General features: G+C 35.1%; 8 protein-coding genes across 13 annotated transcripts in view; 2 read left to right on the top strand and 6 right to left on the bottom strand.

Moving 5' to 3' along the window:
• LOC113732818 (microtubule-binding protein TANGLED) overlaps nucleotides 1-1,086 on the bottom strand; it is a 1,834-nt gene extending 748 nt beyond the window's left edge. The window contains exons 1-4 of the mRNA XM_027258802.2: nucleotides 782-1,086; nucleotides 462-604; nucleotides 292-347; nucleotides 1-191 (exon numbers count right to left, since the gene is read on the bottom strand). The exon at nucleotides 1-191 is cut by the window's left edge and continues 748 nt beyond it. Of these exons, the coding sequence (XP_027114603.2) occupies nucleotides 1-191; nucleotides 292-347; nucleotides 462-604; nucleotides 782-889 (498 nt within the window). The 5' untranslated portion in view covers nucleotides 890-1,086. The remainder of the gene's footprint in view (nucleotides 192-291; nucleotides 348-461; nucleotides 605-781) is intronic.
• A 6,750-nt stretch (nucleotides 1,087-7,836) lies between these two features.
• Nucleotides 7,837-11,933, bottom strand: LOC140036444 (glutamate receptor 1.3-like). Its single transcript, XM_072077861.1, has 5 exons — nucleotides 11,546-11,933; nucleotides 9,708-10,999; nucleotides 9,254-9,557; nucleotides 8,317-8,699; nucleotides 7,837-8,178 (listed from the first exon to the last, which is right to left on the bottom strand). Exons 1-5 carry the CDS (start codon nucleotides 11,931-11,933, stop codon nucleotides 7,837-7,839), a joined length of 2,709 nt encoding a protein of 902 aa, XP_071933962.1.
• A 4,142-nt stretch (nucleotides 11,934-16,075) lies between these two features.
• Nucleotides 16,076-21,124, bottom strand: LOC113729638 (glutamate receptor 1.2-like). The gene is made up of 5 exons (XM_027253900.2): nucleotides 20,851-21,124; nucleotides 19,265-20,526; nucleotides 18,768-19,071; nucleotides 18,059-18,435; nucleotides 16,076-16,497 (listed from the first exon to the last, which is right to left on the bottom strand). The coding sequence occupies exons 1-5, from the start codon at nucleotides 21,122-21,124 to the stop codon at nucleotides 16,159-16,161; spliced, it is 2,556 nt and encodes an 851-aa protein (XP_027109701.2). The 3' UTR covers nucleotides 16,076-16,158.
• A 2,722-nt stretch (nucleotides 21,125-23,846) lies between these two features.
• LOC113729412 (putative UDP-glucuronate:xylan alpha-glucuronosyltransferase 4) lies at nucleotides 23,847-27,363 on the bottom strand. The gene is made up of 2 exons (XM_027253711.1): nucleotides 26,712-27,363; nucleotides 23,847-24,766 (listed from the first exon to the last, which is right to left on the bottom strand). The coding sequence occupies exons 1-2, from the start codon at nucleotides 27,361-27,363 to the stop codon at nucleotides 23,847-23,849; spliced, it is 1,572 nt and encodes a 523-aa protein (XP_027109512.1).
• Nucleotides 27,364-30,696: 3,333 nt separating this feature from the next.
• Nucleotides 30,697-32,936, bottom strand: LOC113729411 (putative UDP-glucuronate:xylan alpha-glucuronosyltransferase 4). The gene is made up of 2 exons (XM_027253710.2): nucleotides 32,210-32,936; nucleotides 30,697-31,640 (listed from the first exon to the last, which is right to left on the bottom strand). Exons 1-2 carry the CDS (start codon nucleotides 32,934-32,936, stop codon nucleotides 30,733-30,735), a joined length of 1,635 nt encoding a protein of 544 aa, XP_027109511.1. The 3' UTR covers nucleotides 30,697-30,732.
• A 5,017-nt stretch (nucleotides 32,937-37,953) lies between these two features.
• Nucleotides 37,954-40,680, top strand: LOC113732817 (cyclin-P3-1-like). 5 transcript variants are annotated; one of them, XM_072080847.1, is made up of 4 exons: nucleotides 37,954-38,010; nucleotides 38,249-38,352; nucleotides 39,671-40,084; nucleotides 40,194-40,680. In XM_072080847.1, exons 3-4 carry the CDS (start codon nucleotides 39,681-39,683, stop codon nucleotides 40,468-40,470), a joined length of 681 nt encoding a protein of 226 aa, XP_071936948.1. In that variant the 5' UTR covers nucleotides 37,954-38,010; nucleotides 38,249-38,352; nucleotides 39,671-39,680; the 3' UTR covers nucleotides 40,471-40,680. The 5 variants fall into 5 exon arrangements, with proteins under 5 accessions (XP_071936948.1, XP_071936949.1, XP_027114601.1 ...); XM_072080848.1 differs by lacking the exon at nucleotides 37,954-38,010 and adding an exon at nucleotides 38,034-38,134; XM_027258800.2 differs by lacking the exon at nucleotides 37,954-38,010 and having other exon boundaries at nucleotides 38,142-38,352.
• Nucleotides 40,681-41,642: 962 nt separating this feature from the next.
• LOC113732816 (mitochondrial Rho GTPase 1-like) lies at nucleotides 41,643-52,152 on the bottom strand. The gene is made up of 15 exons (XM_027258799.2): nucleotides 51,994-52,152; nucleotides 51,577-51,817; nucleotides 50,821-50,953; nucleotides 50,474-50,623; nucleotides 49,793-49,969; nucleotides 49,407-49,658; nucleotides 48,980-49,048; nucleotides 47,961-48,016; nucleotides 47,240-47,321; nucleotides 46,020-46,231; nucleotides 45,837-45,909; nucleotides 44,857-44,969; nucleotides 44,216-44,366; nucleotides 43,124-43,310; nucleotides 41,643-42,094 (listed from the first exon to the last, which is right to left on the bottom strand). Exons 2-15 carry the CDS (start codon nucleotides 51,798-51,800, stop codon nucleotides 42,021-42,023), a joined length of 1,953 nt encoding a protein of 650 aa, XP_027114600.1. The 5' UTR covers nucleotides 51,801-51,817; nucleotides 51,994-52,152; the 3' UTR covers nucleotides 41,643-42,020.
• A 10,573-nt stretch (nucleotides 52,153-62,725) lies between these two features.
• On the top strand, nucleotides 62,726-67,584 carry LOC113732814 (peroxisomal adenine nucleotide carrier 1-like). Of its 2 annotated transcripts, none has more exons than XM_072080846.1 (5): nucleotides 62,726-63,427; nucleotides 65,423-65,531; nucleotides 66,467-66,613; nucleotides 66,801-66,958; nucleotides 67,033-67,584. In XM_072080846.1, the coding sequence occupies exons 1-5, from the start codon at nucleotides 63,285-63,287 to the stop codon at nucleotides 67,328-67,330; spliced, it is 855 nt and encodes a 284-aa protein (XP_071936947.1). In that variant the 5' UTR covers nucleotides 62,726-63,284; the 3' UTR covers nucleotides 67,331-67,584. The 2 variants fall into 2 exon arrangements, with proteins under 2 accessions (XP_071936947.1, XP_027114599.1); XM_027258798.2 differs by having other exon boundaries at nucleotides 62,732-63,427; nucleotides 65,300-65,531.
• The last annotated feature ends 2,232 nt before the right edge of the window (nucleotides 67,585-69,816 follow it).

Genomic DNA, 69,816 nt, shown 5'->3' with positions numbered 1-69,816 from the left:
GTTTTCTGGGTTGGGAGTCATCTGGTTCCTCCTCCTGTGTGTCAGTGGTGTTTTTGGATCATCAGCTGGTCTATTAGGCTTGTTAGAAGCAACTGTTTCAACTATCCGTCTTGCGAATTGACTTGCTTGTAGAATTTCTCCAACTGTCTCCCCTAGCAGCATTGCTGGCAATGACATTCTCTTCCAATCCCCTGTTTGGCATAGATAAACCTCAAGTTTCAGATTTAATTGAAATCTTCAGGCAATTGGGAATTGAAAGAAAGATGGTTAAAATGGGGGTCCTCCATTTACCTGTATTTGTAGGCAACTTTCCAGGAGGAGATCTCCTAGCAGTAACATTCTTGATCCTTCAGATTGTACAGAGGAAACCATTGAAATCCCAGGTGAATTAGAGGGCAAAATGCAATGTATAAACGGAGTATGATATTAAAAAAAAAAAAAATTCATGCTTATGACCATACCTTAAAGATTCCTGCTTGCATCTGAGACTAGTCCTCAGGTAACTCCTTGTGCTGCGAGGACTAAGAGTCACACCAGAAATCACCTTTGTCCCACCTGTTACTGTAAATTGAAGCTCTTGCAATCTTGCAATAGACTTATCCACCTAACAATTGCCCCAAAAAGAAGGAAAAAGAAAAAAAAAAAAAGAGAACCCCACTTAAAAATCCTAGACAATCCCAATAGTACAATATCAAAAAAAGCAAAGAGAGGATTTTTGTTTTTTGGATTTTGGGGGGGTGGGTAGGTGGGGGGGAAGAGGGGTTTGTAATGATGGAGGTACCTTATTAACAGTTTCTCTGATGAGAGTGGGATCAAGAAGTGGTGGAGGAGGAGGAGGAGGAGCCACCATTTTTTTTTGCTGATGGTTTGGTGGGGTTCTTGCAACCATTTCTGCAGGAAATCAGAAAGAAACAAAAAGTAGGTTTTAAAGAGATTTTGATTTGCCACTCTCTCGATCTCCTTAAACTCATGAAAGTCAAAGATTGGGGAGGATTGGGGCCTTCTTCTTCTCAACTGATTTCAACATGGAATGGAAGAGCCCAAACTGCTCAAAGTGAAGTCTCAAGTAAGTGACTTCAGTTTGGGAGTGAGTAACGGATATCTTTTCTTTTCCAACGGTCGAATTTATCGCCGAATAACGCATGTATGAAAAAGAAACGGCCACTTGACTTCTCATTAATTAATAAGTTTTTCTAAGATGGAAATATTTGCTGCCGTTTTTCGAAGTGCTGCCGGTGCCGGGTCTCGTGGCCTGTGTTGGTGCGGTGGGTCCTAAATCTATGGGGCCAGTAGAGTATGGATAGGAAAAGAAAAACACATCTTACCAATCCAGCCGTTGGATGTCGTCTGATGCATGAAATTTATTTATTTCAAAGTATTCTTTTTTCAAGCTGATTAGTACACTTAATTTTCACTCAAATTATTTTTAAATGCACATATTAATTATCCTTTTAAATTTAAATAATTTCCTTATTTTACTCACTTTTTCAAAAACTAACATTTAATACTGTAATTGATGTCAAACTATTTCTCTCATCCGTCCAATTAGGATTAATTACACTTTACCCCTTCGAACTTGGGGGTAAGTAACACTTTACCACCCTAAACTCAGAATATATACAGTTTACCCCCTAATGACATCAGATTTTAGAACTCCATAAAAAAAATTCGGTGAACTGACGTTAATGCCCATACATATTATCTATGTAGACTACCATGTCCATTGGGTGGAAATTTTAGCGCCTTAATAATAGAAACTCATGTGATGTTAAAAAAAAAAAGAAGAAAAAAAAGAACAGGGAGATTAACAGATGAAACATCCTATTTGTCAAGGAAAGAATAGAGAAACAAGCCGAAAAATGATGCTGCTTACTTTTGAGTTGCTGAAATTTGTTCTTAAACATATCTTTTGGACAGTTTAGTATGAAACTTGTTTTGTTAATTCAGTTGCCAATCAAATGGAATAATATTCCCTCTTTTGGAATGCTTTAAAAGCAGTAGTCACAATGATATTATTTTGGTTATATTGATGAATATCTATGGTATATGTAATATGTTGCACATGGACGCTAATATTTCATTATCCCTTCCTGGACAAGTTTGAAGTACATAACTATTTGCAATCATGGTAGCCAATTGAGTATGTTTGGATTACATAGTTTTGAAATAAAATAATTTACTTCGCAAATTCGAATCATCTTTTATTTTCTCCATCAACTTTTTATCTCACATACATCACATCACAAAAAATGCTACAGTAATTATATCAAATAAATCATCCAAATAAACTCCTATCCAAATAAATCCCCCAAGTAATGCCTTTCTCATTACTTAGAATGTTTATTTATGCCTATTTCAGTTGGGGTTAGTTTTGGAATAAAAATTGGTGATGTCACTTAGAATCTTGAAATTGTTAACATGGGGGGTGAAGTGTATATTTCCTTACTATAGGAGGGCAAAGTGTTACTCATCCCCAAGTTTAGGAGGGTAAAGTGTAATTAACCCGTCCAACTAACGAGTGTTTAATGGATACCCTTTAATGTTGATAATGTTATTATAATTGATGAATTTGAGCATTTAAGAAATGATGTCTGTTTTTTCGAAAAGCTTCTAGTAGGGAAAGAATTTCATAAATGACAAAAAATGACCATTTTAGGTAAACCAACAAAGGTGGGTTGAGCGTTTGAATATTTGTGCTTCAATTTCATCTCTTTTTATTCTTTTCCTTTTTCGTTTAGTTGTCTTTTTTTTTGCAACACAAATTTAGAAATTTAACAACTCATTTTATAAAACTAAGAACAAAAGTGAGGCCAACTTTGTGCTTTTATTTCAATTTTTTTTTTGTCTAAAAGATGCGTAATACTATCAAGATTGTTACAGTAACATATTTTTATACTTTTATTTCTTTTTAACTACAAAGAGATAGTACATTACCAAATTCTAAATCAAAACAAATCAAGACTGCTATGGCTAAAAACAAAAAGAAAACACAATTATGAACATGGAACTTTTTATCCTCCACAAAATGACAAATTGAAGGAAAAGCACAATTTATTTTGGAAGAAGATATAGAATAGTAAATTTTTTAAGACTTGTAAAAAAATATACAAAAAAAAAATAAATCAAAAAAATTGACAAAACAAGAAATCATATATGCTATTCTAATTCTCTTAATTAAACAAATTGTATGCATTTGGTTTACTAGTTTTTTTCTTTTATTTGGTAAATGAATTTAACACACTTCTGGTGACTTTTGACAACACTAGTCAAAACTAAATTAATAATTTTAATGTGAAATCATGTTGAAAACTAAAACGGTTTGAACTTTCAATACAAGAACATTTTCAATTGAAATGATAATTTCTTTTTTGGATTTTGAATTTGTTTTGTCTTTAATATATGTTCTCAAGTTATTAAAGATTTTAACTATGAGTTAAAATTTTCATAGTTCCAAATTGCTTTCCTAAGTTCCAACGAAAGATTTGTAATGTTTATATTAAGGGAAAATGTTAGATATATCATTTAACATGTGAATTCTTTAAAAATAGCTTTTTAAAGTATAAAAAAAATTAATGTATTAATTAAGTAGATTATTTCTTATCCATATTAATGAGTACCTCATGGACACCCGTTAAGAAATCCAGTCAAAAGAAGCTCTAGTCTCTGTAATGCCAACTATATTAGCTAACATGTTTTCTTGCTAATATGTTTTAGTAGTTATTCATAGGAATACTAAGTTTTTCCATTCCACGGTGAAACAACGGAGAATGTAATCAGTTATTCATAGGATTAAGAATGAACGGGGGGAATGGATTGAATCGGAGGAGGTTATAGGAGCAGAGGCGGTACGTTTTTTCGAGAATTTGTTTACGGCCTCGCGGTTGACATCGTCTTACGACTTGCTTCACCATCTTCCGATGGTCTTGACATCTGGGGACAATGAGGCATTAGAGCAGGTCCCGTCTCCTGACGAAATTCGGCGGGTTGTGTTTGAGATGGATGGGGATAGCGCGGCGGGCCCGGATGGTTACACGGGGAGGTTCTTTATGGTGGCCTGGCCGTTTGTGGGCGAGGACGTGGGTAGGGCTGTATGCAGTTTCTTCTGTGGTGCAGAGTTGCCAAGGGCAATCACTGCAACTTCCATTGTCCTCATCCCGAAAATAGCTCATCCCCAGAATTTTTCACAATTCAGACCGATTAGTCTGTGCAATTTCATGAATAAAGTGATTTCAAGAATCCTGGCCGACTGACTAGCAACTGTTCTCCCGCAGCTCATTTCTCCACAGCAAAGTGGGTTTGTGCGGGGGCGGCTTATAGCGGACAATTTTTTACTTGCCCAGGAGCTTATGTCTAGTATGGGCAAAGTGACCGGGAGGGCTAATGTGGCTCTCAAGTTTGATATGAGTAAGGCATACGACCGAGTCTCGTGGGTGTTTCTAACTCAGGTGCTGCAAAAATTTGGCTTTGGTGAGCGGTGGATCGACATGGTATGGAGATTGGTCTCAAATGTCTGGTTTTCTGTCTTGGTGAATGGGGCTAGTGTGGGCTTCTTCAAGTCTTCACGAGGACTTCGACAAGGGGACCCTTTGTCCCCAAGATTATTCATTCTGGGTGCAGAAGTGTTGTCTCAGTCTTTGAACAAATTGTTGGATAATTGGAATTTCAAGTGTTTCTCGGTACCGCGGGGTTGCCCAAAGATCACCCATCTCTGTTATGCCGATGATGTCATTATCTTCTCAAGTGCCTCCCATTCCTCGTTAAGGTGCGTCATGCAGACGATTGGGTGGTATAAAGAAGTCTCGGGCCAGTAGATCATTGTTCAAAAGAGTGGCTTCTTGGTGCATGATAAACTACCCGCTCGGGGGATGGCTAAGGTGCGACGGGCTACAGGGTTTACAGCCAAGGATCTCCCTGTTCGATACTTGGGATGCTCGCTATTTGTCGGGCGGCGGAAGATCGGATATTTTATGGATTTGGTGCAATCAGTGGTAAACAAGATGGCAACATGGAGCGCTAGGTATCTTTCTTTTGGAGGTCGCATTATCTTCATTAAGCATGTTCTATCCGCATTATCGGTTCATTTGTTGACGGCTGCGTGCCCCCCAAAAGGGGTTCTGGCTCTGGCCGAACGAGCCATGGCCAATTTCCTATGGGGGAAGAGGGAGAATGGATTCTGGTATCATTGGGTCAAATGGAAAGATCTATGCACAAACAAGTCGCAGGGGGGATTAGGTGTGCACTCTTTATCAGAGATGTACACTGCGTTCTCCTTCAAATTATGGTGGAGATTCCGTACGAGTGACTGTTTGTGGGCCAAGTTTATGAATGCAAAGTACAGTCGTCAAAATCATCCCTGCATGGTAGGGGCTCCGTAGGGCTGCTCATATGTGTGGCGTCACATGCTCCAAGTCCGTGAGGTTGCAGAACAAAAACTTTGTTGGCAGGTATAGGCAGGACAACGTAATTTTTGGTTCGATAATTGGTTGGGTTCTGGCCCATTGTGTCAGCGAGTGGAGAGTGTTTCGGATCATTCGGTAGTGGATTTCGTCTTGAATGGACGGTGGAATCAATCTATGTTGCAACAATGGGTACCAGAGACTATTGTTGCGGAAATTGTCAGGAACCCCGTACCGGCGGGAAGCGGGCAGGATAGGGCAATATGGTGTTTGACGGAGTCTGGGGACTTTTCGATTGCTTCGACCTATCTTTTGTCAAGTGGACATCTCGTTCACGTTTGACAGGGTTTGGCATCCTTGGTTGCCTGTCAAAATTTCTTTTTTCATGATGCGTGTGTTGCGAAACCGCTTGCCTTTAGCGTCTACATTAAGGAGATTAAACGTGCACGGTCCATCAAGGTGCTTTTGTTGTAAAGACTTCCAATCCAAATCTTTGGACCATATTTTCTCAGAGGGTGGTCTAGCACGATTCCTTTGGACATTCTTTGGCACTGTTGTCGGGGTGGCATACCGAGGAACAGGGATACGTGCCAGGTTGGCGGGTTGGTGGAGTATGTCTACACATCACTCGCGGGTGGAGTCACTCCATACGGTGCTGCCTAGTATCATCTGCTGGAATATTTGACTGGTACGGAATTTAGCACATTTTGAGGGGCTTTTCCTACGCAGGCAGACTGTTTGTGATTGTATCTTAGCGGATTTAGTTGGGTTAGTTGGGGAGGGAGTTGTAGGAGAGATGGGGGGAAATGTCTCCTGACATGCTTTTTACTCTTCTATTTCTGGATGGAGGCCTCGATTCTCACATCGGGTGCTCCGTTGGGAATTACCGGTGACGGGGACATGCAAGTTAAATACAGATGGATGTTCATTAGGTAACCCGGGACCTAGTGGAGGGGGCGGTGTCCTTAGGGACTCCTCTGGTGATCTGGTTTTTGGCTTTTCCATTTCCCTTGGGGAGATGACAAGTTTGCAAGCTGAAACCAAGGCATTGTTATATGGGGTCTAGTAGTGCTTGGTGCGGGGGGCCATCAGGGTACAGGTGGAGGTGGACTCGCTATTGTTAGTCAACGTTCTTCGTGGCAAGTCCAGGTGTCCATGGCGAATTCGTTCTGATATAGACACAATCCAATCAATTTTGGGGTCGGATTGGATAGTGGGTCATTGTTTTCGAGAGACAAACCAGGTGGCGGATGTTTTATCTAAATGGGGGGCACGGGGATCGTCAAGTGTCGTGTACTATTCCCTCTCGGAGTTGCCACAACCTGCCATGGGGGCCATGGGGTTGGATAAACAAGGTTGTCCTGTAATACGCATTAGGGCTGTGCGCAATTGATTGCATTTGGGAGAAGATTGACCGATGATCTTCATGGATCATCATTCAGATTGACTGGAAGAGCTGAAGTTGAAAACTGAGTTTAATCTTAGTTTCAGATCCTAAATGCTTAAAATTTTCTCTTTGATGTAAATTGGTTGTTAAATTGTGGGTTGTTGGCAGGGAGTTTCGTCCCTTTATAAGGGGAAACTCTGCCAAAATTTTTATAAAATAATAAAATTTATATTAAAAAAAAAACCCCATTAGTAAGACTAATAAAAAATTCTTAGTAAATTGTAGAAAAAAAAATGTTTTAGTAGTTTTTGAGAGAGAAAAAAATGCAGACTAATGAATGTTTGTTGGGCACCTATTAGATTTTTTATAACTTAAAGTACTTATGTACTACTACAATGTGAATTGAAAGCATGATGTTACTAAAATCTAATTAACTTATAAAATGATATTACTAATATCATATTAAATATAATCATATTAGGGTAATACTAATATCATTTCCTGTGCTTTTTCCTTGGATTATATATTCTTATTAGAATTTTTATTAACTAAGGACATAAAATTTCAATAAAGCGAAAGAACAAATAATTGGTTGAGATTATTTATGGAAAATGGACCTATAACTTATGAAAAGGAAGGTTTTTTTTTTTTTTTCAATTAGTAAATTGACTTAGATAAAAAAGCAGCTCCCAAATTGTAAGAATTGATGAAAAATTATTTACCAGAAAGAGGGAAGAATTAAATTCTTAACATAGAACTAATTATATGAGGAACCGCTGACTTGGCACGTAAACCAATTCTCAAAGAGATAATCGACAACGCTTTATCCCAATTATACATTTGATCAGTATAGCAAGCTTGACCCTAATCATCAATTTTTCCAAGACTTTATGGCTTTAGATTTGAGTCAGAAGTTCTTGTTCATCTGCAAACCCAAAAATATGCTTGTACAATCTGTCGTGCATATTGGCATTATCAAAGTTTTGAATTTTTACAGCATAATTAAAATTCAATCCTAAATGGTAACTTGATGGCCATCTAATATTTTTGTTCCTAGCAAATTGCATTGCCTCTTTTTGAGGCTAGGAATCTAAACATCAGTGCTAATTTTCCTCCATCCAGAAGTTTGATGAAATTCTTAAGCCCAAACTTCTTGAATAACATGAATGTGAATCGTATAAAAAGAACTGCAACACATGAAAGAAAACTAACAACAAATAGACCGCCAAAACTATCAAGGTTCAAAATGTTAGGAGTACTAATTGCATTTTCCGGCATGAATGATGATTGGCTCTTAAACCATTTCTTCTCCATCATCTCAAGTTTCCCTTCTTCCCTGAGCTTCACAATTGCTTGTGACATATCAGACACTAAGGGCAGACCTTTCTGAAACACCTGTACGTGCAAAACATCATTGGTTCATTGTGTGGATTGGCAGATTTGTACTGCAAATTAGTGATATTGCTTGCTCATTGTGTGGATTGGCAGATCTATTAAGAAACCAAAAGAAGACGGGGAAGAGCAGATACTTACAAAACCCCAACCAGCAGTGTTAGATTGAGATGCAACCATGGCATAATCTTTACCATACTTGGCAAGAAAGATCTTGATGTATGGTAGTTCATCAACTACAACACTAACCCCACGGTTCTTGCTTCCTCCAGATAAAGCAGAAGCATAGTCTTCAGGTGAGGTGTAAGGGTGAAGCCCTGTAAAATTTAGATTGCTGGCAACAAGTAGCCCCCCTAAAAAAGAACCATATTGGATTCCTACATAATTCCTTGCTGTTACTAATTGAATCTGTCGCACTGTCAACATAGAACTCAGAGTGGCAGTGTAGCTTGAAGTGAGAATAAGAACAACGAACAACCAAATAATCACCACGAACCTTGACAAATTACTTGTCAACTTTTCTCCTGCAATGCCAATCAATATTGCAACACGACATGGTTACTCCAATTAACTCCAATGTTTTTAAACTCGGACCGGAGAGTGAACCAGAAAAGCTTCCGATTCACGGTTCGATCGGTTCAAAGGTTTAATAATTTTTTATTCATTTTAGTATTAAAAATTTTGAATAAAACTAAAATATTTATTTTAAAAAAATAAATACTTAATAAAAATCGGTTGAACCTTCCGATTTTTACCGATTTTGACCGGTTCAACCGTTGACCGATTTTGATCGATTCAATTAATTCTTTGGATTTTTAGTTGAACCAAACTAGAAGCATAGCCGGTTCGCAGTTTAACGGGGTCGAACTGGCCGGTCCGATCCGGTTTTCAAAACATTGATTAACCCCAGAACGGCTTTGGATCCTCTGTTATACTATCTATGTATTATACGGTGATACGTTTTCATTATTTAATATCCACTAATACAAACTATTAGTCATTTACGCGTGCAGTCATGGTGTAACAATATCAAGTAGTTCAATAAATAGCGCTTAGGTAATGGAAGTAGAGGGCTTACTATGAGCATAAACAAGGGTCGAAAAGCCAAACCACAAGATTGTTCCGATTTGGTATGCAACTGAACCTTGGAATTCTGCATTGGTAGGATGTTCGAGGGTCCAAACCACCAATCCCATTAGTACAAAGAAGGCAGCACTTGTAAGCCATAGATTAGCATGAAGGGGCTTTAAGAAAACCCATATATCACTGTTTCCACGCCTTGCTACGGTTCCAGTCCCTAATTCTGTGAAAGGCAATGTGAAGTCCACATACATAGATCTGTTTGTTCTTATTGTGATATCCCCCACAGCGCCATCATATTTCTAAACAATTTGTTTTGCAAGCAACAGAGAATCAATTTGCTTGCCTAAGATTTATGAGCAGCTACAAAAAGGGTTTGCAACTATAAAAGTGAAACAAAACAAAAGATGTAGTGTAGCAATGCATATGTTATCTGAGGAGGTAAAAAGCACCTGATGATATATCTGGTCAATGAGATCATTGTAAGTCCCCAAATTCTCCCAGTTTTCGAACACATATGGTACTTGATAATCCAAGGAATTTATTGCAGCAATAAAGACATCTACGCAATAGCCCGTGAAACTACTTGTATTGGTTTCAGGATCGTAGTGCACTTTTGTTAATTCCGGAAATCCACTAGCGTTGACCACTGCAATCCTTAGCTTTCTACCTCCTGTTGGAGCAGTCGCTGAAACCCCCGGCCATAAGACGGCTTCCAGACCTGTTTTTGTAGTAGTAGAAGAAGATAGACTTCTCCCCCTGAATGAGGGCGGTAGTTCTTTATTAATGCCATGCTTTGGAGTCCAAAATCCAACTCTCCTCTCTCCTTTTCCGATGATGTTCACTATAAGGAAGGTTTCAGAATGTAATTTCCCGTCAAAAAATTGAAATTCACCACTTAAACCTGTAAATTTTGACCCTAAAATCTCATATAAAAGCCTTGTTCCACTATCACAATTTGCAACACGTGCAACGTCCAAGGAGCCTTGGTTCCCCGCATTCAGAGTCTCAGTCCACACCCTTTCAGTAGACTTGGCAAGTGCCCAAACTGTGTCATAGGCCCAAATGCATAAAACATCCATCTCCCTGGCTTCCATCAAAGGATCCTCGGCATATACTACCATCCTCCATCGTGATTTGAACCCACGTAACTTGCTTGATGATGGTATATATGCCTTCATACCTAGCAATCCTTGCGATGACTCGATCACTTCATCATCTATGGAAGAAAATTGGTTCGCTGTCTTATCAGTTACAATCCAAGCATACCCTTCTTTCATCAATCCTATCCTCTTTGCACTAAGAAACAGGCGAGATGAAAGTGATGGTGACATGTGGACAATATAGATGGTTGCTTGCAGGGTTTTCAGCTTGTGAAGATCATTGTTTATTTGATCGTCAGAGGAGAGAGGTGAAATTGATCTCTTACTAGCAATATGAACGTCTGCCACTTGGAGAGACTCAATCAAGCATGGTAATGCTTCTCTTCCATCATCATTGTCCTCATAAATGATGATAACACTCCTCCATTTATATGACTGTAGGATGGAAGCAATCCCCTTAAATTGAGAAGTTTCATCCTGCTTTATTTGGACAAGGAAAGGATATATGCCAGAGAGGACTGAAGAAAATGAAAGCATTGGAACTTTGGCTTTGCCGCATAGTAAGGCTAGGAATTTTGTTTCCAAGGATGTTTCAGGTCCTATGATTGCTTGCACCTTGACGTTTTCCAGAAGATCAAGAGCTGCAAGTTCATATTCAACCATAAAAGCAAATCAAAGTGGTTCTTAAATTGTTAGTTGCAAGATAGAATTTGGGAAGAGAACACCTGTCTACTTTCTCTAGCTGCTTATTATGATGCAAGTATGCAACTTACCTAAAATATTTTTGCTTAGTAAAAAGTCTAAAGGAAATTAACAGTCGGTAACTTGGATTTCAAGCTACAAGCACCTATCGACCATCTGATCATTTGTTCACTATATATACCTGATTATCTTCTTAAAAGATTAATGGAAACTTGTCAGTAACATCCTATTTATTAAATTTACCATTGATTCTAAATGTTGGAACGTACTCTATTAGTGGTGCTGTGGCCTGATACAACTACATAGTTAAACACTCAAATACACAATTCCCCGGGCTTGATCATCCCGGCTAAACACCTTTTTTTTTCTGGCTCTGTATCAATTTATTCATTTTTGTTTGCCGAGTCCAAACTTTCTAAAGTTGACTATGCATCGTTTGAATCATAGCCTGCAAAAACTGGTAAGGAAACAAAGACTGAACTTACCCGCTGATATTGCATGAGTGGGATCCCCCTTGGAGTCTCTGGTGTGCAAAACTATCCGCGTTTTGAAGTGAATATGAGAAGCATAAAACTCGGAGCTTGCCATTGTAATGCATCGGTGGATAGTCTTCCCGGTAACCGATCCCATATCCAGGACAACGCCAATGCTAATCTCGCGGGACAAAGTTGAGCTACTACTACTGCAGGCTGCACATAACTTGGAAGTAGTAAAGCTGAGGATTACTACTACTACAGATATCAGAACATTTGTGTTTTTCCTTTTGATTTCCATTGCAAGAAGGAGTTTTTGCCTTGGGAGATTTTCAGCTAAACTACAATACCATGCACCCGTTTTTAAAAATATTCTCTGCAAGACCTTCGACCAATCCATCACGACCTGGGCATTTGCATGGAAACTTAGAAAGACTTGGAGAGCGTACGAATTTGACTTTGACTGGGGTAGGTATGGTTGTTTTTCTTTTTTTTTTTTTTCCCTCTGAATTTTGTAATTCAATTCCTTTGTCAATTGGTCAAATAACTAATTTGTTATTCTCTTTATGAATACTTCAAAGGCTTTTATCTTGCGAGTGTATCTATACCTATCTATATACTACTCCTTCCCCCGTCATATGTTGGTCGTGTTTCGGGATTTCAACTTTTTAAAAGTAATAGATTAATAGTGTTGTTAGTTGATTTGTTTTCAAAATTATCCTCAAAAATTTAAATTTTAATAAATTTGAATTTAGTATGAAATATAGATAAAAGTGACGATAACGTTGGAAAAAAAGATCAAAAGCAACTTTGATTTCAAAAGGATGATAAAAATTTTGGAACATTCCAAAATAGAAAGTATGATATTTTCAAAAGGACGGAGGAGAATATTACAACTGGGGATTAAGTTGATTTGATTGTATATTAATTTAATTTTTGTTCCCGACAATATCCTTGTTATAAATCTCCAAATTCAATTGCCTTCCGTTATGTTATTGGAGGTAGTTTTGTAAAATCGATAGCGAGGTCTCATATAGGAGAGAAAATTCTGTTTCATTAGAAACAGAATTAGATTTTGAATAAAATGTACTATCCAACATTGTTTACTGTAGAAGAAGATTCTAATAAAACTACATTTTTTCTTATGAAATAGATCGAGTTGTATTTGAAATGAAACTTCTTCAATGTTTAGTATAACCTTCTTAAGACCTAAAGCTACCCAAAAATTCTCATTTCTCACCGACCAAAACATATGGACGAGCCAATTAGCAGTGGTCTCGAGTAGTTCTTGACAAACAATTATTCTTAGTATGGACAAAAATTTCATTCACCCAACGGTCTGCTTCAACTATTCTTGGAAGCACAAAATGACAAAAATTCCATTGATCCTTCTACTAGGTACAATTATGTAAGCAGGAGGACGTTTGGGTCGACATATTTGTTTTTTGCACAATTTTTTTTTTTAAGCCTCCTATAGAAGGAAATCATCAAATCTTAGTTTTGGTTGTAACACTTTTCCAATGAACAAAATGAGACACCAAGTTAGAGAAAGGAGAAGATGATAGTAGGCAATAAATCTAAACAAGCATAAACTGGCAAAACCGAAATGCTTTTTCAGAGTGATCAAACACCAAAATCCTGGATAAGAACTTGTATATTGTAACCTTCTTCAATTTGTCATAGTGTTCTCCTTCAGAAAAACGACCCCATCGTTCTTCGCATTTTGCATTTGCCACCTTTTAATCACTTACATTTAAAATGAAGGCATTTTAATTCCTCACAATAGGCTGCAATTCACCAAACTTTTAGCCAATTTTGCACGGGATTTTCATGTTAAAAATCATCAACTGGGTTAGAAATGCATGATGAATCCAATTGAAACCTATTAAGGAAAATTAGGGTTCATCAATTTAACAAGAGTTTGGAAGAGATTAATTAAAGTTTTTTTAATCACCATGGCCGACTATCTTACGTGTCACTGCAGCAAACCTGTGGTGGAGAAGACTTCATGAAGGGACAAAAACTCAAAGAAAAAAAATCCATGGCTATTCATATTATGAAATAACTCCCAGTTGATTTTATTGGAGATGGAGTGCATTCATGAGCAATGTGTGAGGCATCTAATTATAATATTGTATACATTATCAGTGTATATAAAATTTATTCATAAATATAATAAGTTAAATTAATAACATTGGTTTTCATAGTACATCTCGATATAATAAAAATAAAGAAAAAGAAAGAAAAGAAAAGAGAATCAAGTTTGGAATTTGTAGTGCATGCAACACGGTCCAATTCATAAAAGAATGTACTTTTAGATGGTTAAGAATGCACAAAAAAATCTTCTGGACATGCCTTTTTTGATATTTGACCATGGGCGCCGAATACAAATTAGATCCAGTATCATATTTTTGACAAATGAATAATTTTTTTTGTGCAAAAGTATTACAATTCAAGAAGTAGGTAATAATTTTAATAGTTAATCTTATATATATTGATAATGTATACAATATCAGAATCAGATATTTAACACATGTATAAAATTTGGATTTCAAATTCAAATTTAGATTAATTATTATGTTTTCAACGTTGATAGTATATATATTGCCAATATATAAAATATTAATTCTAATTTTAAAGCATTGACAGTTGATCTTTTTTTTTTATATGAAAGGTAATAATATATTAAAAACTGCTAATAAGAGTTTATAAATCGAGGCAGCCAAAACTACTAATAATGGATCTAATTTTCCTTTTTAATGTGTTGATTTGGTGCCCTCATTATGTTAAATTTAAAGCATTAATAGTTGATCTAATTTTGGGCCCAAATCCCTTTGTCATCTCCTCACTTTTTAAGTCCCAGCCTTCCCCTGTTAGAAGAAAAAAAAGATGATCTAATTTCCTTTTCAAGGTGCTTACCAAATCAAAAAAAATCTTTAAACATGATAACAAGAAATTTCATGGGATCAAATCCTCTATTCCCCTTCTGCACTTCTTAAATTCCATTCCTACACTACTTAAAAAAAAATTTTAAAAATTTAAAGAATGAAGTTCCATAGGAATATGGATTGATCTTATATACACAGTCAGTATATACACTATCACCATTAGATATATGCCACATGTATAAAATTTGAATTTAAAATCCAAAATTTTCTCATGTGTTACCCATCCAATTGTGATAATATATACACTCATAGTATCTATAAAATTTACTCTAGGAATATAGCATTACCAATTGATTAAAGTTTGAAACAAAAATAAAACAAAAAATAAACCAGATAGAAGTATAGAATCATATTTATCTAAAGATAACTTGTATAGTGTATGGAATATGTTTAGAAGGTAAAATAATAGACTTACCACGACTCAATAAGTTTTGTAGAAATCTGTTGGAATTTAAGATCTATACCAATTTTGAAATATAGTAATAATATATAATTCTTTATGATAAAACACATCAAGATTTCATTAAACAATTAATGAAATATGCACTAATCAGACATTATATTAGAAATACATAGACACTCCATTTTTGAGTATTGGATACTACATATTTGAAAAATTAATAAATCACAATAACACTATGAAATTTCTAACATAGTTAAAAATCAAATAAAAAATTGTAACTTTCAAAACATCTATGCATATATCCAATTGCTAGATTTGTTAATTAATTAGTTCAAACACAGATAATATGGTAAAATCTAATGAAATAACCTAAAAAATCATATATTTGACAAACCAAATTTGAAAAATTCTCATATTTAACAAAAGAAATAGAAAAATTAAAGAAAACCGAATCGCTACAGAAGAAGAAAACTCTTACTAAGAAATCCTAAGTGATAAGAAATTGTTACTAGAAAACCCTAAGAGATACTTACTACACCAAAAAACAAAAACAAAGAAAGAAAACTATAGGAGGAAAGGAGACCAAGAGACCAATTGGTCTTCTTTTCGAGGAGGAAGATATTCTGTCTTGCAATGAAGTTTGAGAGAAGGAGGAGAATTTAGTTACACTATATAATACAATATAACAAAAATTTGCAATGCACCTACACCTAACTACTATGATATTAGGAGTCTAAATAAAATTAAGGATGTAGAAAAAGATCCACTCAAATTGCATTGCCATTCCTTGCAGCTAGGAACTCCTATTATTATTGTCAATTTTCCTTCATCTACAAGTTTGACGATATTCTCTAGCTGCAACTTTTGGTACAAAATGGAAGTGTAATGTTTGAGAAGAGCGGAAACACACGAAAGAATACTGACAAGAGATAGGCTGCCAAAAGCTCGACACCATTATTTCTCTAAGTCTAAAATAATAAATAAATAAAAATTATACAGAAGCATAGAATCAAAATTTTTCTAAAGACTTAATATGGTACATGAAGTATGCTTAGAAGGTGAAATAATTGACTTACCACAACTCAATAAATTTGATGCATAATTATGCGATCCATTGGAAATTAATGTCTGTACTAAATTCGAAATATAGTGACAGTAAATAATTTATACAAAAAAAATGTGCAACGCACATACTCCTAAAGTATAATATGATATTAGGGAGAGTCTGAGTACAATGAAGGATGTGGAAATAATTGTTATGTAGCAACAACTACTCAAATTCCATTGCCATTCCTTGCAGCTAGGAAGCTTATCAACATTGCCAATTTTCCTCCATCAAGAAATTTGATGATATTCTTGAGCTGCAACTTCTTGAGTAAAATGGAAGTAAAATGTATGAGAAGAACTGAAACACATGAAATAAAACTAACAAAAAATAGGCCGCCAAAACTTTGGAGGTTCAAAATGTTAGGCGTGGGACTTGCATCATCCAGCATCAATGGTGATTGGCTCTTGAACCATTTCTTCTCCATCATCTCGAGTTTCCCTTCCTCCCTGAGTTTAACAATTGCTTGAGATATATCAGATACCAACGGCAGACCTTTTCGAAACGGCTGTTCATCAATCAAAAATTAAGGAACAAATATTTGCATCACTATGGTATCAGATTTTACAAGAATATGCAACTAACCAAAACAATTTCGAAAACATACATACAAAATTTCAAAATCCACACTTGATTTCAAAGAAGAAAAAAATTCACGCGACATTTCTGTACGTATCTCGACAATATTAGTATCTACCATACGTACCTCAATAATATCTTATTCTCATTCTTTTGTTATCTATTATATATTTGTACACATACAGACACAGACACATACATATATACATACATATATATATATATATATGTATGTATATATGTGTACATGTGAATTGATGTATTATATATACAAACATGCATAGAAGAATGTACATATATAGATTTTTCAAATAAGCGACTTCTCTCCTAAGTGGTATAGCTAATTGAAATGAATTCATGGATCAATTGCTTAACTGGATGTAACTATTTTGATATTTAGTTCTTCCCTTTAAATAACCAATCAAATGTAATATAAATATTGCTGCTCCAGAAATCAATGTAATTTTTTTTTATAATTTCTCTTTGTTCTAATTACTTTTATCGCTTCACTAAATTATTTCTCTTTAATTATGTAAATAACTTAGTTTAGTAGATGTGGAGCTATTGATAATAATACATATAGTAATTTCTCTTCGAAGCTCAACAATGAATATTCATTCCGTTTAACTTATTTTTGTAAGAAATATTTTTTTTTTTACTTTTTCGAGATACTAATGCTTCTTCTAAATGATTATAGACCTTTAGAGGTACAAACATTTGTGTGACCGTTTAAACTCGGCATAGTAATTTACAAAATCAAATTACATAATTTGGTTAAATGAAGCAAACACATAGTATCGGCAAACATTTAAATGACTATTCACAGGAAAAATATGCTATTCCGTGCAATATATACACCAATTAAAACTCAGTTAATCGGTGTAATTAATAGATTCCATCATAGTTATATTATTAGTAGTATTTGTACAGGGGACGAGAAATATTCCAAACCTAATTTATTATAATTCCATAAGAAAGTCAATGGATTTAAACCTTTATTTAGTTATCCTTTGGACTGGTACAAACCTTTACTTAATTATCCTTTGGACTTGTACAAATTACTGAGTTCCCTTTTTTAACTGTTTGGATTAACAGAGTTAGTGAGAAACTAGAAGAAGAAAAGTGCAAATACTCACAAAACCAAAACCAGCAGAGTTAGACCCTATTTGATAACCCAATTCAGAACTTAAATTTAATGGATTTAGATCTTAACATATTTAGATCGTTTGATAACAAAAAATTGAACATGTGAATTAATGAAGTGGTACTGAATTTTCTAGGTAAAACTTACTTTCAAAATTAAATGATAGCTATTCATTTATCACTGAATGTGATTTGCACTCAAATATATTGGATTTAATACTTAACAATTCAATAATTTAATAGATTCAGACTTTAGATTTCAAATTTCAGACTTCAGTTTGCAGATTTCAATTTTATCAAACGCACGCTTAATGAGAAACTCAAAGGAGGAAAGTGCTAAAACTCACAAAACCAAAACCAGCAGTCTCAGATTGAGATGCAACCATGGCATAATCAGCACCATACTTGGCTAGAAAAATCTTAATGTACGGTATTTCATCAACTATGGCATCAACCCCGCCTTTCTTGCTTCCGCGTGATAGAGCATAATCATATTGCTCAGGCGTGGCGTAATTAGGGCTAATCCCTCTTAAATTTAGATTGCCGGCGATTAATCCCCCTATAGAAGAACCATGATGGAATCCCACAGACCGCCCTGCTAATTGAATCTGTCGCACAGTCAACATAGAACTCAGAGTGGCAGTGTAGCTTGAAGTCAGTATAAGCACCACAAACAGCCAAACAACCACTGCAAACCTTGACATATTACTTGTCAACTTTTCTCCTGCAATGCCAATTGATATTGCAACATTATTCAGCCTAAACTTCAAAACACAACACTCACTGAGTTACTCGTACACTCGTGTTGTATCAGTATCAATTTCAATTGCTTGATTAACCAAAATGCTTATGCATTCTACAGGCAAAAAAATGCCAGATTGCTAGCCATGAATGTAAATGAGTCACTTTTTCAAATGGCAAAATAAGAATATAACTATTATTTTTTGTTGACTTTAGAATTGGAGTCTATCTTTTAGTCTGTTTTTGCCACTTAAAAATTTGGAACATCAAAAAAAGTGAAAACACGATTAATAATAGAACACAAAGAGTACTTACTATGAGCATATACAAGGGTTGAAAAGCCGAACCACAAGATTGTTCCCAATTGATGCGCAACTGAACCCTGAAATTCCGCATTGGTAGGATGTTCAATGGTCCAAACCACCAGTCCCGTAAGGACAAAGAAGGCAGCACTCGTAAACCATAGGTTACTTCGAAGGGGCTTCAGGAAAACCCACATGTCGTGGTTTTCACGTCTTGCTACCGTTCCAGTCCCCAAATCGGTGAAAGGCACGGTGAAATCCACGAATGCATGTCTATGTGCTAGGATCGTGATATCCCCCACAGCGCCATCGTATTCCTGAACGATTTGCAACAAACAGATACAGCAACTAATTTGCTCGCCTCACATAAAAAGAGTAGCTTGACAAAGGTTTGCAAAACTATATGTGAATTACTACTTGTTTCTTTCATATGAGATATGACACGCCCATGAAACAAATGATGCTGGGTGCACACAGTGCATATATGTTATCTATGGAGGAAAAAGTTACCTGATGATATATCTGGTCCATGAGATCACTGAAAGTTTGCCCCGGATTCTCCCAGTCTTCAAACACATATGGTACGTGATAATCCAGGGAATTTATTGCAGCAACAAAAACGTCCACGCAGTAGCCCGTGAAACTCTTGGTATTGGTTTCAGGATCGTAGTGCACTTTTGTTAATTCCGGAAATCCACTAGTGTTGACCACTGCAATCCTTAACTTTCTAGCCCCTGTTGGAGCAGTCGCAGAAACCCCTGGCCATAAAACGGCTTCCAGACCTTTTTGTGTAGTAGAAGAAGATAGGCTTCTCCCTTTGATCGAGGACGGTAGTTCTTTAATGATGCCATACTTTGGGGTCCAAAATCCAACTCTCCTCTCTCCTCTTCCTATAACATTCACTAAAAGAAAGGCTTCAGAATGTAATTTCCCATCAAGAAATTGGAATTGGCCACTTAAACCAGTGAATCTTGATCCTAGAATCTCATGTAAAAGTCTTGTTCTGCTCTCAGCATTTGCAACATGCACAACAGATTCAGTCCATACCCTTTCAGCAGAATCGGCTAGTGCCCAGACTGTGTCATATGCCCAAATGCCTAAAACATCTAACTCCCTATCTTCCATCAAATGATTTTCTGCGTACAACATCTTTCTCCATCTCAATGTGAAGCCGTGCAACTTGCTTGATAAAGGTATATAGGCCTTCATACCTAGCACTCCTTGTGATGACTCAATCACTTCATAATCCATGCAAGATAATTGGTTCATTGTATTGTCCGTTACAATCCAAGCATACCCTTCATTCATCAGCCCGAGCCTTTTTGCACTAAAGAATAGGCGAGAAGAAAGTGATGGTGGCATGTGAACAACATATATGGTTGCTTGCAGGGCTTTTAGCTTGTGAACTTCATTGTTTATTTGATCTTCAGTAGAGAGAGGAGAAATTGAAATCCTACTCGCAATATGAATATTTGCCACTTCGAGAGACTCAACCAAGTAAGGTAACACTTCTCTTCCATCATCACTGTTCTCATATATGATGATCACACTCCTCCACTTATATGATTGAATGATGGATGCGATCCCTCTGAATTGAGAAGTTTCATCTGGCTTAATTTGAACATGGTAAGGGTGTGTGCCAGAGAGGATTGAAGAAAAAGAAAGGATTGGGACTTTGGCTTTGCCAGCAAGCACGGCCAAAAATTTTGTTTCCGAGGATGTTTCAGGTCCTATGATTGCTTGCACCTTGATGTTTTCTAGAAGATCAAGAGCTGCAAGTTCATATAAACAGTAGAAGCACATCAATAGGGTCTAAATTTTTAAAGTTCTCAAATATAAGCAAAACAATGGGAAAAGAACACTTCATCTATAAGTATTTCAGCCGCCTGTTAAAAAAAAAACACTTCATACTAACTAACCATGTCCGAATACAACTAAGTATATGATTAAAACAGTTATTATTGACAATTCCGGCGCTTGATCTTACTGGCTAGCCTCCTTTTCTTTCTTTCTGTTTTATGCTTGTTATTTATTCGCAATCATTTGCATTATAGTTGGCAAATGGGTAAATCAAGAAAACTAGACACAGAACTGACCTGCTGATACAGCATGAGCGGAATCCGCCCTGGAGTCCCTAGTGTGCAGAACTATCCGCGTTTTATAGCCAAGATGGGAAGCATAAAAGTCTGAGGTTGCCATTGTAATGCATCTGTGGATAGTCTTCCCAGTTAGGGATCCCATATCCAGGATAACACCAACGTTAATCTCACTAATGTGGTCTGACTCTGAATGTATCTTTGGAGTTGGAAGGCAAAGGAATAGTGCTATAACAGATATCAGAATATTTGTGTTTTCTCTTCTGATTTCCATCCCGAGAACAGATGGCTGATATTTTGCTCTTGAAGAATTTCAGCTTTACAGGAAAATGATCATATTTTGCTCGTTTCTCGTCTTAATACTGAGTTGCTAACTCTGAGAGAAAGACATCTAACCATCACGACCGTGTGGACATTGGGCATGGAAACTCAGCAAGAAAGAACGGCGTCGACTTTGATTAAGTCTTTTTCTCGTCTTAATACTGATTAAGTCGTTTCTCGTCTTAATACTGAGTTGCTAACTCTGAGAGAAAGACATCTAACCATCACGACCGTGTAGACAATGGGCATGGAAACTCAGCAAGAAAGAACGGCGTTGACTTTGATTGACTTTGATTGAGTCTTTTTCTTTTTTCTTTTGGTTATTTCTGCTTCTATTTTGTGATTCAAGAGATATGACTAACTTGGTCACGTAACTAATCTGTGATGGTTATTTTTCCTTTTTTGTTTTTTTTTTCTGCTCCAAATCTTGTGATTCAAGAGATATGGTGAATGTTACATCTAGGGTGAAAATTCTCATAGTTTGCTGACATTGTTTGTGTTAGTTCTAAGAAATGGTTTTAAGTCAAATTTTTGCAATACTTATTAATTATACTATTAATTTTTTTTTGTTAAATGTATTAATTTTTGCAATATTATTTATTTGGCGAGCATGAATATATTAGAGATGACGCGTGATATTGGACTTGATTAATATTGGCATGCATGATAATCTTTCTTTTATTTGATATTATGATGGGATACTAGAATTGGAATTTAAAATTTGTATGATGATCATCTCTTCTGCATCCTAAATATGAGTCGTGCGTGATTATACTCAAGACACTTTGAATTATTTGTACAAGTTGTTTCGATTTACTGCCTAAGAACGAGCAACAGTTCAAGCATTGTGGTTTTTAATTTGGCGATTTTTCTGCATGTAAGAGTGATATTTTGGTATGATTCTAGAAGTTATTTTGTCAAATTCCTAGTGCTTTGGAAAATTCTGCTGTAAAGTTGTTTGACTGAAGTAAAATTCAATATCTATGAATTTAATATGTTTGTATGTTTTGTAGGGTTTGATTAATCCAACAATGCATGGAAATAATGTGGAACACAGGACAATTGGCGAAACGCAACAAAAAGAGAAGCTAGAACGAAGCAAGGAGAGTTGAAGAAAATTCAACTGACGCCCATTCCATGGTTAGTATCTTTTTTTCTTTTATATGGATTTGATTTCGATTACCACCGCGGATCATAAAATACCCTCAGAACCATGAGTCGTTTACAAGAATTCTTATAGATCATCCGTCAGTACAATCATCACATCGATAGCAGAATTCGAATGCACGATCTTTTATGAGAAAGTGATCTATTCTTGTCAACTTGTCAACTGACTCAACTTTAAAATAAAATCACACTTGTTCATTTGTGACCCAAGACCGGTTCCATCACCAAATAACCAAGACAAAGAAGCTTAGTTAAGGAAATCTTCCCTTTTGTATACTATTACTGATATTTCCCTCTTATTTTATTGGTCACTATTTGTTTCTGAACTCTAGGAGTTTTTTTTCCTAGTTATTGTATTCTTCTTCATAACAATAAACTTTCAAACCTTGTTCTAGTGGTGATTTCAACTAACCAAATCATGGAAATTTTGTGTCTTTGTATGTTATTATTTTTTCTGCCAGACTTTATTAATTTTTTTAAAATTTTTCTTAGTTGTCAAACAATTTTTGTCAAACTAAGTGGGCAGGTGGGATCCTAACAAAGGATGCAGAAGTTTCCCTAATTGTTGGCTCAAAAAATACATAGCGGAAGCATAAGTAATTTGATACTCCTTATTAGGAAATTTTTAAAACACACAATTTCGAACAAACAAATAAATTTGAGGCACAAAATAATGAAGGAAAAATAGGTGGTGAAAAGGAATGCATGGGAGACAAAAATAAAATTTCTTTCATTACTCAAACTCCTCTACAACTGGTGGTGCCAAAAAAAAAAAAAAGGAGGTGTGTCAACATTTAAAACCAATCAAATTTTAACACACTTATAACTTGTATTTGATTCTCACTTTGCATCTTTAACTTTTATTCAATTCTGACATTGAACCCTAAGTTTCAATATTGAAAACGTTGCACTCTAAACTCTAAAATTTGTTACAGTTGTGTCCAATCTTTAGCACTACTGAGGAAAACTAATGGAGGTAAAAAAGTGTACACAACGTGCAAGTATAATGGTTACTATCCTATTAAAGATTAAAAAAAAAAAAGAAATAGACAAGGAAAGCTTTCCATCCTTAACCAATAAATAAATTGGTCTTATAGAGTCTTTCGGTCAAAAAAAAAAAAAACTCAATTACTCGACAAAACATAATAGAGTGAACAATAAAAAATTATAAAATTCAGATTTCTATTGGAATATTTCGAGCATGAAATTAATCCAAGACTAATCTTGCAAGAAGAATTTTTTAGATGTGCCAAACATCAATTAATGATGTGAATAGTCCTTATCAGAAAAGATCGATTGTCTTAATACATTTAAGTTACACATAATTTTTACTATGTAAATATGCATATTAATAATTATTATCCTATCTTTACGTGAATACACTTTTGTTAATGTATTTAACTTTTTCAAATAATCACGGAAGATATTGATAGATAAATCGAATGCCATGTGGAAAATACATTGGTGACGGCTCAAAAAACAAATGCTACTCCTATAAATTACGAGAATCATGGAATATCATTCATTTTTCTTCTTGGATCCTTCACCTTGATCTTCCAATGCCCATCAGAATAATTGCCATCCTTTGCAATCCTCCTAAATATCACTGCCCTTTCTTCCATATCAGGAGTCAGCACACAATAAGGTTTCAACTTGTTTGGCATGGAATCAAACACTTGCCACCACTTAGCATGAGCAGAATCACTAGCAAACCTCTGATTATCCTCAATATCCCAGTTACAATCATAGTCTCTATAGCACATCCAAGGCTTCACCCCAAGGTAATGCATGGCATGGGTATTTTTCGGGTACAAATGGTCCGGACCACAGTCAATATTGCTGAAATCCTTGAGAAAATTAGCTTTATTAGGCCATCTATGCCACCATCTAAAAATCTCATTCAAGAATCCCTGATCACCTCCGTTGTACGAAACTATTGTGAATCTTTTCTCCATCATGGTTTCGAATGTGCACCTCGATGGCTCGATTAACATGACTCCAGAGTTGAATATATGCCTATTGTTCTCAGCAGCCGATAATTGAGGGTACAAGAAAAACTCGTCTAAGTTCTGGAAAACTAGCATGTCTGAGTCTATAAACATGACCTTATCATACTCGGTGAGCAGCCAGATTCGGAGCTTGCTGTAGTTGTACTCGTTATATGCATTTTTTTCAGCATTCGGGCTTTTGATTCGTTCGATCCTCTTGATTTTCCATCCGGCATGTCTTAGAGCTTTTAAAGATTCGGAGGAAATTGAGCTGTCTGCTAGCAGGATCATGTCTTTTTTGGTTTTGGAGTTGATGATGCTTTGGCCTAGAACTATTGCACCACAAAGGTAATCTTCTGAAGAATGGAGAACAGTCACATAAGCTTCTCGTGGCTGCTGGAGAATGCTATTTGATGCATTCTTGTTCCACCCTACTTGAGCTGCATTTGACATGGCAAAAAGATTTTTTTTTGATAAATAAAGTCTATAATTTATAAGACTACCATAACAAAAAAGGACTCACTTTTAATTAAAGTGATGGGTTCAGAAAATTAATCAGTTAAAACGACGGGAATTAAAAAAAGAAAAGATTAGATAGAGAAAGAGAGATAGTTCTGTTGTCATTAATTTTTGCTTAGAGGTAAAAGATCCATGCAACTTGTGGTGTATTATTTTATCAATTTGCAAGGCAAATTAATAAATAAGATTTCAAAATTATCGTACTATTTAGGGAAGAAATAAAAGAAAAAAGTCAACAATAAGATAGCACTACAAATCAGTTGACGAGTTATCAACCATGATAGGAGGGGAAGAATGGGTTGGATGGTACGAGAAGAAAAAGTGTAAGTGAGAGATCATGGGTTTGAGACCTCTCACTTACAACAATATATATATATATATGTATATATATATATATATATATATATATATATATATATATATATATATATATCAACCATGATAGCTCAATTTAAGTTTCTAGCATTACATAACCTCTGTAAACGACCCAATAACAGAAAAGTTAGATGCAAGAAATTTTTAAAAATGTGTATACAGAAATGGTTTTGGTACTTCATGTAATGACCACCAATATCTACATTAATCTTTACCAAAAAACTTTTTGGTAAAAGTTTGCTACATGGAGTTAAAAATCACTCCCTATCTTCCAACTACTAGTATTAACTATTCAGTCATGCAATGCGCATAACCTCTCGATATGGTCAAGGTAAAATCAGAGATGCAAGAATTGAAACATGCACATACATTTATATTTTAGTAATTCATGTAATAAGTAAGCTATTTTGGACCACCTATATCGTCGCTATTTTGGACCACCTACTTATTCGTGTAATAAGTAATGCTATACTTTACCCCACAGGCCACACCCTTAGTGTAATTCTTCCCAATCCCCCCAACTACTCTCAGTGGTGAACTGGTGATAAAATATGCAATGTTTTTAAATTCGGACCGGAGAATGAATCGAAAAACCTTTCGGTTCACGGTTCGACCCCGGTTCAAAGATTTAATAATTTTTTATTGATTTTAATATTAAAAATTGTGAATAAAACTAAAATATTTATTTTAAAAAATAAATACTTAATAAAAATCGGTTGAACCTCCTGATTTTTACCGGTTTTGATCGGTTCAGTCGATTCTTGACCGGTTCAATTAATTCTTTGGATTTTTAATTGAATCGGATCAGAGGCATGGCCGATTCGCTGTTCAATCGATCGAACCGGCCGGTCCGATCCGATTTTCAAAACATTGAAAATATGCACGTTCGGACCAGGAAATATAGCTCTTTAGCAATAAGCTTATATGTGCCTTAAATAGCTTTCATGTCTTTGCTAAGACGGAAAGTGTAGTTAATTTCATCATAACCTCTAAGTAACCCATATTATAGAGTTTAATGGTTTTTGCATTTGTACAATACATATTTAGCACGTATGTGCTGGTCCAATAAGAAAATTACAAGCACGAATAAGTATAAGAATCAACAAGAAAGTAACCGTATTGGCAATTTAAAAAAATTGGCAAAATTCATGCAGGAACAATAAGATGAAAGGGAGAAGAAAGAATCAATCTCTTGTAGATGATAAATATTGTCACTTCTCAAAAACCTATGCAATAAAACATGTTTGTAAATGAGTGATTGGAAAATGTGATCAATTTCTCCAGACCGGTATGGTTAATAATCAAGAAATGTGACAACTTGATTCTTAGAGAAAGTTAAGTCATGTTACTTGAAACAGAAAATTGCTAAAATGGGGCTATAAATGTGAGTATAATGAGCAAGCTTGGTACAAAAATTAATGAGGAATTTCGTTTCAAGATACATGAAAAGAAACGCTCTATAACTCCTCAATGTGACCGGAAAAAACTAACCTGCCTCCTCAATTGGCCGCGCAAGCTGGCAAGTACCCACCGGCATTCGCACCTTTTGCTTCAATTTGCTCAAATCAGGCTTGTAAACCCAAATATCGTTGTCATGCCACAAGAGATCCTCACATCTGAATATTTCATCCATTGGACCACAAGAGCCAAGAAAAACGGCATATACGTTTCCAGAGAAATCAATAATGCTTTTGTTACTTTTCACTAGTAGATTAGCGACTACTAGATTGACTTGCAGCCTAAAAATATCTATAAATCCCATTTTTTTTGCGTCTCCTGGACATGGAACAGTGGCTACAACAACGTTCAAGTCTTGGAATTCTTCGAACTGTGGCATGGGAATTTCCGGGCACGTTTGTAGCTCAGGATATTCTTCATTAATCCACAGTGGAAATAAGTCTGACCATTTTATATTCTGTGCAACAGGCTGAAATTTCACCTCCTTTACAAATAACCCTTCATGTAATTCATCGAAAATATTCGCTTTTCTACCGATGTTTACAGTACCAATCTTTAGCCCTTTGTACTTGTGATCTTCAGCTACAATTTCATGCCATTTTGGACGTGTGACTGATTCAAAGATATCTCTTTTTGTAGAGTACTGATCTGCATAATAACAATATGGTTTTGGCCAAAACCACATTGTTATGACTAGAATGCTGAGTAAGATAGAAATGAAAAATATAGGGAAAGGTTTTGGCTTCAAAGTTGGCTTGGAAACCATTTCCAGATTCCTACTAATCTTCTGTTGATCTCTGTGGATTGAGTTTCGAGAGTTCTCGTGCATCAGCACTACAAGAAAAATGATGGAAAATGATTTATTACTTCGCATAGAAAAGAATTTGGGACTGAAATCTCTCTCATTGATGGTGTGATCTTTATATATAGCAAGCCAGCCATGAGTTGTTACTACTGAAATTGTAGATTTGAGTTTAAAACGTGTGGGATAAAGGGATTTTAATTTGATCCAGACAACCTTTTTGGAGTTGGAAATAAGGGGATTAAATTAATCTAATTACCATAACAGAAAACTTTATGAACCACATGTCTATCGTGCATGAAAGATCTAGGTGTATTCAGGGTAGGATAATTTCTCCATTGATAAGGAACAAGAAAGGATAGTTTGGACAAGTTTATGTAATCAAATCCAAAAGAATATAATTTGGCCTGGTCTTTACTAAAGGTTATATACCATTAAGCATTCAATATTTGTAGTATCGAAGAAGTAAACCAGAAAAACAAAAACTGCAGCATCAACTCTACGAATTTTTGCCCTAAAGCCATCCCAAAATTGTACTTGAGAAATTTTTTGCTGTCCGAAATTCCAGTAGATCATATGACAGTCCAATTAAGTCTTTTAATACCACGCAGGTACGTGACATTGATCAAGAATTAGTCCAAAAAAAAAACCTCTAGAGCTGCCCTTAAAGATAAAACAAAATAGTAATCCAAATAATCATTTTCCATTCAGTTCTTGAATACTCGGCAAGACACTTTGCTCTGTGAAATAAAGGGCAACAAAAATTACCTTGGAACTGCCAACTCTTATGGTAGTTCGTTCTTGAATTTAGGATGCCACCATCCCTTTACATGACAACTTGTTGGAGCAGCAGGGTGATCACTTGGTTGTAAACAAAGATCAAAGGGCAACAAAGTTGACAAGGAAAAAGATCAAAGTGAATGAGATATATTCATGCAAGATGATTGTTCATGATATTTATATGTCCGTCAATTGCCAGATTAAGTATGAATACATGACAGATCAATGAGCCAATTAAGTTCTAGTACCATTATGAATTTTTGGCCTAAAATGTTTAGATTTTTATCCCACTTGGTACGATCATAGTGGAAAATTTTTCTCATTAGACAATTTGAGGCTACCTACACCGTTATCATACCAAGGATGATAGCATGGATCCCAAATAAATAATGGTATTAATTGGGACGAGCAAAATCAGAGTTGTATTACTTTTTATTATTTCCTTGTCTTAGAACATTCTTGGATGGTTCCTCTATTGACGCTTGAATAACCACCAAGTCACTGATCAGTATTAGATAAGATCAATCTTAGTTTGTTCATAAATTTTTTAATAAATTTTGAAACCTAATATCTTTTATGATTTTTGCGAACAAAAAGTACTTTATAACTATACTGTTTTATCCTACGATAATAGCATACAATTTAGGATGAGAGTTACTTTTAGGAAATTATGTTCAAACAGAAATCAAGTGGCTAATTTTTTTTTTTTTTTTTTTTGGAGGGTCAAGTTGGGTGGTAAAGTGAGAGGGATGAAAATAAAGAAAGTAGCTAATTTTTTTTTTAAAATGCTTTTTGTTACTTCATTCTCTATGGATTGCCATTTTTCCTTAAAAAATTTTTACATTTTTCATGAATACATTTTCAATCATACTTTTACTTCACATACATCAAATCACTTTAGTACATTTTTTTTTACAAAAGATTTAGAAAGTAGCAATTTAAACAGGCTCTTAGTTTTCTTCTCTATCTCTTTTTATTTTTTATCCCATGTTTTGTCCTTTGAAATTTAAAAAATATCTTCCATGAACTTTCTAAATTTTTTTCTTTTTTTTTTCTCCACAATTTAGTCCTTATCTAATTGTATGTCTCCTAATATATGCTACCATGTATTCTATGAAAAAAAAATTATGTAAATAGAGACATCATTTAGATAAAAATGGAAATAAATTAGAATCAATGAATGATCTAGCAAGAGCAGACTTAAATTAGTCATCTCTATTTTAATTTTGAAAAAAAAAATATTTACTTGAATATTCTAACGCAAGTATGACTTTAGATGTCTAATGGTACAAATGGAAATCCAACTCTTAAGAATTCGGTGAAACTTAAGATAAAACACGAAGTCTTCACAAATTCATCGAATTTTTAAAATGGTTTCAAGCATAGAAAATATCAAGTTCCATATGTAATTTAGTCATTTATCTTAAATTCAATATTACAATTTTTAAGGACATTGGAAGGCAGCAGTGGACAGTAATAATTTTGGGCCAATAGTGGAAACTCTCACTTATTAGACTGCTTCTTGTATTTGGTTAGATAGATTGCACATGAACCTATGAAATAGCCCAACAACATAATCCCGATTTGGACAGCATAAAATGGATTAGGCCCAGTGAACCGGATAGTTGGCTACTATCAAGTCCAAGTACAAGTAGTCCACGTCAAGAGATGGGCTGGGTTAAAGATCCAACACACTTTACTGGACACGTGACCGCAAGTAGATGTATTGCAATTAGTTTATTTAAAAATTAAATATAAATATATACGCATTTACTACTTATTTGACAAATTAAACCACTTTGTATGCTCATACCATAACAAAGAATCATTATTTTCAAAAAAAAAAAAAGAAAAAGAAAAAGAAGAAGAAGAATCATTTACATTGTATTAAAACTAATTAGACTTCTGCAAACAAATTTAATTTAAAAAATTAAGACTCATTGTGTCTTTACCTATAAATATAGTGAAAGATACGGATAATGGCCTGAAAATTGAACATCATGAACATGTTTCTATGGTTCAAAAAAGGAAATTTTCACAGCACATTGTGGGATGACGAAATTGCCTCCTAATGGTCTACCATCACTAGTTAAGTCCCTATTTGATAACCCAATTCAACACTTAACTTAATGGATTCAAATATTTACATGTTCAGACACATTTGATAATAAAAAATTGAACATTTGAATTAATTAAGTGGCACTAAATTTTCGAGACAAAATTTGTTCTCAGAAATAAGTGATAAACTATTCACTTATCATTGAGTGTTATATACACCAAAATGTATTAGATTTAATACTTAATAATTTAATAACTTAATAGATTCAGACTTTATATTTTAGGTTTCAAATTTTAATTTTCAGGCTTCAGTGTTATCAAACGCAGCCTAAGTCTGAAATGGAATACCATGCAGAACAAGAGACATGAAATCCCAAATTGGCCAAATCTTACAAATTATACATGTACAGATATTTAGGCGTGCCTTCTTGGATCTTTCACCCTAATTTCCCAATGTCTATCAGGCAAACTTGCATTCTTAGCTTTACCTCTCCACTTTTTGATTCTTGCATCCATTCTTGGACTAAGCTCACAATATGGTCTGAGCTTCTTAGGCATTGCATCATAAACTTGCCACCATTTCTCATGAGCCAAGTCACTAGCAAACTTATGAAACCCTACCATGTCCCAATTACAATCATAGTCTTTGTAGCACATCCATGGCTTCACTCCTAGATAATGAATGGTATACAAATTCATGGGAATCTTAGGTCTGATCAAATCATAGGAATCCCCGAAAAACTTGAGAAAATTAACCCTTCCAGGCCATCGATGCCACCATGTAAATACTTCATTAAGGAACCCTTGATCGCCACCATTATATGAAGCCATTGTGAATCTTTTGCCCATTACTGCTTGAAATGCACATTTTGATGGCTCCACTAACATTAGGCCAGAGTTGAAAATGTGCCCATTGTTCCCTACAGCTGATAGTTGTGGATAAACAAAGAATTCATCTAAGCTCCTAAGAACTATGAAATCAGAGTCTATAAAAATGATCTTATCATATTCAATAAGATGCCATATTCTGAGCTTGCTGTAATTCCACTCGTTATAGGCACCTTTCGCGGCATGAGGGCTTCGAATTCTTTTTATTCGCTTGATTTTCCATCCAGCAGCCTCGAGTCCTTGCAGGGATTTTTTTGAGATGGAATCATCAGCTAGTAATACAAGGTCTTTGGATGAGTTGGATTGGATGATGCTTTGAGCTAAAGCTATTGCACCACAAACATAGGCTTCTGAAGAGTGGAGAATAGTTACATAGGCTTCTCTTGGCTGGTACAATGCATCGTTAAGTGCATATCTTCGCCACCCTTCTTGACCTACAGATATTCTTTTTCATGTAAATAATTTTTATTGTATAGCCTATTGAACTTTAATCTTTTTTTTTAACGTAAATATAGCAAACGAACATTTCAATCGAGATAATTGAATTTTCTCTATCATGTAGTAGACAGAAAACACAAATAGATGACATAATAGCAATTGTCGCCTGAATTGATGAATGTAGAAACCATTTCTCAATCAGAACTAAATATGTTTATATTTTTGGTAAGAAAAGATTTAAATAGTTGATAAGACGTTTCATCAGTAACCAAGAGGTCACAAGTTCGAACAACAGGGTAAATGGAGTTACTATTGATGCTAAGAAAGAAAAAAATATTTCATAGAATCAACAATCATGCATGCATTTTTATAAACATCCGTAGATAATGTGAGCACCATATTCCCAAAGGATAGCACAAAATAACTCGGGAAAATGAAAGAAATTAGCATTAAATGGATTTATTTAATATTTCCACCTGTTTCACCCTATGCATTCCATGAAACAATTTTGGTCATCTAGATCAAAACTCAATACAAAATTCCTACACTAAGCAAAGAAACTTACCTGATTCTGCGAATGGACGAGCAAGCTGACACGTTCCAACCGGCATGAGCACCTTCTGTTTGAGCCTTCTCAAGTCCGGCCTATAAATCGACCAAGCCCCGTCATCCCAAAACAAGTCATCACATCGAAAAATTTCCCACATTGGACTACAAGATCCTAAGAACACAACGAACTTCATTTCATACTCATGGTACTCAAAGCTACTTCTTACCAATAAATTAGCAATCACTAAATTCACTTGCAACCTAAATACATCCCTAATCCCCATGCCCTTTTCTGCTCCTATAGGGCATGGAATACTAGCCACAATTACATCAAACTCCCCATAATCATTGTACCGTGGCATAGGAATTTCCGGGCATTTCTGTTCTTCAGGATTATCCTCATCTATCCACTCTGGAAATAAGTGACCCCATTGAATATGATCAGCAGCCCGATCAAAATTTACCTTCACAATCTCAGCTTCTCCTTGCATAAATGATGATCCAATGTCTTCACTTGTCTCAATGTTTACGTTAACTAAACCAACTCTTATCCTTTTTTGTGCTAGCTCTTGGGCTATTATTCGATACCATTCGGGATATCTAACAGAAATAGAGTTGATGTTTTTTCTTGGAACTTCAATCTTCCAGCGAAAACTACGGAAAATGATGAGCAGGAGAGTTAGAGAAAGAAAGGTGAGGGAAAGAGTTGTGAAGGGTTTTCTCTTTGAGGGCTTAGAACCCATTTTTCGGCAGCTTGTCACGTTTGATTTGTTGTGTCCAAATATAAGGAAGATAGATGTATTGTATATATTGGTTTAGGAGCAAAGAAGACATTGCATGACTGCACGTTCTATTGATTTGTAGTTGTACATTTGTTTGAAAGATTCACACGTCTCTAATGCTTGTCGTTCCATTGTTTGTTTATTGATCAGTCAGAAGATAATGCATTCTCTTCAACTAGTTAATGATTGGGTTGGTATGCATAAATAATGCAAGGTTGTATATTTTGAGTGGAAGGATGGTTACTAATCTCTACTTCATGAACAAGACGTAATCTTGCTTGCTGGTGTGGTACAACACAAGAAGTCTTCACGTCTTAATTCAACTTCTTCGACATGGAAAAATGAAAATTTTATTGCACAGCTTAGAACAAGCACCTTTACACAATTGAAAATGAATTGCTGTGGGTGCAAAATTCTGCGGTTGCAATAGAGCTGTTCATTTTGTTTTGTTTTTAATTATCTATTTCAAAATAAGTAAAAGGTGAAAATGGTCACTAAATTATTTAAAATGACATGGTTTGGTCACTGATTTTTTTATTTTTTGGTCAAAAAGGTCATCGAACTCTTTTAAACAAGCCTTTTGGGTCATTCTATGCTAAATCAATCATAAATGACTAGTAATTTAGGACATTTTTGTCCTTGAAAATCTATAATAACAAGTTAAATGCGCTTCTTTCCAATTTATTTAGTCGATAAATTGGACAATATGATCCAAAAAAACCCATTTTAAGGAGTTGAGCTTTTGGCAAAAAAAAAAAAAAAAAACTGGACGATATAACCCAAAAAGTCCATTTTAAGGAATTGATCTTTTGGCCCCAAAAAAAAAAAAAAAAGTGACTAGACCGTGCCATTTTTTATAGTTTAGTGATCATTTTGGCCATTTACTCTGTAAAGATTGTTTCCTTTTTAATTTCGTGCACATTCTTTTATCGGTCTATTTAATGGGTACCTATAAGGCACTTGTTAAAATATATTTCAGATATTATATTTTTGAACATATAAGATTAATTAGGAAAAATATATAAATATAATGGAAAGTAGGCAAGATTAGATAGGAAAGATATAGAAATGCAAGGAAGGATAATAATTGTTAGTATGTGTGTGTGTGTATATATATAATAAGTTAGATGAATATTAGGTGTGTTATCGATAATAATTGTTAGTATGTGTGTGTATATATGTAATAAGTTAGATGAATATTAGGTGTGTTAACGAGTGCCCTGAGGACACCCCTCAGAAAAACAATTCTTTTATTTCTTCTAAAAGATTCAAAAGTTAGATGACCAATATCTAGATACCAATTAACTGGAACGCGGCTGGATAACATTGCATAACATTTGATTCTTGACTTTTGTTTCTTGGGTTAGGTCTTGATACTGATTAGGGATACAATGATTTTAGGCAAATTCTTTGAAATATTTCTTTACGGATTTTGAAGAGGCAGCAGCCATTGATGTTAGATGCTACTCGTGGATTTGGCCTTAGCAGTGAGAACGGTTCACATAGAAACAGGAGTTAAGTTAAAAAAATGGGGAAAAGCAAAAGGTGAAGGAAAATAAATTAGACAGAAAACTATAACACTATTGAACTATCAATGTCTTCTGTTTTACTGCTTTAAAGGTGTTTTTGGGTTAATTAATTTTGCCAAGCTTTAAGTTAAGTCGTTATATTGTTAAATATGAAGTCATCATAAATCACAAATGAGTGGTTGATCTGGTGCCATATGTAAATTTCAATATGCTATTGCAAGTTTCACTAAAAACAAAATTGTGATACTAAATTTAGTACAACTAATGGTAAGTTTCTGTTGTATAAATCAAGTAAGTTTCATAATCTATAAAATTTACTCTTTAAATAACAAATTTTACTATTTTTTAGCAAAAATTACCACTTTTTTGTACCAAAATTTATCTTTTCTTGTACAAAACTTACTATTTTTTGAAGCAAAACTTATTATTTAATTAACAAATTAAAGATAGAAGGATTCAAATGAGCGTATACACCAATAATAGGCTGCATATTCAAAAAAGAGGAAGGAAAAAAAGGAAAGAAAGATCACTTTATGACCAAAAAATGGACTGTTTTAATTTTAATATTCTAAATAAGTTGAATTTGCTCACCTATTGTCAGTCGATGTCCGATCACAATTTGAATAAAATAATTTAATTCGTAATGTGTTATATGGTAGAGTAATTATAAACTTATTTATATAACCAACAAAAGATATTCATGTCCCATATATCAAAAATCATAACATAAAAATAAAATAGAACTAACTCATTTAAAATAATAAATAAATGCATTTGAATAGTTCTTTTCGTTTTATACTTTCTAAATATACTTAACTTTGCATTTTAAAAATAAAAGCATCAATTTTAGTTATTTTTAAGTAAATTTGAATTGAATAGTGTCAATTTTTCAAATGATAGTTTATAATTGAATCCATACTCAACTTCAAAATTAAAGAGGCATATTTTGAAGCAAAAGAGAAAAATCTCATAACCTGCAATTTGGTTTACATTTTAAAAGAAGTACTTAACTTTATCTCTCATAATATAAAAATACAAAAAACTGAAAAATTGATCACAATGATTGCATGTATAGGCATCTAGAAATGTAATTAAAAATCTGATAATATCTTATAATACCCTTAACAATCACAAAAACTAAAAGAATATTTCGAATATAAAATAACATGATAGTATTACATATTTACATATAATTAAAAGAACAAGAATATACAAAATAATTAATAAAACTCTAAGTTATTTTTAGTTATTGTGTTGTAGGCTTTTCTTCAAGCCTATTATGGTCAAATTTGGGTGGATATACACAAATTAAGTAGATCTAGTTTAGGATCAAATATTTTATACCTTTCCTTAAACTATATTACTATTTTTTATTTTTGGTATGACTAGTGGTGTTTTCACTTTTTTTCACCAAAAATAAAGATTTTAAATAAGAATTTTCATGTTGAAGGGCCAGTAGAATTTTATTTTTGACTTAGTGATTTCAAAATTTAGGCTTTATTAATGGTACCATGATTTATTCGATTTGGTTAACGGGTACTTGTTAAGAGCGGTTTCAAGTGTTAGTTTTTTTTAAGTATAATTAATTTAAAAAAGTGTCTAAATACATGCAGATGATTTATAAAACTCTTGATTTATTTTTTTTAATCCACAACCAATGAATATTATTTCTTTTTTTGTTTTCTATATAATTTGACCTTTAGTTAGGATTTTAAAATTGAACTATGAATTATTATTATTATTATTTCCTTTATTACTTTTAGTAAGAATGATAATGTTTTCTTTTTATTTATCCATCAGAATCTGACTTGACAAATGAATCATTAAAGAAGTAAAAAAACTAAATTCAAACTATAAATGGTTTCTTTAATTTAGTTCACTAATCATTAAGTATTTATAATTTCCTTGATTTGGTCTTCTATATATTGAATTGTACATAGTTATTTAAAGTAAATTTAACCAATTCTAAAGATGTTTTCTTAGTTTTTGTTATAGTAATTAAATGGCCAAACTTATTTTTGTTAAGATTAATAAAAGACTAAAAAAAAAAGTAACGAATCTCAAACATGATCATATTCTACTTTGGTAAGGTTGAGAAAAATTGAAATTCATATTGCAAAATCATAGACACTCATATGCCACGTTTGGAAGATTCTGCTTTTAGGAACTAAACTAATAAAAGAACATATTTAGAATGGATCTAAACAAAAGGTAGTAATGATAGTATTAACGGCAATCCTCAATTAATTCATCTAATAGTAAAATAGTGGGAGAGTTTGAAATTTTGAATTTGAGATAGTGATAAGATTAGTCATAACTCGATATTTCAAAGTTTTTAATTGGACTTCATGTATTAAAATAATTTTTTAAAAAAAAAGAAAAAGAAATGGAGGGTTTAAAAGCTATTCAAGGGGTCTACACTAAAAACTCCCTTTGCTATACACATACAAACACACATATATGTATATGTATGCATATATATATACACACACACATGTGTGTGTATGTACATAGACAACACACATATATATGTGTGTGTATACATATATATATATATACACGCACACGCACACGCACACGTGTGTGTGTGTATGTATATTTATATAATATACGTAACTTTAATTCATATAGAGAAACTTTTGGGCAGATGATGATTGAGACAACTAATACAAAATCTTTTTTAAGTCTACAATTCTACTGCCTTCTACCCGTGAGATGATATGATATCTTTTCCAGATTCCATCGCATGGATAATATGACTGTGTCATTCTCTCTTCTGCTTTTTCTTTGTCTACATTGGCTTCATTTTCATTTTAAATTGATGGAAACTTTCTTCCAGTCAGGGGGAAACTATGGAGGCCTAAAATTTTATTTCAGGAAAGGCATCCTACTCATTTAAAATGTCAATACAAAGGTTACAAGTCCGAGCTACTGAACCCTTGTTATCCACAAATCTAATGATCCAACCCTTTTTTCATAACTTTGCTGAAAATCGTTCAGCAGCAATTGATTGATGGTAAAAGACAACTTTTAGTCGTGCCCTCCCTCTTGTGAGCTATATCTCAGGAATTTATGTATATTCTCCCAGCTGAAAGGTAAAGAAATGGTATAGCTCCCCCATGACAAAGGCATTTACACTTTTTGTTCCTTGGGGCCGGAGAGAAAGGGAGAGAGAGAGAGAGGGAAGCGTCAAGCATCAAGAATATCAGTAGATATAGACCGACATTCCCCTCACGTAGCAAACTAGAATATTTCTCAATTCACAGCAAAAGTTAAGGGGCATACAAATAATAAAGTTAATGGCCAACAATTTGGATATCAAATCTACCAATACAGTAACATCTTTAACCTTTTCAAGCCCGACCTTATCATTCTCTTTGACTAATGGTCATAGCTATGTTTCAATAAATCTGATTGCATATTTTAAATTCCTACCCCTTTTAAGAATAGCACTAAAGGCTCATTTAGCTAAAGTGGCTCTAATTGTTTTTGAAAGAACACAAGCGGTAAGCATTAGAAGTCGTTTCTTAGTTCATGGTGGCCCCTAGATTTTAGGCTAGGGTGGGGGGTAGCTACTAGCTAGTTGGCGCCTTATATCTGCAAACTTTTTGGTGATTCTATGAGAATAATGTATTTGTACTGTTCTTTTGCTCTCTTTGCATAAGAAAAAAGCTGTGAGGTGTTTGAAGTAAGAAACAGGAGAGAATGATCACCTGAACTTCTCTTCTTTACTCTCTTTTGCAGGTCTTTAGTTACATTCCAATCGTTTCTTAAGCTTTAGCAAGGAGAAGATCGTCTGCTTCAAAAAAAAAAAAAAAAAATCAAGTAGAAGATCGTCATACTTCTTGGTATAGCTGTTTAAGCCTTTCTCTGATTTATATACTATGCTTCTGCTTCTGTTTCTCATACTTTGTTCTGTTCTTGAACCAGTGAAGCTAGATCATCTGAACTTGCAAGATTGATTCTTGTAGATATGTAGTGAGTCTTTAAGAAGCCTCCTTGTAATTATGAATATTCATGGCTGTTGCCAGGAGCCTGTTAATCCTGCTTGTCTAATAATGGCTGTTGATTATCTGTCCATGTTAATTCGAACTGTTCCGCCAATTGCTTAAGCAAGATTACCATTATATGTTAGTATGAGTGTAAATTAGGCTACATTGAGTCGAACACCACCGTAGTGGTGAAGCTTGGATTGTATTCGATGACAGGCTTGAAATTTTGTGTTTCCTTTGTCGATATAGTCCCAGAGCTTTGGATTGAACATGATGTTTTTTTTTAAAAAAAAAAGGTTCTTTTTGAAGTATCCTTATTCTTTTGTTTAGAGTAGCGGGTAGTTCAAGTTAAAGTATCTTCCTCACTTTGAAGGATGTTTCCTGAATCTCTGTAAGAATTTTCTCTTTCTTAGTTGTTCTAAGCTTTGATTATGACTAGTGACTTTGCTTCTACTGAAACTTTATGGTGTTACAGATTGACCCTGTTCATACTTCCTTTTTTTCCCTATAAAAATCCCGATGTATTACTAATTTGTTCTGCCTATATTGTTACAAAGAGAGGTTATATACTTGTATACATACTCAAGAAATCATGAGATACAAGACCACTTCTACATGTGCCTCTGTAACCTGTTGCCGAATTAATCATTGAAAAACAGGAATCAGAGATTACTCTGAAATGCATATGCTGACAAATCCTAGTAGTAGGCACATTTCCTGACAAAAAGGACTATTTTTGGTAGGAAATCTTACTGCTGGTGACAGTGATATTACTCCTGGCCTGCTACTTTGCAGTAACTTTGCTGAACCAAAGGTACAACCATGATTTTCCATGATTCCATTAGCGTCCAGCTTCAAACTGTTGCCATGGCATCATCATGGCAATTCCTTCTTTCTAGACTCTGATATCCGAGCAATGTACAAGGAATCTGAAGCCTGAATTTGTCAAAGCTTTTGACTAACTAAAGGCATGCATGGAAAGTGCTGCAAGTAATAATGAATATTCCTTGTCAAAATTCACGCGCTGGCATAACATGATTTGACCTGATATCAGACGTGAAAATGCACAACGGAATTGACTCTTGTCTCCCTGCTTTTTTTGAAAATCTTGTTCCTGCTTGATTAAGTTTCAAAATAAAATCAGGGTTCTGATGCCCGGCTGATACAATTGCAGCATTGGCTAGATGGGAGCACAGGCACACAACGGCAGATCTTTTGATCCAAAAGTCTGCTCAAGTGTAGGAGGAGGGGAGGAATATGACAACGGAACTTTAGAGCCTCCAAGAATTCTGGCAATTCTTGCTTCAACACTTGAAAAATCCATCCTCAAGAATGAAAAGCTACTGAAAGCAACAAATGTGAAAGATGTCATTACAATTTTCCATGGTTTAAGAGCACCTGAATTGAGCATTAGGCAGTATATTGAGCGCATATTCAGGTATGCCAACTGCAGCCCCTCTTGCTTTGTTGTTGCATACATCTATATGGAGAGATTCCTCCATCAGACAAATGGTTACTTGACATCCCTCAATGCTCACCGGCTTCTGATCACCTGCTTCATGCTGGCTGCCAAATTCGTCGAGGACGAGTAAGTACGCATTTACAATATTCAATCCCAATATCTCACCACTATTTTAAACATTTTCCATTCAAATAGAAGGTTTCAATGATTGTGTCATATCAAATGACTGTTGCAGGTGTTACAACAATGCATATTATGCAAAAGTAGGAGGAATAAGCACAACAGAAATGAACAGGTTGGAGATGAAGTTGTTGGTTGCCATAGATTTCAGGCTGCACGTGAGTGTCGAGACATTTGATGATTACTCCTTTCGACTAGAGGATGAGGCTTCAAGGGGGCAATACAGAATCGAAAGGCCTTTTCGACTGTGTGGACTGGGAAAAGGTTCTAACAACAAAGATGGCTCTGGCTTTTCCCCCAAAGTACCAGGACACACTTGCAGAGCCACCTAAATATTCTCAAAGCAGCAGGATACACTTGCAGAGAAACTGAAGGTTATGACTTCAAACTCCTTTTAAACATATTGAGAAAATGGAGATGTTCAATGTAATTGAGAAAATCATGGTTAAAATGTAAGCTCTAGTTGGCCTGCTTCCAATTGAACTTCTGAAGCAGAAAATATGTTTCAGGGCCTTTTGCACTAACCAGAGACTACTGAACAACTTGTTTCCTTTTCTTTCCTTTTTTTTTTTTTTTAACTCCCTTTTCCTAGAAAATTCAAATTGTTACGATCTGATAAGAACTTGAACCCTGTAAAGTGCGTCTAAGTCTAAACAACAATTCTCTTGAGCTAGTGCGACTGCACCAGTAATCGCACCAGAAATGCTGGAGTCTGACGGTTGCACAGATTACGTGGAATTCCCAGACGACATCTGATATCATACGGATCCATCCCAGGAGAAGCTAACAATAATATTGATAGAGAGACCCACGAGATAAACTCAAGAAGCAAATCGACAGAACATAGAGGTGTCTATGATTTCTCCATTTCGCACCTTAGATCCTTTTTTTTTTAAAATTAAAATAAATCAAACGATAAAAAGAATAAGTTAAAACTGATTACCAGAAGATGCTGAAAATTTAGCGGTTTTTCAACTTCAACATTTCAATGGTTTTCAATTATAGCTTATCCAGGAGGCGGCACCACCTTCCAACAACTTTGGCATCAAGGCTTTTTCCATGTATGTGAATTTTGTCCCATCCAGAAATTCAATTCCAGGGAGCTAAAATTCTTAGAGACCAATTCAATTTGCTGTACATTAATTAACGGGGGGTACACCAATCAACAAGAAATTAAAAGGGCACAGTGAATCTTGACAATCAAGCGATAGAAAAATCCACTTCCCTTGGTTTGATCCAAAGCAACTATCAAATAAACTTGGCGTAAAGAAAATTCTCATCCACTTTCCCCTATCTATTCAATTACTCACCATCATGAGTCTGACATACAGCTGTTCCCGCCTTATCTACACAAATCAACAACACAGCTATACATTACTACTACAATTCAGAAGAGTTTCCCATATTTATTATTGAGTATGGCCACCTTCATTTCCAGCGTAAGCAGGGAAAACTCAAAACACCTTCAAGAGTGAGAAAGGCAATGCCTAGAACACAAGGAACATATAGAATAGCGAACGTAACTCATTTGAATAAAAAGATATCACTAACTGTTTTGAAAGTATAAATCAATCAAAATTTTGGTCTTATAAATCACATCTCTAGTTACACATCCACCATGCTGCCTCCACCACCATTTTTCCACTTGGGAAACCTATACCTAGCGAGTAGTCATTACAATAGTAGGCCAAACGTAAAAAACCTACTTCAGAACAGCCAAACACAGAAGCATCAACATGGAGAACTAATCTTCCAAATTCTCCAGAAACTATTTCAGACGAAACACACAAGCTTCCATCTAAATGCTAGATTTGAAGAAGAACGCCTTTTTTTCTTTTGGAATAAAACATTACGAGAAAAGAAGCAAGTGCCCTTCACCAATTTAACTGGATGAATTCCTTCTTGCAGCATAAACACGGTAAGCAGCCAGGCCAACAACAGCAACTGCAGCTCCAACTATAAATGAAAACTAGCAATTAGTATTGTTGAAAGAAAGAACATGAATAATCTCTACTTGCATTTCTTGGCAAGTTCAAGCCTAGCCTGGACAAAAAGGTTAACTGGCCAAGTCAAAACAGGCAATGAGTCAGAGGGCTTCAAACCATGTCCCCATTTCTCTTAAGAGTATCATCACATCCCTCAAAAAAAAGATTATCACCACATGACTGAGGCTAAAACTACTAAGACCTCTCTTTCAAGAAAAATGACCTAACTTTACAATTCAGGCAGAAGGGTTGGAGTTTTGATGGTCTCTTTTAGTAATGCCCTTAAATGTTTTACTCTCAGATTTATAAACTTTCTTTTGGACTATTATACGCTTAAAATTTTGAGAACAATCTAATGCATGAAAGATGTTGACTCTACAAGTGTCATCAAAACAAATATAGTCAAAACAAAGAAAACGACAGAGAAAGGTCTGTATTTGTATATACATCTACCATAGGAGTACATACCGTAAACATAAACAATTGTGGAATAGAGTGTCTTTCTGTATAGTCTAAAACTCGAGAATTAACATTGTCTTAACCGAAATTAATTCCATCAAATCTGTTTTTAATGGTAATAAGACTATATAAAGAATGAATTGCAGGGGAAAATGAAACAACTAGCCTTAGTAGTTGGACACTCCTATGTGCAGGACAAAAACTGAAAATCTCAGCCAAGCAAGTAATATGCCAATTCTCCTTTGGGCCATTATTTGACAGATAGCCTAGATTAGCTAGATCAGACCCTGAAAACTCATGCATGGTGTTGATAAGCTACTTTATTTTAATTCTGTACATGTTTCAACTCAAGGTAGAAGCACATTCTTCTGACAAAGAACTTCTTGTCAAACTCAACGAATGGAGATAACAATAAAACCTTAAGCAGGCCAAGCATATATAGTCAATTCTGAGATACCAAAAGTTCTGATTAAAAGAGTCTCCAAAAGATCAAAGTTATAAGATAGATGACAAAACAAGTACTTCAGATTTATCCAGATACCTGATACAAACATTAAAGAGCGACTGATTAACCGATGATAATGTTTGCGGCTTTTTCCTGCTTCAGTCTCAGGGATACTCAAATGGGGGTGTTCTGCTGCATTTACAATCCTAAGGAATATATTACTCAAATCTCCTAGCTTTGTGCTGATTGGTATAGGAGCCTCAATCCCCAAGTCCTGGCTAACCTAAAAAAGTAACAAGCAAGAAACCAAGCTCAGACAAAAAATGACAATAAAAAGGAGAAATCTAGCCATACTAATCTCAAAAGCAGCTGAAGGACAGAGAAAATCATTGATCGCAACAAAAAAGATGTTTCATCACTAATATTTTGGCCTACGCAAAAATCACCAGCACCAGTTAAAAATTAATGCTAAACTGAACTTTCGTGGGTTTAAAAAAAGAAATAAATCAACCAAAAATTGGGGAAAATTTTGGAGATTTATTCAACCCAGCATTAATTAAGTTTGACCAATCATCTCAATTAGGAAGTTAGGAAAAGAAATGGGGGAGGAAAAAAAGTCGATTTTGGTACACACTTTTGGGAAAAAAAAAACACCTGAAATCTTAATTGTGCACAAAAAAATGCCACCAAAAATCATGCCCACAGAGATTTACTAGCTTCAAAAGTTTTTGGACACTTTAAGTAAAATTGTTAGGATATCCCAGAACACAACATCCCATAAACCGCTTAAATGATCCCTACATATCCACTGTAGGACAGACTGCTGGGATTCTACAATCTTGCCCCCTGAAGATGAAACATCTTCTGGCCCCAAATACAGCATATAGGCCCAAGTCTTCAAGATCAGACAGGACTGCCTCGATAATAGCTAAAAAGAAACACTACATGAATATTACAAACATTCAATAAGAATAGCCCTGTCAAGCACTACACAGATATCACCAATCCTAAAGATTGTACTGATTTATGCATACACCACTACTACAAAGTATGAATTGATGGCAAATCCTGCTACGCTCACTAAATGCCACATCCATATCAATACCTTAACTAGCTATCATCATACTTTATATTTGCAATGAATAAAAAAGAACTTCAAGAAATAGTACGAGTATAAAGGTCTTATACCCTCGTTGAATTTTGTATTTCAGTTACAAATGATTCAAGATCATCTTTAGCAGCAACAATAAGGCAAGGAACCTCATAGCCAGTAGCTTCCCCATGACTAGCTACATCAAGCAGCAATTCAGTTGCCCTCTTCCATGAAGATTCACGAGTACTGCAAAAGAGCACCCATTCAATTAAAATCAAATGTCAATGATGTGCACCATGACAAATTGTACTTTCTCATGACATCAGACTATCTAACAGTCATACACACATATACCTAGAAAAGTTCTTCAAAATCGTACTAGTATACATTGTCTGCATAAAGAAATTAAGGGTATTTCCAAAGAATTTCCGTCGTGTGTTCAAACGAATAACTTGTTAACCTTGAGGATTGACATGACATATAGGAATGGGGTCTATGTCAGGAGATAAAGCAGTAGTCTTCAAACAAAGAACGTTAAGCAGATGTTAAGACACCTTAGGTACACAAATTAAGCATTTATGTTACCAAATTGATACCCAAACCTTAATGCATTTATTCAACATTATATCTCAGACAGAAAACCTAATAGAGGAAAAACATCAGGTAGAATGACTACTTTGGCATCAAAACAAAGAAAATGGTATCGCTAAACCAGACTACAACGTTTTCCAGCTACCTGTCATGGACAAATACTGCAACATCACATGCTGCCAAAGCATCCTTACTAGATAGCAGATTGTGCACACCATCCTCTGGAATCTCACGTAAAACAAGAGTTTTTCTTATTCCCTGCCAGAATGTATACATACAATTTATCATTCCCCCAGTGGAAAGTGGCAAAACCAAACACATACAACAGACAAACCACACAAAGGAAAAAAAGAAGGTTACTTAAGTACTAGCTGCTTTCCCCACTCCTTAACACTTCGCAGAAAAGTTCATCCAAGGTTCAATCATGCTTCAATTCACAAGCATCATAGTTGAAGCTTGAACAAATTACAAGGCTTTTTGAACCTGCTCTACAACCCAACATAACATTCTTTGCTCAAGTAATTCTTAAGTTCCTTAGAGAAAATATCCAAGCATTCATTCTTTCCTTTAGCAAGAAATATCTGTACCGTTATAACATATGTAAGAGGGTTGAGAGGCAAATAATTTATGAAATAGAGAAGTTCCAGTCGCTAACTCTTCTAAATTAGTACTACCTTGTACCCTTCTAACCATACGAGTACGATATGCTTTATGGCACATATACAATCATTTCTTAGGTGTTTCATTTGTTAACTTGCTTTATTTCCAAAAAAATGCAGAATGATTTGATATCAGACCAAATTCCAAAGTATTTTGACATTTAATTAGTCAGTTACCGGATGATCAACCTGCAAACTTCTTCAAGATTTCACCCTCTTTTTAATTTTCTCCCCCTTTTCTTTTGGGAGATTATATATTAAAAGGTGAAATTCCCAACTATATGTCAACATCATTCATGATCCACATTGGTAAACGTTCATCTCTTAGATTCTATCACATGCTTTGATAATGTTCAGCAGCACACAGAGAGAGATGCATGTCCTCAGAAGATCCTTTGTGATGTTCTTTTCCTGGTTATAATGATCGCAAGTTAGCAAACTGCCAAGTTTATGGAACCAAACTTACCCCAGGTTGATCAACAATATGCGCAGCATAGTTGTTATCATTGGTAGTCGGAACATATTCTCCAGGAAAAGGCCTGCATATAAATAGCATTTACATGTTAACAAGTAAACATTTGCAAATAAATAAGCTTAACTAATGAAATTGAGCAAATCAAGCTCATCTATAGAGATACTAAAAAAGAACCTTCCAATGAAGGAATTCAATAATGCAGACTTTCCAGCCTCTTTGGGCCCAAAAACAAAACACTGATACACATTTCTGTCTGAGTGTTGCTTTTTGCGATCTAAACGTCTTCTCCGAGTAACACGGATGGCAGTTGAAGCATCACCAGCATATCCAATATATATGAGATACTCAACACAGCGAATTGGATCCAAAAGTGCCATAAGAGCCCACTGCATTCCAACCCATAATAAAAGATTTGGAACATGAGTTACTTGATGAAACTATAAGATGTGTACTTCAATGGTGACATATTTTATACAATATTAATGACAAAAGATGTCATCCTAAATTTTCAATACTGCTACCTAAGAACTACATAAATATAACCAGGATGCAGGATGAACTGTTAAAATTGAAAAGAATAAATGTGACAATGCCAACTCAACGAGTTGACCCTTCTGGGGATATAAATGACCAGTTCTAGATCAAAGCCCGCTCCACCAAATGTAACAATTAGAGTGTAGAATGAAAACTAAGAAAAAAGCAAACCAAACAAGTATGCAATAACAAGATTCAATTATTCCTCTTTTACCTGCTGAAGTATACCATTAATTACAAGGAACTTTTTGTTCAGAAGTCAGATTTTAATAAACTAATAGTTAAGTTCTTAGATCATACTGCAAGCAGTTAGTTAAAGATAAAAAATATCAACAATCGACAAAGATATTGCAATCCCATATTTAGAATGCTAAAGTTATAGTTCCAAACTAACAGCAACATCTTTAGTAAAAAGGTCATATTTCAATATCACACCATGGCAGGCAAAGATCAGGGCAGAGTTGCATTCCAAACACCATTCGTTACGAATTTGGTGTCTGCTTGACTCCATGCAAAGAAGGTGTGGAGTCCTCTAGGCTGCTAATGAAAATAAATTGGTCTCAGCTATTAAATGAAGTGGTCAAGAAAACATGTCTTGTATAGGCTTGAAATCCTCTAACCAACTCTCATACTCTCAACTCAAAATTGAAATCTTGTCATGTGTGGTTGCAAATGCAATCCCATGCATTAGTGGACTAGCCTTTAACCTATTAAAATCACCAATACAATGCTTCCTAATGCTCTGCATGTAAAATATTGTTAAAACATAACATGGCACAAATTTTTGAAGTAACACAGATTCTCATGACAAAAGTGTCTATCAGAGTGTAATATAAGAAATGAGGGAATGGAGTACTGACCTTAGACAAAAAGCCATCAATTGTAAGCCCACCAAGGGCATTTTTTTCACCAGCATCTCTATAGGGTGCTTCATTCCATGGACTGAATATAAAGGGAAAAATTAGATGATAAATGAACATGAACTTATTAACCTAAAAATATAAAATCATGTTCTGCTGTTCAAAAGATTGATATTGCAAATAAGAGAAATCACATGTTTTCAGAAATCAACAGATGTTTAAGAAAGATGCAAGGGAAATCAAATAAATTGATATAAAGAGTGTTTCATATGCAGTTTAAATCCTAATGGCTCAAAACAAGGTAAAGTGTTAGATACCCAAAAATGGGGGGTTGTTATAGGGGTTGTCACATTTGGCATCAGGCCATTAGCCAGGGTGTTGGATGAAACTTAGGTGAGGATTGGACATACAGCAGAAGGAAGAAAATTGACGGGTTACCGCACAAATTATGCTAATGAGAATATATCTTCTAAATTGTGTAGCACTGGCACAGATATTTTCGTTAAAAAAAAAAATTGTTTGTATAACATTTCAGAGATTAACCCATAGACTAGTTGATGCCAAATTCATTAACCACTGTGATTGATATCATGTTACTTCCACAGAAGCGAAGGATGTCATAGTTAAAGCGGAATGAAAGCATGCTTGGACTCCAAGGCAAAAAAAGTAGGTTTTAGTTAAAGCACCAGCGAAGTTGAAATATTGAACAAAATCAAATTACTTTTCTGGTGCAGTTGAGAACAAATCTTCAACTTCAGGGGCTCTGAGAGATCCATCCTGATGGAAATCAGAAACAATATTCGCAACTGTTATTCAGAATGGATAACCATCAAGTTCAATCACAAAATATTAGTCGAACCAAATTCTCAACTATGACTGAACATCTTTACAAATCAAGACAATAAAAAATCTAGACGCTGATATCTACATTGGATATGCATGCTGTTCACAAAGTAAAACAAAATGGTTGACGTAAAAGCACATAGAAGATGTATACACTTAAATAAAATAAAATAAAATAAAAGAGATAAATACATGCATGCATACATGTATGCACAAAAATCATATTATACACATGAGCTCCTTAATATACATATATATGTGCACGCGTGTGGCAGAAACATCAACTTATCTACCAAAAAATCATAAGAATAAGTATCAGCAGCATTCAGAGACCAAAATGCAAAATCAAAATCATGTCAAAATTGATAACCAACCACCATTTAGCTCATGCAACCAAAACATCATACCAAGCACGAACCAGAGGCTCAGTGAATGAATTGCTTGCCCTATTACAGCTTGTTAAATATCCAAAGAGAAAAAAAAGGTCCATCAGCTGGCTAGTCAACCTGTCTGCAAAAGCTAGTTTGCACAAACCCCTATAGAAACCCTGTAGCTCGGCAGAGCAGTCTTGTAACCCACTACCTATAAATGTACATGTTTTGTCTTGCAGTTTATAACCATTTCATGTAACACAAATGACATAATGAACATGTACACTGGCAGTTGGAATACAAGTCCGCATAGCAGGGCTACAACAAGCATCAGCTATGACATTACATAATCTGTGAATTGTATAGATTGCAGTGATGCAAAGGACAATCTCAGAATCATTGCAAACCTGAACTTCTTCAATTTGATGACTTAACATGACTCAACATGTGATCATTACAAACTATCAGATGCAAAATATGCATGTAAAATAGCTGCAGAAGTGAAGAAGAGATAGCTTGAACATACACCATCGATGTCATATGTGAAGAAAATTGTCCTCAGAAAATCCACAGCTTCATTTGTCAGCTCCACACTCTACAGAAATAAGAGAGTAACCATCAGTAATTTAATAAGAAACAATGGCAAAAAATAACCAAAATAGTACATAAAAGGTGTCATATGCGTCTGTGTATACAAGCACTGCTGTGAAGAATACAAGCATAGATGTCAAATCAAAGATCAGAAACACAAAAACCAAATTTTGACACTGCAGAAGGTAAATCTATCGGGTGGAAATCATTTGTATCTGGATTCTGTTGTTAGTACATAAATAATTAATATACCATTCATGAAAAAAAATTAACATGTAGTAAATGAGCAAAAGGAAAGATGCATGCAAAGAAAAGAATTACAAGTGGCCAGAATAATCAAATTTGACTGAAGGAAAGTGTACCTGGTCAGGATGTTTTTTGATTGGAGGAGGAAGCCTATCATCACTGAGCCTGATTTCATTATTATAACCAAATTTTCTTAGAACAGTCCATGTTGTCTCCAAACGCCCCTTCTCTATAAAAAGAGCATGCAGGAATAGAAATCCAGTCAATGTAAGACCACGTTCACTCACGCCTTCAGCCAATTTCTCTTGCACAACCTTCTTAACACCAACTATTTCAGCAGGTTGTAGAGGAGCATTGAAGCACTTGACCTACAGGCAAGCACTGACAGTTTCTTAAGAACCCAAAGCACAAGCTTTAATAAAGTTTGTGGATCCATATTAAAATGCTTGAAGGCATACAGAATCACTGTTAATCAAAACTCACAAAAGATAATAATCATGACCTGAAAATCATTCAGCTCTTCATCACTAAGGGCACCATCCCTGTCCTGATCACACAGAATGAATATCCTTTTCAAAGCCCTCACACAACGGGGTTTAAGAGTTTGTGCTTCTTGATCAAACAATGGTGCTGTTGGGTGAAGGACAGCTTTTTGTGCATAGTAAAACACCTCAGGAACCTGCAAACATGCAAATATGAATTACAAGCCTATACTCTCCTCTTTGTGATATTTGAAGAATCATTTAAAATAATCCTGTATCAAAATGTTCAGTGACTTTTCTAACAAAAATGTGTTATTTCCAGCACAGTCCCCCCCCCCGGGGCTTTTTTTTTTAAAACCCCTTTTCTTCAAATCTGAAATATGGTTCTGATTCATATAATTTTCGTGTTCCTGGGTATTTAGGGCCTAGAGAATAACAGCTGCCCTTGCAGCCTGAACAAGCCATATTCAGTTCCCACCTTTAACAATTAGATGGATCCAAATATTCCACAGCACAACCTATTGAATAAATTCATGATTTTATGACTGAAATATTAAGCTTCTTACAATTTCTCTTCATGAACTTAAATTATAGGTATACCGTAAGCCTCCAAAATCATACAGGATGCCAAGCATCAAAATGCAACAACAGTACAATCCTGTATGGGATGCTAAAAGCATGCATATGCCAATGAGCTTTACCTGAATAAACTTTAATGCGGAACATTCTATACAAGTTTCAATCTCCCGAAACTGTTGCATTATAGGCGACATAACCTGCTCCAGACTGACTGGATAGTCATCATCGCGCTTATCTAGCATGCAGCCAACCACAATAACAGGAACCCTCACCTACTCATAACAATAAACATTCAGAATCAGAAAGGTGAAAGCTAGAGAGCACATGAAAATTGATCCTGATAATTAAGAGACAGTTGCCAGGTACTTGTTTCAAAAGCAATTTTACCTTATCAATTTTCCTATTTATATTCAATTTATAAAAAAAACACCTTCGGGCAATTTTGTGAATATGCATCTCATGCACAAACCTCTATACGGCGAAGCTCAGGAAGCCAGAAGGTACTCAATCTATCCAAAGTTTCAGGTCTATCGCAAGCATAAGTTAGTATAACAGCATCAGCTCTCCTCAATTCTTCAACAAGTTTACCTCTGTTTTCAGTGCTGCATGAGATGAAAAGGAATAACATAAAATCAGATCCAAAATATCAAATTTTAACAAAATAATAAACAAGTATTCCAATAAGAACACAAGAAACATAATGAAGAAATATCCACATACATCAAGAAATTTTTATCCAAATAGATATGTAAAAGCAATCTTTTTAATAAATAAGCACATCTTTGTGCATTGCCATTCTTTACACCTACCGTTGCTCAACAAATACCAAACTGATTGGACAACAAAAAAACACAAGTTGACTTAGAAATCAAATCAAGACACCAACTTTAACAGGTCTTCGATCACCATTGGCATAAAAATTTCAAGCAATACTACTTAGGTTATATATATCTCGAGCCTTGGCCTAATACAGAACTCTGTGCTCTCCGTGTGATAGACACATTGCACTAAACTTCGTACATACCACTATTCTCACAACTAAACCTAATCAATAATCAAAATTAAAAAAAAAATTGATGAACACATACATAAATGAAAACCAGAAGGTAACAGAAATAAAAACAAATTGCAATAAAATGTACTTAAAACCCTACTTAACAGTTTATGAACATAAAACCTACTACATACACGTAACTGAACGCGTATGAAACAGTAGAGTTACGACCTTGAGGATGTATCGACGACGGTGACGGGGACACGATCGGGAAACATATCATCGGGAAGCCTAGTCGGCGGGAGAACAGAAAGAACACTAGGCGGAAAAGCATCAGCGGCGGCCGTCAGAATTAAGCTCGACTTGCCAGTCTTAGCGTCACCGGCGACCACAATACGGACGCCGGCGGCACCGGTGGGATTCCACCTCGTAGCATTAGCACCGCCTCCGGCCATTCACTTAACAAAATGAACTGTAAAGAACAAAAACAAAGGAAAAAAAAAACCCCAACTTTATGAGATTGAGATTGACGATTTGACAGCTCCTACAGCCCTAATTCTCAGTAAAGTTTATTCCTTATTTTCGAGGTATAATAAATATAACATACAAGAGATATATAGATACATGGCTATAAATACAAGGGTTTACCTTGCAGATGAGAAAAAAGGGAGGATTGAAACTTGGGGAAGAAGAATTATATGTAGAAAAAATAGTTCAAAAGAGGGTTTTTGAGTTGCAGTAGGGTTATGGCCTTTTCTTAAAAAAAAAAATTGTATATACTTTTCAACTTTTTTCTTGTGTTTACTTTCTCTAGTGAAAGTAGTGAAAGAGGACAGAGGTAAATTGATGGACTACCTCTAAATACAAATGTGAAAGATTTTATTTATACCAGAGGTTAATAATATAAATTAAAAGACGGTCCACATTTTGATTTTTAGGAGTGTTCATATTTATTTCTATCATTTAAACGTATAATATATTTAAAGTCGCTTTGAACTCCACAAATATTACATGATTATAATATTGGTGCAATTTACTTGTTTATTGATAATATTTAACATTTAAGAAGGATTATATATTATTCCTAGCATAATACTGGGTGCAAGTCGAGAAAATGGCAAGAATGTTAAACAATGGAATGGTCTAATTATTGAACTCTTTTCTCTTTTTTTTTTTTGTTAAAATGATCACTTAACTCCTTAAATTTGATTTTTTTAGCTTATTCTCTACTAATCAACCAAGCATGGCCTGAATTTTAAGATATTTTTGCCCTTGAGAACCTATGATCTAGAAGACTCGTTTTTATAGAGAAGGCAATTCAATGACCAGACCATGCCATTTTACATGGTTTAGAGATCATTTTTACCATTTACTCAAATTACTATTTATCATATTAGTATGATAATTCACAATTTTAAGGTAATTCGTAAATATTTTTAACTTTTAAATTTGTATTAGTAGCCAAGAATAATGATGCGTATGTTAGCAGAATAAACCACCAAAATTTTGTACTACTTGTACTACATGCAAATAATATGTTGTTGAACATAAACAAATAGTTCGATTAAAAAAAATGAAAAGTAAGAGCTATCAAATACGTGAAAGTTGAAACAATTGCGCAATTGTTTTGTTCCTAAACCCTCAGCAACTAGAGACGAAAAGACCACATAACCAACTAGAAACTTGCTTTAGGGGATGAATGAAGCCCCAATTCAATAGTCTAGTCTAACTAGGCTTAAACAATTAACAATGGTTTAACAACATCCCAAGCATTTGGTAACAAAGTAATACCAAAATCCAAAAGCAAGTCACCAATCTTGTATTATATATGTTTGACTACCAGACAAAGCATAGAAAGCAATCTTGACCGCTGATTTTAGGATTCAAATCCTTAAATCCTTTGTATTGTAATTATATCCAAATGATGTGTAATAGTGTACTCCTTTAATCTAGTTGTGAGTTTTTGTTTCTCTCATGATCTAGTTGGACATTCCTAATATCCTTATATGAGAATGAGTTATAGTCAATGGGGGTTTGAATTTCAACCGCATGGATAGGATGATAGCACGATAGGAGACGTAGGTGCTCAAGTGTTGCTTGGTTCGAGTAATGATCAAGTTCTTGTTCCAGTTGGACTAATTACTAGAGCGTGCGCCAACAAACTCAAAGATCAACTCAACACATTTGTTCACGTTGTTCGTGAGGCGATTGAAGGTTCTAAAGTGGTTGAAGATCTTAATCAAGAAGAACATTCAATTGTCACGTTGCTTCAAGTGATTCAGCAAGCTAGTCTTTAGAGTCACTTGTTTCATCGTTGTTTTGGTAATTGAATTGGTTGCATACAACTAGCTTTGAGTTGTTTAAATAGCCGAATTATTTAGTTGCTGTTTTGAGTTATTTTTTGTGACTTTTCTACTCATTTTTTAGGTTGTTAGGGTCAGTCAGTTTAGGAAAGTCTTAAGGGCCGAAATAGTCAATTAATTTCCTAGTTGGAGTTCGTTAAGTCTTTTGTCAACTCTATAACAAGAGGCAAAAATGTTTTTTCCAAAAGGATAGACGAAATTTCCAACAAATTAAGAGTTTCTCTCTTCATTTTTTGTGAGCTCCTTTTGAATACTTTAGAGGTTCTCTTGAGTGTTCAATTCTTGGCTTATCAACCAAGAAACACACTTGATTGTGGCACTATTCTACCAAATTTTGGTTCACTAACTTGTTAGGTTGTGGGTTGAGATAATATCAAGAAATTCGCTCCTCAAGGGTTAGATTGGGTCGTAGATTTTTCACTGCCAAACTGGAATATCACCATTATAATTCGGGCCTGTTGATTATGAGATTCGTATGCAATGGAGATTATATCAGTTGGCATCAGAGCAAGGTTGATGGTATTCAGGTTATATCCCTTTTAATTCCAGCTTTTGAGTATTATTCTTGATTCATAGTTTGTGTTTGAGTTTTGTTTTCATTCGATTAATCCAGTAAAAAAAAAACAAGTCCTAGGGTTTGTCGCGTGGAGTCGTTAGGGTTTCATCTTTGTTGGTTGCTGTCCGAATTTAATTCCTCTTGTTTATCTTCATTTTCTTGTTCCAACTTCTTGTGTTATTATTGTTTTTGTGAATTAGGTGAAGTTTGAGTAAAAAAAAATTGTTCGTATCTAGGGTTTGAGTCGTTAGCTAGTTCTTGGACAAATCCTAGACTGTCTTCTTGTGTTCTTGATTGTGTAAGTTGCAAAAGGAAAAATAGCGAACTGATTTTATACAAATTATTGCAATCTGAAATCAAAACTTGATTTCTTGAAGTTCTTGATTGTCTAAAGCAACAATCTTGAAGTTCTTGAAGTCTTTAGTCGAGATTCTTGAAGATTTGTCAACCCCAAAAACTGTCATGTTCAAATCCGAGAAAATCTTGGACTGTTTAGGGGGGATTAATTTTCAAATTTTGTGTTTCTTGAATTCTGGAAAATATCTTGAATTTTTTAAAGAATCTTGAAGTTTTCTAGGTTTTGGGAACCTTGTGCGATACAAAACTGCACCAAAAAATTCCAACCATCTAGTGCTCATTGTACAAGTTCTTGGCTAGTGATTAGAAAAAAAAAACAACATATCCATGAAATCTGATTCTTGAAAACTCCCAGAATTGAAGCTTGTTTCTATTTAAAGGGTCTTGAATGCTTGGACCATCAAGAAAAACAAACAGCAGCCACCAATCCTTTCCAAATTCCATTCGAATTTGACTAACTAGTACAATTCGAACAAACTGTCTAGATTTTCCTTTAAAATTCGTGACTACAGCTTGTTAAATCCTTGTTATATTGGGAAAAGGGGTATAATTCCAGATTAATCAAGAATTCTCACTGGTTACTTATTTCCTAATTGCTGCAACACGATCAATTGTCGCGTAACTCTTTTGTAATCATTCTTAAGTAGTATTTTTTTTAGTTTCTTGAGTCATTAGTTTCCACTCATTTTACAGTAGTTCCAGCTATACAAATTTGTTCTTAAAGTCCAGAATTTAGTTTCTAAATTTTCAGTTCTTGAGTCGGGTCTTTAGTAATTAGTTTTGTCGTATCACTAGTTGTTCATCGTGTCATTTGTCTAAGTATACTTTCAGCAATATTCCAACTTTGTCGAGTCTAGTTTTTCAGCTTCATTTATATCAAACCGAATCAGATTTAAGTCCAAATTGTTCAAGCGTACTTCGGGTAGGTAAATTTTTCTAGGATCCGTTAGTTTCAACCCATTTTCTCTTGCATCCAACTTAAAGAATCCAATATATCTAGTAGGTTCACAAGCACAAATTGAGTCGAGTTGTTACATATTGAGTCTTTAACAAGTCGATATCTCTCCCATACCAAGCGCTACACTTCTGTAACTATGTTGGTGAGCCAATATGCACTTGAGGAGGTTCTAATTTCTTCAAAGGGGTGCAAACAAGGATTTGAGAGATATTGGTTAGCTTAATAGAGTGATTAGCTATTTGAGTGATACACGAGTGTGAGAGTATACACGTAAGGGAGCGAAGTGAGGATATTTTTATTACTAACAACTTCTGTAAGTTAAATCATCATGTCCAACGGAGGAGAAAGAAGTTCCCAAACCTTTGATTTTAAGCTTTAGGCCAAAGCTTTGAAGGGAGATATCACTAGAATTATGGATCAACGACTAGAAAGAGTGGAGGAACGAGTGGACAGAATAGAGATGTTGCAAACCATATCCAAAGGAAGCCTTGCAAAAGACACCTTGGCATGAATCCAATGATTCAAATTATGAGGATGATATGATCCCTATGCAAGGCAAGAGAAGGAGGAACAATCAAGTTACGGGAGATCCTTTCAAAGCGATTAAGATAAAGATTCCTAAGTTCAAAGGAAGATCTGATCCTGAGGCATATCTTGAGTGGGAGTCCAAGATTGAAATGGTATTTAGGTGCCAAGATTACACCAAGGAGCAAAAAGTCAAGTTGGCCGTCATTGAGTTTTTCGAGTACGCAGTGGTATGGTGGGATCAACTATGCTTGAGTAGGAGACGGAATAGACTTCCAGAAGTTCCTACTTGAACCAAGTTGAAGGGGATTATGAGGTCATGATTTGTGTTGGGGCATTATTATCGAAACTTGTACCAGAAATTACAAACTTTAGTTCAAGGGAGTCAAAATATAGATGAGTACTTCAAGGAAATGAAAGTACTTATACTTCACACTGATGTACAAGAAGACAAAGAGGTGATGATGGCTAGATTTTTAAACAGTTTGCGTCCAAAGATAGCAGAAAGAGTCGAGTTTTAACACTACATGGAGAGTCATCAGCTAGTTGATAAAGTTGTCAAATTGGAGCAAAGGTTCAAGAAGAGGGGACAAACTCAAGTTAATTATAGTGTGCCTTCTCCCAACATTAGACAAACGAATACGAGTGAAACAAAATTTCCAACTGCCCCTTTCTCTTCAAAATCGAGAAGTGATGGTGCAAACAAGAACAAATTCGAGATTGCCAAGGGAAGTAATCAATCCAAGTCCAACAACCATCCGCCTAAGGGACGCATACGTGATAATAGATGCTTCAAGTGTCAAGATCGAGATCACATTGCTAACCAATGCTTGAATCAAAGGAGAATGGTAGGCTTACCCAATGGAGACATTGTGACGGACGATGAAGACGAGTATGAAGACATGCCAGCCTTGATTGAGAAGAATGACGATTCTGGAGAAGAATGTGCCTTAGAGGGACAAGTGGGGCTCGAACTAATAGCTCGGAGAGCATTGACCTCACAGATCAAGGATAAGGAAGTGTAATATGAGAACATATTTTATATGCGCTACCTAATAAAAAACAAGCTATGTAACTTGATCATTGATGGAGATAGTTGCACCAACATTGCAAGTGCCCTCATGGTGGATAAATTGAAGTTGTCAACGACTGACCATCTACGACCGTATAAGCTACAGTGGCTTAACAATAGTGGTAAAGTTCGTGTCACCAAACAGGTTCTTATTTCTTCCAAAATTGGTCGATACGAAGATGAGGCGTTATGTGACGTTGCACTATTGCAAGCTAGTCACATCATACTTAGGTAACCATGGCAATTTGATAAGAAAATTTCTTTTGATGGGGTATTTAACAAATACTCTTTTGTACCTAGAGATAGGAAAGTAACCCTTGCACCTCTTACTCCTAAACAAGCTTATGAAGGCTAAATGAGGTTGCAAAAAGTGTTTAAATTAGAATATGAGGAAAAGAAAAAAAAAGTGAGAAAGTCGAGGCAAAAAAAGAGAGGAAAAAAACAATTCATAACTCGACTAAAAAGGTTACAAATGAGAGTAAAAATGTGTTGATTACAAAAACCAAACAAGTGAGGAAAATAGTGAGTTCTAACCAACTTCTTCTTGTACTTGTATGCAAAGACGTAAAGCTGTCCCATGAAGATTTGGATACTAACTTAACTAGTGAAGTGGTTTCTCTCTTGTAAGAATACGTGGATGTGTTTCCTGATGATGTACCAAGTAGACTGCCCCCTCTTCATGGGATTGAGCACCAAATAGATTTCATTCCTAATGCAACTTTGCTGAATCGATCAGCCTATAAAAGCAATTCAGAGAAGATGAAGGAGTTTCAAAAGCAAGTTGATGATCTTTTGAGCAAAGGGTGGGCGAGAGAAAGTCTTAACCCGTGTGTAGTTCTAGTCATCCTAGTATCAAAGAAAGATGGTACGTGGCACATGTGCACCAATTGTAGAGCTATCAATGGCATTACGGTAAAGTATCGTCACCCAATTCCAAGATTAGATGACGCGTTTGATGAACTTTATGGTGCAGTAATTTTCACTAAAATTGATTTGAAAAACGACTACCATCAAATTAGGATAAAAGAAGGGAATGAATGGAAAACTACTTTTAAAACTAAGTATGAGTTGTACGAGTGGCTAGTTATGCCTTTTGGGTTAAGTAATGCACCAAGTACTTTTTTGCATTTAATGACTCATGCGTTACGCCCGTTCTTAGGTAAATTTGTTGTAGTATATTTTGATGACATTTTAGTATTTAAGAAGAGTATTGATGAGCACATAGAGCATTTACGTGCTGTTTTGGACGTGTTTCGAAAGGAAAAACTTTACGCTAATCTCAAAAAGTGTAATTTTTACACTGACAAACTTGTGTTTCTATACTACTTATTAGTGCACAGGATACGTAGGTAGATGAACAAAAGGTTAAGACAATTCAAAAATAGCCAACGCTTATATTCATTGGCGATATTATGAGCTTTCATGGTTTTGCCGGATTTTATAGAAGATTTGTGAAAGACTTCAATACCCTAACTGCTCTATTGACTAAACTTATCAAGAAAAATGAAAAGTTTCATTGGGGAGAAGTACAAGACAAAACTTTTCAAAATTTGAAATACAAACTCTCACACACACCTTTATTATCCTTACTTAACTTTTTAAAGATATTTGAAATTGAATGTGATGTTTCATGTATTGGGATTGGTGCTGTGTTGATTCAAAAAGGGAAGCCGATTGCTTATTTTAGTGAAAAGTTGAATGGTGTGATTTTGAACTACTTTACATATGACAAGGAACTCTATGCCTTAGTTCATGCATTATAAGTATGGTAGTATTATTTAACACCAAAGGAATTTGTGATTCATACGGATCATGAATCTCTTAAATATTTATAGGTACAAAATAACTTGAGTAAGAAACATGCACGATGGATCTCATTTGTTGAATCCTTTCCATATGTGATTAAGTATAAAGTTGGTAAGACACATATTGTGGCTGATGCATTATCACATAAGTATTCTCTCATTACTACTTTGGATGCTAAGTTATTTGGATTTAAATTAATTAAAGAGGTTTATGCTAATGACCATGACTTTGAAGAGGTTTATGTGACATGTAGTAAAACTGCTCAAAGTAAGTTCTACCTTTCTGATGGCTATTTATACTACGTACATAGGTTATGTATACCTTCTAGTTTAATTCTTGAACTGTTGGTAAAAGAGTCGCATAGTAGGGGTTTAATAGGACACTTTGGTGTCGCTAAAATGTTTCACATTTTGCAGGAACATTTCTTTTGGCCACATATGAAGCGTGATGTAGAGAGGATAGTGGAACGATGCGTGACGTGGAAGCAAGTCAAATTTAAGGTACGCCCTTACGGTTTTTATACACCTTTACCTATTCCTCAAGAACCGCGGATATATATCTCCACGGATTTCATCATTAATTTACTTAGGTTTAGACATGGCAATAATTCTATCTATGTTGTTATTGACCGATTCTACAAAATGACTCATTTTGTTGCGTGTTATAAGATCGATGATGCATCTCATATAACTAACTTGTTCTTTAAGAAAATAGTGAGATTGTATGGCATACCTAGAACTATAGTTTCTGACCAAAACGTAAAATTTCTTAGTTAATTTTGGAAGACTCTATGATTTAAATTGAGAACCAAGTTGTTGTTATTCTCTACTTCTAGTCACCCTCAAACAGATGGCTAAATGGAGGTGATCAATAGCACCTTGTCTACCTTGTTGCGTGACATTATTAAAAAGCACCTTAGGAATTGGAAGGAGTGTCTATCTCATGAAGAGTTTGCTTACAATCGTACTATGTATTCTACTATTTGATTCTCGCCATTTGAATTCATTTATGATTTTAATCCATTGACACGTCTGGATTTAGTTCCTTTATCTATGAGCGTATTAGCTTAGATGGCAACAAAAGCGCTGAGTTTGTTAGGCATTTACATGAGAAGGTACGTTCCAATATTGAAAAACATACTATTCAATGCACCAAACATGCTAATAAGGGGCGTCAAAATATGGTGTTTGAATTTGGTGATTGGGTCTGGTTATATATGCATAAGGAGCGTTTCCCAATTCAACGCCGCAACAAGTTGCTACCATGTGGAAATGGACCGTTTCAAGTGTCAGAATGTATCAAGGACAATGCCTACAAGCTTGAGCTATCAGATTAGTATGGTGTTAGTGCTACATTCAACGTTTCTGATTTGAGTCCTTTTGCTGTAGATGACGTTTTTAATTTAAGGACAAATCCTTCTCAAGAGGATAGGAATGATAACACGATGGGAGACGTGGGTGCTCAAGTGTCGCTTGGTTCAAGTAATGATCAAGTTCTTGTTTCAGTTAGACCAATTATTAGAGAGCATGCCAAGAAATTCAAAGATCAACTCAACATATTTGTTCATGTTGTTCGTGAGGCAATTGAAGGTTCTTAAGTGGTTGAAAATCTTAATCAAGAAGAACGTTCAATTATCATGTTGATTCAAGTGATCCAGCAAGCTAGTCTTTATAATAACTTGTTTCGTCATTGTTTTGGTAGTTGAATTGGTTGCATTCGGTTAGATTTGAGTTGTTTAAATAGCTGAATTATTTAGTTGCTATTTTGACTTATTTTTCTTGACTTTTCTAGTTAGTTTTGAGGTTGTTAGGGTTGGCTAGTTTAGGAAAGTCTTAGGAGCCGAAATAGTCAATTAGTTTCCTAATTGGAATTGGTTAATTATCTTGTAAACTCTATAACAAGAGGCAAAAATGTTTTTTCCAAGAGGATAGACGAAATTTCTAGCAAATTAAGAGTTTATCTCTTAACTTTTTGTGAGTTCTTTTTGACTACTTTAGAGGTTCTTTTGAGTGTTCAATTCTTGACTTATCAATCAATAAATGCACTTAATTGTGGCGTTGTTCTATCAAATTTTGGTTTGCTAACTTGTTAGGTTGTGGGTAGAAATAATATCAAGAAATTAGCACTTCGGGAGTTAGATTGGGTCGTAGGTTTTCCGCTACCAAACTTGACTATTACCATCATGATCCGGACTTGTTGATTACGAGATTCGTATGCAACGGAAATCTTATCATAGGGACTTTTTGGGAATGTGGAATATTGTGTAGTTCTTTAAAAACTTTTAGTACAACTGAGGGGACCATGTGTTTAGGTATATTTATCAAAATGCCTTCATTTTGGTACATTTAAAGTTTTGATTTATGAAAACATTTAGGTATTTCTAGAATATGGAATTATTTTGCAACTGTTTTTGCATCAAGTACAACTCATATAAGTTTTTGTATTGGTGTAATTATTGAAATAGTGTTATAGACACATTTAATTGAAGTGTGATTTTTTGTTGTGCAATTAACACAAAAATATATTAACACGTTACTATAATTAGCTGTTGGAGGGTATTCTTTTGTCTGAAATAACTTATGTCTCCTCTTGAACGATTTTCAACTGACATCTATAGGGGTCTTTTGGGAATAGTAAAATTATAAAATCATTCATAAAATAAAGTGCATAAGTGTGTGTTGCAATTAGAATATACTATTATTAATTTTGTCATATTTGATGATTATTTCTTTTCAGAATGTACTATGATTTGTCCAATGAAAAATTCTTTTTAACCACAGGCACCAAACACCTACACGATGCGCGCACACTCTCTCCTAAAAAGTTAGAATAGGAATAATGTATAAATTTTACCAATTGACCAAAAAAAAAAAAATCCATAGGAGTTCCCTTGTGCCAAAATTGATTGAGTTTTTTCTTTTTTTTTTCTTTTGTAAGTGGGAGGTTTTGAATTCAAGAATTCTCGTACTTACAATTTTTTTCACCTTACCATCCAACCCGACCCTTCTCCAAATTGATTAAGTTGACAAATCTAATCCCTACTTAAGAGTTCGCGAAATAAAATTAAAACAAACTTGATTATCTTTAGTATTGAAAAATGAATCAAACTACTTAATATTTGAATCGAGTTTATCTTGGTAAGAGATAGTTCGAATTTAGTTCGCCAACTAGTCAAGTTAAAACTGAATAGTGTTTTATATTCGATAACATTCAAATTCAATAAAAATACTTATTCAAACTCGGTTCGATAAATAAATAAGTCAAGTTTGTTAAAATAATCAAAGAAACTTGAACATTAGAATGTTGAATTTGATTAGGCTTATTTACATCTCTAATTATCTCTCGCATATTGAACCAAGTGAGGCCCGAATTTGGAGTGGAATTCCGTTTTAACTTGACTACACCCGAGATCCTGAACTAGTTTCAAACTATGCTAAAGCCCCATCACGTAATTTGCACTCGAGTCAACCAGCATGTAATTTGTCTGGCGGGCTTTGTGACCCTAGACTAAGCCATTTTTCGTGGGCCTGAGTGACCTAGGCTTCTCCGATTGGGCATTACAAAAACGCATGCGTACGAATTTAAGGTGGTTGTAGCCTTGTAGGAAGAAAAAAGGCTCATGATTCTCGCAACATAACGCTGGGCCATGGAAAAACGAAATAAGACGGAACACTTCCAATCTGTATCTGTCACGTTTATTTACACATCCCAAGAAACGCCACCCAAGACGGATTTGGGGCAGGGGCACGGTTCATGGTCCAGATTGGACCATGAAAAAATGGACGGCTCAGATAACAAGTGGTAAATTGATTTTCGCGCCAAGTGTGGGGCTCATCACTATCTGTTGTGAAAATACAACCTGTGGAAAAAAAGTTACACGGTGAACAAAAGAAGTTACGCGCTGTTGATGAAGGGAAAATTTGTCAGGTTGCAGACGGATCTCCTTTCCCATTCCTATTTCGGCTGTTCCCGTTCCAACATTGTCCCCAAGTCGCTTTCCGATGTTCCGACACCGAATTACGTAGCAAAATCCAAATCGAAAATCACGACAATATTGAACTCAAGTTGGAATGGTCTTCAACTTCCACCTAATTCTTGCCGGCTACCCAATTTAGTCGTTAGAGTTCTGAATATCGTCACCAACATAGAAACTTCGTTCATCTTCAACTTTCTTCTTATAGCAATCCCATCATGAGAATATAAAATTCCTGTTTTTCACAGAAATCCCATTTGCTTTTTTCTCTGTTTTTCTAGACTCTAATCATTTTTCTCTGGTGATCCCGGTAAAATATTATTACTATCATGTCGATTGATTTGGGATCATTGTCAGAGGCCACCTCAGGGGCCGTTGGAGCACTGGTTAGCACCACCGTCTTGTACCCTCTTGACACCTGCAAAGCTAAGTTCCAGGCTGAGCTTCGAGCCCATGGTCAACCCAGATACAGGTGCTTTTGTTTCTAATTCTTTTAGCTCATTTCTTGATTATGGTTCTTAATTTTTGTTATCCTGAAATGGAAATCTGTGTATATTATAGATGAATTTTTTTTTTGGTGGGTCTGAGAAATCCTAAAGTATGGAACTTTATGGCTTTTCGTTGATTTGCTGGCCGTGTCGTTCCTGCTAGATCAGTGGTGATTAATTATGAGATTTTTGGTCTTCTAAAAGAGAGGATCTTGAAGAATTTGTTTGGAAATGGAAGTTGTAGTTTTTTCCACATTAAGAAATTGGGTGATCAACCTGTTGTTCAATATTGGAATTAAGGTTTTTCTTTTTGTAATCTCTGATTAATGATTTGATTTTGGTGATATGATTCTAAGGACATATTGCCAGATTAAATGCACGCTAAAATGCTGGAATTTTGGAGATTGAGTTGTCCTGTTGAGCTAATGATCAATTTTTCAGGAGTTGTATTGCCCTATATGCTTTCTAGACTAAGCTAGGTTTTAAGGATAATATCGAAATTTCACATGTATTCTCCAGAAGATGGTAACTTCTCTGGAAGTTCCTGCTATTTTGAACCTCAACCAAGTTACCTAACCAATTTGGTTGGCTATTTGCTTGGCTGCAATTTTGGAAACTAATACTTAAGGTTCTCAGGTGAAAGCTGTGGTTTAGTTTGTTTCTTGAAGAAATTTGTCAATTTTTACGCTCAGTTCTTGGTTTACACAAATTATTTCCTACAAGCATGAGTATCAAATGATAGACACACCAAAACCCTTGGAGGACGTTCATTGACATAATAGTATCAATGGCAGCTGAATACTCTGTAAAGCAATTGGTTCTTGTCTAATGTCTTTTTCGTTATGTCATAGTCAGTCTTTTCTCACTCCTTGGACTATTTAAAATCTATATACTCCCACAGGCTTTGCACACGTTATTGCTAAGGAGCCCATCATGAGGAGTCTGCAACTATTTATTAAAAGCAATGAAGACATTAGATGAATCTACCATGCCTTATTGATCTTTCTACAAATTCTGTATAATGAGTATGTATATCAAATGGTCAAACTATATATCACACCAGTAGCCATAAAGTGCCATCATCTTCTGTTAAGTACCTTAATGATCTTTCCCTGATTTGTTTTCCTTTTCGGGTGGCCTCGTGTCTACGGAGTGTTAGTAGTCGGTGCTGAAGTTTATCAGTTTCATCTTAAGGCAATGCCCTACTAATTGTGCTCCGCTGCCTCTTATTCTTCTTCTTTTATATCTAATTAAACAGCCACAAAGAGAGAGTGAAGTACAAAAAATTGGTTGCAAGATAGAAGAATTTCTCTAGCATATTCGTGTCTTGTACTAGAGGTGCTAAACCTACTTTACCTATCAAAAATGAAAAGAAACAAAGAGAGTGCTTGTCTTGTTCGCTTTGATGTTCTATCTGACTATGAAACCTATAATCTCTGAGCACTTCATCTGGAGGTCTTGGCCCTGTGTTGGTGGAAGTTTAAGCCATTAAGTTGAAACACATTAACCATTTGTGTATAAGATGTTTTATCTGAGGCTTATGGAACTTCTGGTGCGGATATTAACTTTTGACTTCTTAAGTTAATTACTTTTGTCTCTGTATGTTATGACTATCTGTATGAGACACCTTAATGCTTTCATAGCCTAAAGATAGGGATTCAACCATGTTAGGACTCAATTTATTATAGGAACTTATTATCATCTGTTCTGATTCTTTTTATTATAGCATTTTTTTTCTCCGGTCATGCCCCATGCAGTGTGCACTTTTTTGCTTGATAGGATTTCTGTAGTGAAATTAAACTTGTAGCTGATAACTAAATTCTTACTAAGTGCATTATGTGCTTTGCTTTCTGCAGAAATCTTTCAGATGTTTTATTGGAGGCAATTTCAACTGGTCAAGTTTTTTCATTGTACCAGGGGCTTGGTACCAAGAACTTACAATCTTTTATTGCTCAGTTTGTTTATTTTTATGGATATAGCCACTTTAAGAGACTCTACTTGGAGAGGACTGGCTACAAATCAATTGGCACAAAAGCCAACTTGATTCTTGCTGCTGCAGCTGGAGCTTGTACTGCCATTGCTACTCAAGTAAGAAATTACTTTTCAATTCAGATTTTCAAAGGAAACAACAGCCATATTTTATGTCTTGGGGACCCTTAATAACTGCTCAATTGCATGTATAGAACTGCATTTATTTTGATGTGGTTTTAGAACGACTATAGCATCTGGGAGTTGTATGCTACTTAGGTGAACTGTGAAATATTATGTGTACCGTCATTCTAATGCTGATGACATGATTTCGTGAAACTTGAACAAATATAACATATAATTAACCAGCAACAAGAGTAGGACACTAATTGCAGTGATAGATGAGTTGATTATTTGTATTTTCTCCTGCATTTTCTAATTTTTCATTGAATTTTTTAAGCTCTGAAATGCCCTTTTCCAAATTTCCAATCACATTGCCTTGCTGCTGAAGGTGCACCTGGACCAGTCCTGCCTTGAGTAACCTAGTGGGACAGGCATGGCACCAAGGGATCTATTGGAGGCAGTGCAATTAATTGAAGAATAAGAATTAAATATCCTAAGCAAACTTTTAAATGTTCTTGTCTTCTATCTGTTAGGATTTGGGTCAAACATTTTTCTCAGCTCGTATCTCATCTAAATGATAGATTACATGTATAAGATCTTACATCAACATTATTCATGATATTAATGAAAAAAATTTTGGCGTGTGAATTTTCTGGCCAAATGTTCCATGCCTACATACAAGCTCATGAATCCAAATTCATACTTAGACTGACATCATTTAAGCTTATTCAGAATCAAAATTAATTGTGTGGCAGCTTTTACAACACTTGCTAATTCATTTCATTTTTGTAGCTTTCATCATTCTGTGTCATGTTGTGTAGCCCAAACAGAACTGTCCACTGCTGCCAATTAATTCATATGGAAATTCGGCCAAAAAGACTGGAGGTGCTTTAGTTGATTCTAGTGTTGAAGTGATTGTTTTTACCTTGTAGCCCCTGGATACAGCTTCCTCAAGGATGCAGACAAGTGCATTTGGGAAGTCAAAAGGCCTCTGGAGAACACTTACAGAAGGCAGTTGGAGTGATGCATTTGATGGCCTTGGAATTTCTCTTCTATTGACTTCCAACCCAGCCATTCAGGTACTTCATATTACACGGAAGAAAACATAACCAATTAATAACTGAAGGATCTAGATTCTTAATGAACGTATTTATTCATGGAACTTCAAGATGTGTCTGTTAAGAAGGAACATTTGAAATTTCACATGGAATATGTTTATGGATGGATTCATAGTATATGCTGATGGTAGAACATCAAATGCTGCAGTATACAGTTTTTGATCAACTGAAACAAAGAATGTTGACGAGCAAGCGGGCTAACAACGATGTGGGATCATCCGCTGTAGCACTTTCTGCATTGTCTGCTTTCGTCTTAGGTGCCCTCTCCAAGAGTGTAGCCACAGTTTTGACATATCCTGCGATAAGGTGCTTACTGCTTTGTCACCTCTCTTTCAGTTGCAGCTTATCTAGCCAATCATTTACCCTCATGTTGTAATCAGGTGTAAAGTCATGATTCAAGCTGCTGACGCAAATGATGAAGTGGATAAGAAAGTCAAAGTGGATAGCAAAGCGAAGCCAAAATCCAGGAAGACTATCTCCACTGTTCTTTGCTCTATCTGGAGGAAAGAAGGGATTCCAGGGTTTTTTAAGGGACTGCAAGCTCAAATCTTGAAAACAGTTCTAAGCTCAGCATTGCTGTTAATGATTAAGGAAAAGATCTCTGCAACAACTTGGATCCTTCTACTTGCAATGAGGAGGTTATTGATGCTTAATCAGGCTAGATTAAAGAATGCATAATGATAGCGATGATGACGGCAAGTGCAATACTGTTTGTACAGAACTATCCCAGGAGGTAGCAAAATGCTAAAGATTTAATAAGTTAAGTTTCAGTGAAGCAACAGGAAAATCTGTCTGCTTTTCAAAAGGATTCTTTGGTTCTTTGGATGCAAGAATTTGTTAGATCCGCCGCATGTGTTTTGGTGAAATATAAATAAATTGATGCAAAAATGTTCAATTATTTCAGTGTAAGTTGAAGAAATCATTTTAATTTACTCTGGATTAGCTTTGCCTAGATGATTTGTAGCATAATGACTGATTCAATCCTGTTGCGCAATCTCTGGTGCTATTTAGGTCGGTTGAATTGTATTGAGTTTGTATTTGAAATCATTTTATTGATGCTCGCACTAATTGAAGTAGCATTACAAATAAAAGCGCCAGTATGAGTGTGTCAGCAACCATTGAAAAAAAAAAAGAAGAAAAAGTGTCACTAACCGTATTTATGCTGTGAAAGAAAACAGCCTTTTTCCTTTCCACGTTTAAGGTCTGGAATCTCTATTGAATGAAAAAAGTAAAAAAAAAAAAAAAAGCATTTGCACACAAGGAGAAAATTTAACTTCGTCATGATGAGAGAAGAATCCGTAAAGAAATCATATGATTTTATTTAATAAAGATAAGCATATTGGGGGTGGATTGGGTTGGATTGAATGGTAAGATGGGATGAATTGTAGATAAGATCTCTCATTTGTTAAACAAAATTTTTTTTTAAAAAAAAAACCATATCATCATGTTTATGCATTTGCTTCAAAGGCACCTTTTTCGTAAGAATTTCCAAATGTATTATTAGTCGCCAAAACCCGTTTAAAGAAGAAGAGAATTTTTTTTGTTGTGGTTTAATGTTACAGGTTTTGGCAGACAAACTGTCCCATGTCACCGTCCAACTTACCGGTAATGGAAAAGTTGAGTTTTACTTTCTTTCTTGCCAGAAATTTTTTCTATACTTGGATAAGCTTTTTTTTTTTTTTTTTTGGGGGAACTTGGAAATCTTGTCAATGGCAGAAAGTGAAACGGATTCTTTTCCTTAATGTTCATATTGATTTCTTCCACATGAGAAATAATTGCTGGAGGGTGTGTATGAAATCTACCATGCATTTGTGCGATAGCATAACTACTTGATACTTAACGAAAAATTAAGCTTAAAGAATTCTATCATACTCAGATTAAGTGTATTGTAACGAGTAAATGAAAATTTTCTGCAATAGTGATCAGAATTACACATGGGTATAAAGGCGAATTTGATGTTTTCAGCTTATTTTTCTCTCATGTTCTTCTTTTGATAGTTTACAAGAAACAGATGCCGTCTATACAAAGCAAATACTAAGCCTGCATTGGCCCTTGTCATGATTGTTCCTTTCTGATTTGTTTTGGTCTTTTAGTTGTAAGTGAAAACTGTCCCTGTTTATTGCACTCTTTGGTAACTTTTTGCTGCTACATTTCTGTTTCATCAGAAATTACTCGTCCTATACCAATCATCTTGGCACAGTCTATATATGAAATGCTTTCTCATCCGTCAAAAACTTTGGTATCTCATCATTATTGATGCAACCAAACCAATCCAAAAGGAGGGTGAAGAAGCTGATAAGTTTCCTGAGAGATTGGAGGATTGGGACAGTCAGAATCATCTGATCATCACTTGGTTCTACAACACTTCTGCTCCTCGTGGCAGCTTTGATACTGCTAAGGAGGTCTGGGATTTTCTGGCCAATCGCTATATTGGTTGGAATCTTATTGATCAATACCTACTCTTGCAAACTCTTCATCGCTTGAAGCAAGAAGATCAAGAACCAGTGTATCAGCTTATTGCAAACATGAATGCAGTCTGGGATCAATTAACCAGTTTTGAGCCAACTTTTAAGTGTACAGTTAATGCTGAAAAAGTTGCTGCTTATAAGGATCAACAGCCGGTGATTCAGTTTCTCATGGCTCTTTCTGATGATTTTGAACCTATTCGAGCCTCGTCACTTTGTAGACAGCCTCAACCAGCTCTCAAGCTCGAGGTTCTTTTTGAAGAAGCTCAACTTAGTTATCGTGATCAAACTTGCAAGTTGCAAAATTGATGTAAATGTTACCAATTGGATGATTTGGTTTTCACTTTTCAATTTATCCGTGTCTTCTTCAAGATTTGGAAATACTATTGTAGATTTGGACATCTCCTTTTATATCTCCCAATTTTGCATGCTGATGTTGAAAGAAAGCACTTCCGATCCTCAGCCCCAATATGGAGCCTCTTTATCAAGTCACACTCTTCAAATCCTCCTAATACGTATAATAAGTCATGTGGTAAGAATTACCGTAAGTAACCTCACGTGACAGGATTTGAAGAGTGAGCCTTGTAATGAAACTCTATAATGGAGATAAATTCTCTTGATACGTGTAATAAGTCATGTTATAAGAATTAATGTAAGTAATTTCACGTGACACGTGTCAGAATTTAAAGAGTAAAGCTT

Source organism: Coffea arabica, chromosome 2e (genome assembly GCF_036785885.1).
Source record: "Coffea arabica cultivar ET-39 chromosome 2e, Coffea Arabica ET-39 HiFi, whole genome shotgun sequence".
In the NCBI taxonomy this organism is placed as follows: Eukaryota; Viridiplantae; Streptophyta; class Magnoliopsida; order Gentianales; family Rubiaceae; genus Coffea; species Coffea arabica.
Note: the sequence above shows the minus strand (reverse complement) of the source record. Positions and strands in the feature narration are given on the sequence as shown.

What these genes read in the sequence shown, in the direction of transcription:
- LOC113732817 (XM_072080847.1), top strand. Translation starts at nt 39,681, where the DNA reads ATGGGAGCACAGGCACACAACGGCAGATCTTTTGATCCAAAAGTCTGC. An exon ending in GCCAAATTCGTCGAGGACGA is followed by an intron (nt 40,085 to 40,193) that starts GTAAGTACGCAT and finishes TGACTGTTGCAG; the next exon opens with GTGTTACAACAATGCATATT.
- LOC113729638 (XM_027253900.2), bottom strand. Translation starts at nt 21,124, where the DNA reads ATGGAAATCAGAAGAGAAAACACAAATATTCTGATATCTGTTATAGCA. An exon ending in CGCTCATGCTGTATCAGCAG is followed by an intron (nt 20,527 to 20,850) that starts GTCAGTTCTGTG and finishes ATGAACTTGCAG; the next exon opens with CTCTTGATCTTCTAGAAAAC. An exon ending in TGGACCAGATATATCATCAG is followed by an intron (nt 19,072 to 19,264) that starts GTAACTTTTTCC and finishes CAAATCGTTCAG; the next exon opens with GAATACGATGGCGCTGTGGG.
- LOC113729411 (XM_027253710.2), bottom strand. Translation starts at nt 32,936, where the DNA reads ATGGGTTCTAAGCCCTCAAAGAGAAAACCCTTCACAACTCTTTCCCTC. An exon ending in TCGTCCATTCGCAGAATCAG is followed by an intron (nt 31,641 to 32,209) that starts GTAAGTTTCTTT and finishes GAATATCTGTAG; the next exon opens with GTCAAGAAGGGTGGCGAAGA.
- LOC113732816 (XM_027258799.2), bottom strand. Translation starts at nt 51,800, where the DNA reads ATGGCCGGAGGCGGTGCTAATGCTACGAGGTGGAATCCCACCGGTGCC. An exon ending in CTGAGCTTCGCCGTATAGAG is followed by an intron (nt 50,624 to 50,820) that starts GTTTGTGCATGA and finishes TGTTATGAGTAG; the next exon opens with GTGAGGGTTCCTGTTATTGT. An exon ending in TTCTCAACTGCACCAGAAAA is followed by an intron (nt 47,322 to 47,960) that starts GTAATTTGATTT and finishes CTTTATATTCAG; the next exon opens with TCCATGGAATGAAGCACCCT.
- LOC113732814 (XM_027258798.2), top strand. Translation starts at nt 63,285, where the DNA reads ATGTCGATTGATTTGGGATCATTGTCAGAGGCCACCTCAGGGGCCGTT. An exon ending in CATGGTCAACCCAGATACAG is followed by an intron (nt 63,428 to 65,299) that starts GTGCTTTTGTTT and finishes TGCTTTCTGCAG; the next exon opens with AAATCTTTCAGATGTTTTAT. An exon ending in TTGACATATCCTGCGATAAG is followed by an intron (nt 66,959 to 67,032) that starts GTGCTTACTGCT and finishes TGTTGTAATCAG; the next exon opens with GTGTAAAGTCATGATTCAAG.
- LOC140036444 (XM_072077861.1), bottom strand. Translation starts at nt 11,933, where the DNA reads ATGGATTGGTCGAAGGTCTTGCAGAGAATATTTTTAAAAACGGGTGCA. An exon ending in CACTCATGCAATATCAGCGG is followed by an intron (nt 11,000 to 11,545) that starts GTAAGTTCAGTC and finishes ATGAACTTGCAG; the next exon opens with CTCTTGATCTTCTGGAAAAC. An exon ending in ACACTGCTGGTTGGGGTTTT is followed by an intron (nt 8,179 to 8,316) that starts GTAAGTATCTGC and finishes TTGCACGTACAG; the next exon opens with GTGTTTCAGAAAGGTCTGCC.
- LOC113729412 (XM_027253711.1), bottom strand. Translation starts at nt 27,363, where the DNA reads ATGTGGTTTTGGCCAAAACCATATTGTTATTATGCAGATCAGTACTCT. An exon ending in GCGGCCAATTGAGGAGGCAG is followed by an intron (nt 24,767 to 26,711) that starts GTTAGTTTTTTC and finishes TGTCAAATGCAG; the next exon opens with CTCAAGTAGGGTGGAACAAG.